The following is a 57,544-nucleotide window of genomic DNA, read 5'->3' as shown; positions in this document are numbered from 1 at the left end:
CATTGTCAAATGCATTTGCATTAAGCATTCACATTCTTGCATTTGCAATTATATTTGCATTCATATCAACATTTTCATTAGTATCATTTGATGAGAATAGAAATTTGTATTATGATTGCATTTATCAACTTTGATTGGGGGAAAGTCATTTTCAATTTAAAATTTTTAAAGTTTCATGGCCTCTGATTAAAGGAGTATTCAAAGATTTTTTAATATTTAAAACCTTCAGACACAATTTTCAAGACTTTCGGGCAAAAATATTTTAAAATTTTTAAAGTTTCATGGCCTTTGATTAGAGGAGCATTTAAAGATTTTATAATCTTTAAAATCTTTGGGCATAATTTTCAAGGACTCTGGGTAAAATATTTTAAAGTTTCACTGCCTCTGATTAGTAAAAGCATTCAAATATTTTGCAATCTTTAAGATCTTCAAGCATAATTTCTAAGGCCTCCAACTAAAATATTTTAAAGTTTCATTGCCTCTCATTGAGAGGAGCATTCGAAAATCTTAAAATTTATAAGATCTCTGGGCACGATCTATTAAAATCTCCAAGCATAATCTCTAAAATCTTCAGGCATAATTTTAACTTACTGTGTCATCCTGATCGATTCTTTACTTTTTGACTTGCGATGTTATCCCAATCATTTTCTTATTTTTTTGACTTGTTGTATTATCTCAGTTGATTTTTTAAGACCTCTAGGCATAATTCTCAAAAACCTCCGGGCATGATCTATTAAAACCTTCAGGAATAATTTCCAAAACCTTCGAGCATAATTTTGACTGGCGGTGTTGTCCCGATTGATTCTTTACTTTTCAACTTGCTATGCTGTCCTGATCATTTTTTTATTTTTTGACTTGCAGTATTGTCTCGGTTGATTCTTTAATATCTCTGGACATAATTTTCAATACCTCCAGACACAGACATAATCTCTAAGACCTCCGGATATAATCTCTAAGACCTTCGGGTATAATTTTGACTTTCAGTGTTATCCCAGTTAATTCTTTACTTTTCGACTTGTGGTGTTGTCCTGGTCTTTTTTTTTTTTATTATTTTTGACTTATTTTATTGTCCATGTCAATTCATTAAGACCTCTGGGCATAATTCTTTAAGACCTCCAGGCACAATCTTTAAGACCTTTGGGTATAATTTTTAAGATCTCTGAGCATAATTTCAACTTGTAGTGTTATCTCAGTCGATTCTTTACTTCTTGATTTACGATGTTATCCCAATCGTTTTCTTATTTTCGACTAGCAATGTTATCCTAATCGATTCTTTATTTCTCAACTTGCATTGTTGTCACAGTCATTTTCTTTATTATTCAACTTGTGGTGTTATTCCAATCATTTTTTTTTATTTCTCAACTTGCGATGTTGTTTTAGTCATTCTTTATTTTTTGACTCGCAATGTTGTCCCGGTCATTTTCTTTATCACTTAACTTGTGATTTAATCTAAAAAAACCAAAAAATAAACAAAAAATTAAAAAATCCTCGAATTAACTTCGAACAAAATTGGCATCTTTATCTTTGTCCTATTCTTGATTTTCAACGATGTGCAAAGAGGAGCGATTGTAGACACCAAATTTATCTAAGTCTCAGTTTAAATTTTTTGGCTTTATCAAACTCATGGGCTAAGGCTCAATTTCTTCTTTGGGCCCGAGCCTACTGTTGTTGTTTCATTTTTCTGTTATTCATTAGATATTAATATTAATTTATTATTAGACATTAAAAAGAAAAAAATAAAAAAATAAAAAGTAAAAGGGTTGGTGCCAGTGGATGCCGTACATGACACTACTGCTACCCCTATCTAGTCCCTTCACTAGAGCCCTACAACCACCCCTATAGCCCACCCTTACAGCCTACCCTGCCAAACCCATACCCCAATTATCCTGAAACCCAGACACCCATCTCCTTAAAAGCACCTAGCTCATTTCCCTTTTAGTCTTCGGATTGACCCAGGAAACCCTAGTTCTCACATTAAAAAAACCTCAGCTCTCACACCCAAAAATCAGCCGATTCCATACCCAAAAACCTAAACACTCCACCCACTAAAAAAAAAATAATAATACCAAAAAAACTCGAAACAAAAAAAACCAATGCAGTCATTCTCATAAGGAAAAATCTTAATGCCAAAGCCCCTTATAAACAAGTAAAACATCCATCATCAATTTTGTTTTAAACAAAAAAAAAGAAGAAAGAATACCAAAACTTTAAACCCTGATCTACGATGATCGAAGCTGTTTTAAGTGAAAAAAATTAGATATGGAAAGATCACATTGATGAGAACATTTGAGAGATTTTTGGTGTTTTTTGACCACCGGTGGTAACCACCGACGACGGGCAGCACGGCGACACATCACTAGACTCCGACAAAGCCAAAGAGAATTTCAAGAGCTAATTTTTTTTTTGAAGAAGGGATGAAATGAACCAAAAAAAATTGATTTTTATATAGAAGTTTAGAAGCAAAACGACGTCATATTAGGCAAATGAGAGGATCCACGCATACCTAATACCCGACTTGAGATCCGTGCAAACCAACTCGACAAACTCAGTGCCCCTCAGTTCTTGGCCTTTGATCGATCCAACTGAACTAGTTTGAATCGCCTTTGCCCTGAACCGTTGACTGGTCCTGTTCAGGTAAAAATTTTTATTTTTTTATAATTTTTTATATATTATTTATATCATTTTTAACTTTATTATTATTATTATTTATGTATGTTTTAAAACTTTTATAATTTATTAGAATAGATATTTCTTGTTTTATAATAATAATTAATAATAATTAAATGACAATAACAACAATAATAATAATGATTTTAAAACTTCTAATTCATTCTAATTTTTTTTAATAACCAAGTATTAAATAAAAAATAATAAATAATAAATAAATATATAAAATAATTATAAAATGAATTAGTAATAAGAAAATGTTCTCGGCCTAGATGTTGGGGGGAATACAATCGTATTTTATATAATGATAATTCTACCTAGATGTTGAAAAATTATTATGAAAAAAGTAATACTAAAAATTAATAATATTATTAATAGTAAATTTTCATAAAACGGATTTTTTAATAGTTTTTGAAAATCATAAAAATTGAACTTACTTTGAAAGTTTGTATAGATGTTGAAGATTTTTAAAGATGTTTGTATTTTTTTAAAAAAAAAATTGAAATCCTAAAACTAAAACCTTAAACCCTAAACTCTAAAATCAAAACCCCGAACCTAAAACCCTAAACGTTAAACCTTCAAATCGAAACCCTAAATCCTCCAAACGCTAAAATCCTCCAAATCTTAAAATCCTTCAAACCTTAAAACCTCAAGCTTCTAAACCCCAAACCCTAAAACTAAAACCCCAAACCTCAAAACCCTAAAATCCAAAATCTCACACCCTAAAATCCAAAACCTTAAAATCCAAAACTCTAAACACACTAAATTTAGCACAGAATCTTGAATCATCGCCCAAAAAGTCATCAAACCTTAAAACATCAACCTAAACCTATACTCAAAACTATTTCGAAACTTTAAAGATACATGTAAAAATCTTGAATGGAGTAATTTGTTATCGAATGTCGCCTAAATGATAAGGTATTTAGGAAACTTTATTCTATTAAGTTTTTCAGATGGGTCCTTAATTCACTTAAACAATGGAGTTAATAACTAATTAATAATAAAAGTATACTAATAAAATATGATCTTAAGTATAAATAGTCACACCTAAGCTCTACCTAAATGTTGGAGAGTCAAGGTGGTCTCATTATATTTAAGAATACATTTTTTTGAAAAATTTGCATTTCATCATCTTGTCTAATATCCATTGGCTTACATGTATCATTATATTATTGTTCATACTCATTTCGCATTTCTCTGTCTTTAATTTTTATTTGTTATATGATAATACCATTATTTCTTTCTCATATAAAATGTTTCATAAAACAATATATATATATATCTTTTAAAGTTGTGATATTATAAAATAAAATAAAAATAACATTCCGAAAAAAATAATTCTTGGTACTCTACGTAGATGTTGGAGAGTCATCAACAATTATTTTTTATAAAGAATGTTATTTTTTTATTTTTTATTTTGAGAAATATTGTGTTAAATCTTAAGTAGAAAAAGTTATTTTAAACTCTGCCTAGATGTTGGAGAATTTTAAGATAATTTTTTAACTTAAAGATTTTCTTAATATTTCTAAATAAGGAGTTTTAACAAAAATTTATTTTAAAATGAAAAGGGATTATTATTAAATTTCAAATTAAAACCATTTCATCCAACACTTAAAATAGTGCATGATTAAATGGTATCAATTTATAGGCGTTATGAGGGTGCCAATCCTTCTCCATACATAATCGACTCACAAACCCAACCTGATTTTCATATACCGAAATTTATCTTTTTGATAAACTTTAAATCCGCTTTTATAGTTGTATTAAAAAAATAAACTCTTGAGTGACCAACGACATCCTAAAAAAGATTGGTGACTACTCTTCCCATTTTTCTCAATTTTAAAATTTCTTTCGTCTAGCAGTCCCAAAACTGTTGCGATATGTATATCCAACAATAATTTATTTAGGGGTAAGAAAAAATTAAAAAAATCAAAAATCAATTTGAAATCATAGTGTTCAATTTAGTTTTGATCAATTTTTTTATTTGATTTTGTTCAAGTTTGCATATTAAATGTATATATTATGTTTAGATCAGACTTTGAATCGAAAGGTAAAGAAAAAATCGAACCGAACCGGTTCAAATTATATATTTTTCTTAATTTTTATATATTTTTTAAATTTTTATAAAACAAAAATAATAATTTTATGATAAAATCTATTTAAATATATTAAAATTTTGTATTAAAATAATATATAAAAAATTTAAAATTTAAAGACCAGTAAATCAAACCGAATTGAACCAAACTAGTAAATTCGATTTAGTTCAATTATGATCAAATTTAAATTCAATTCAGATTCTAATCGAATTTTAAAATTTTATAATATTATATAGTATTCAAAAAAATTGAATTAAATCTGATCTGATCCTAACCGTTATCACTCTTAAACTTATTGGCTTTTGCATTACATAAAATACTTGCTATTTAGCTTCTTTTTTACATAAAAAACTTGCTATAATTATTATTTGATGAACAATAGTGGCAAGGTGAAAATTTAATATTTTATCAATGTATAATAATCAATATAATAGAGGCAAGCTAATTGAGTAAATTAATCAAAAAAGGAATGAAATCAATCAATAAGATATGTATTAGAACTGATTAAGATATGAAATTCAACATGAGATTCTCCATTCTCTTCTGTATTCACTTAATTTTTCCACATCCTTAATCTACTCAAAAAACAAGCTGACGTTTAGGTAATGAGAGATCAAATTAATCAGATTTCTTGCCATGGGGGCTTGATTATTCACTAATTACACTGCTGTTTTTTAGAGTCCTCTCAGGTTATAAAATACCTATCCATCCCTTCTCTTAGTAGAGCAATTGATTGTGAAAGATGGCTAAGCTTTCATGCAGCGTTGTCATATCCCTCTTCTGCGTTTTCTTAGGTTTTTTTTTTATTCTTTTGGTTTAATTTTGGAGGTATATATTTCCCTTTTGTTCTTAAATTTGATTTAATGTGTTGCAGTTGCTTCGATGATATCTGAAGCAGTAGGGCAAGAGATGTGCCATGATGTACTTCCTGCCCCTGGCAACGGAAAATGTGACCCTCAAAGTTGCAAAGACCAGTGCACCGCAAAATATAATGGCTATGGATTGTGTGTTCAATCTTTTCAAAACTTGTATTCTTGTAATTGTTCTTGGCCTTGTGGCAAGCAGTGAAACTTGCAAAAGTGCATGGCCAAGCCTATCAACATTGAAATAAAGCAACAATAATTCCCTGTTCTGCCAACTTCTTTAAACTTTTAATTTCAATTATTACGATTTAACACCAGACAATTTCAAATGTTTATAAATACCCATTCAGTCCACTTATTATGAGAAGAAAAAAAAAAAAACCATGGATGGATTTATAGATTAATTAATTATTAAATTGCTGAACCTTAATAATTAAAAAGATTTTCACCTTGGAAACCCTATTTTTGTTAGACAATCTATTACAAAAATACAATAAAATTTGAATTCGAAATTTAATTTAATTGATTTATATAATTATTTTTAAAAAAATAATATCTAACAAATTTTTAATTTCAACCCCAAACTCTTCAAATTGAAAAAAATCAATAAAATTTGATTTATAGTGAAAGGTCCAAAAGAACATCGATATGAACTCACGACTATTTAAGGGAACGTTTGATATAGGATAATCACTTAAAAAATAGTAATGATATACATATCGTGATTAAATCATTATGTTTGGTAAGCACTCAATAATTTTATATAACTGTAATTTTAAATTACTAAGAGTAATTATATCACTGTTTTGGAGATTGATCTAATTTTCATATAAAAAAGTGAAAAGCTTTTATCACCAAGATGAAATAATATATAAAATTAATAATAATCAATTTTACTTATTTAATATTAAATTAAAAACTTATTATATCTTAAAATTATAATTATTTTATAGTATAAATTTTTATAATTTTAAATTATTACTCACCGTAACAAATTCAAAATAATTTGTGTATTTTTTTTACTTTTTTAATATTTTATATAATATAATTTTTTTATTTTTCTTTTATTATGAATTTAATAGATTGTTTTTATATTTTAATTCAAATATTTTTTACATAATTTATATTATAAAAATTAATTTACCTATCAATAAATATATTTATTAATTTAATAATTTAATTTTATATTATTACAAAATAAATAAATATTACTAATATTTTATAAATTATTATATTTAAATAATTTAAAAATAATTAATTTATGTAACTGTTATAATATACATGATTATTTTTGTATTTTCAAGCAAAATAAATGTTTTACTTTTAGTAATACCAAACACTATAATATTTAATTCTTAAGAATTAACCATTATTAATAAAAATAAAGAAGTGATTTCAAATCACCAACATTAAAATCAATTTGATAATAAAATTACTTTAATAATTGCATTATCATTATAAAAAAAAAAATACTAAACGCTATCTATAAAAGTAAATGACATTTTGAACAAAAAAAATTACCACAATGCTATGCCATGAGCTAAAAGCTTGAAACTCTCAATTTTCAAAATCAAGTCGGTGATAGCTGTAAGTTGAAAGTCGCAATGAAAACCAGTGATTCATAGACTCCTAATTAGAAAATTCTTGTGCATAAACTTTTAGAATGAATCTCGCAAGAAAATTCGTTCATGAATGAAAGGAATTATTGATTTCTTCTAGGTCACAACAATGTTCCTGTTGGAATGTCATTGTATAAATCTTTTTAAAAAAATGGTTTAAATTGTCTCACAACAATCTTCTTGTGCTTTTTTTTTGTGTTCTAATTTATATTTCCTTCATTTTTGCATTTGGGCATTGTGCTATTCTAACCATATGCAGACATTTGTGCCTCGATGATGCGTAGGGCAACTCAAATATCGTAAGTCTGTCATAAAACATGGAAGACATTGAAAACAGTCCTGAATCTCCTTAATCTTTAAATGGTCCAACTCTCTCAATTTCTAATCTCTAGCACAAACTCAAAACAACAAAGGCCTGAAGCAGAATGAAAATGAATCACATTGGGGGATCCTTACAGTAGTATGTGCAATAACAGATGTTGTCTTTGCAATCTCCCACACCAGCAGGTTCCTTGGAACATTCCTGGATGCATATCTGCAATTCGCATGTGTTTGTCTCAATAACCTTGTGACATGTATGCTCTGGGATCCTTGCCGCATACACCCTACGTTTAGCCATGACAGGGCTAAACTCAGCTGTTGAGATGACAAAGATTAGCTAGAAACAAGAACCTGATCTTAATGAACTTTACCAGGCATCCTCTTAGGCTTAGGAAAATTCAATTTGTAGGATGAAGAACAAAGAATCATTGAAAATGGGGTTTTCCTGATGATTTCTTGATATAAAAGCAAGATCTTGACATATGTATAATTCCTGTCAGTGTAAAATTTTATTGCCTGGTCCTAGATATAATTCTTGTTTGGTTAATCTTTCTAAGAAACTTTAGTAGCTTTCATTTTATAAAACAAATTGCGTTCAATCAATAAGATTTTAGCTCAAGTATTCCTTATTACAAGATATGAGCAGAAGTAGTGCTTTCAGAGGGAGAAAATAAAAGAGATGGGAAATAAGCAAAATAAAGATAATTAGTTTGTAATTAAGGTTATAATTAAGAGACAACCTGAGGCAAGAAGCAGGAGCAAAAGAGAGAAGAACATCCAGGATATCCTCATCTTTAATCTTCCTGGTGGCCCAGACTCCCAAGATTTGCTTTGTAAGATTTGGGAGTCCTCAAGGCATTAGCTTGTTATATATACGGGCAAAGATTCTTCCAATAAAGATGGTCAAAATTAACTTAAAAAATAGCATACCAATCATTATTGAAAGTGTTCATTCAAGAAGGAATAAATGGTGTCGATCTACTCCAAGTCACTTTCTGTAGTACTTGTGACAAGCTTCTTGCTTTGAGCACATATTCTTTACTTTGTAACTACTTCTTAAAACTGCCATTTGGCATAGAGCAACCTTCAAACTTTTCAGCTGCCAAAGTTCCAAAGTTTCAGCAAGGTTCAAGGGCTGTTCATTTACGCTTCTCCTTCATTTTGGAACTATGGTTACTCTGAGAGGATGCATTGTCAGCTACCCCATCCTATCAAGAATCAATTCTCAAGCCCAAATACATTACCTATATTATGATTTAGAAAGCAAAATGAATTTTATTTCTCTTTCTTAATGGGAAGGGACAGACAAAGACTGGCCAAAACCTAAAACTTTGCACAACTTAGCGGAAAATTAGAACAAAATTGTAAAAACTGGCATTGCATAAAATTTCGGAAAATTAGAGCAAAATTAGAAATGATATTGTGCTGATTCTGTCAATACTAGATTGTTTAGTTCTTATCTAATAGTTTCAAGTTTTTAGCCTTGCATTCCATCCTCAAAGAACATGTTGTAGGTTTTTGCATATGACAGAAACTACAAGGGGAGGGGGGGGGGGGGGTAATCACCCCAATCGTATGTGAGACTATGTTCAGGATTGTTGGTTTGTAGGAAATAAACATCACTTGAATGTCTGATCAATACTGAAATAACCAAACTAGTTTCCAATGCCAAAAGCAGCTGCAGAGTACTGCAGAAACCTTGGAAAATCTTAGTTCTTACACTCAGGCTTTTAGATTTAAATAATACTTCTTTTGCTGACTGGTGGATTGTTATTGAAGTTAATGCTTGGAAGTTAAGCTCAAGAAAATTTAGATGCATAATATTTTCTTCAATCAAATAAATAATAAGATAAAAAGTTTAACAGTAGATTAAGAACTTGACAAAAAATACTGTTTGTTTTCATTGGACAGAACACTCAGTAGCCATATAGAAATTAGAACCTAATAAAGAATCAGTCTTTATTCTTTGATAATTTGAAACTTTTTTTTGACCAAATATAATTTGAAACATAGACCTCAATCCTCCTAAGAAGAGATAACAACCAATAGACAAGCTATAGTTGTTAAATATATGCATCCTATCTATCTATATACATAGCAAGGTTTTACACTATAGAAATTTGGTAAATTTGATAAATTTAAATATATGCAAAAATAACACTTTGCATTCAAAGGCCATTGTCTGTAACATGATAAAATTAAAATCTCTGCAAAAGCAGTACCTCTTCAAAAGAAACTACTAATGAAAACAGCACATCCAAATAACTAATCCAGTTCACTTATGTTTGCCAAAAATAAACCAAAACAGCAAGAGCACAAAAAAAAAAAAAGTAGTAGATCTAGTAACCACCCTTCAGATCATTAACAACATCATATGGAATGGGAGTAACTGTTTCTAATGTAGCACCCTCCACCATGAAACCAGGTTTAGGGCCCTCTGGCTGCCTCTTTGTGCTAATGACCTCACCCTTTGCCTTAGCCTCTGCCTTGAGTTGATCATTCTTCACCTTCCTGAGCTTGAATTCCTCAGTGCACCTTGACGGCTGAACATGCTCCACTCGCACGTGAATCCTCTTCCTGATAATCCTGTTACCCACCTGAAATCCACAAGCATATTCAAACAAGTAGACCAATTTCCAATCAACGATATATGTAGCATGCGGTGATGACATGAGAGTAAGGCACAAGCTTAAAATAAGACAGGCAAGAATATCATAAAAGCTCTACAGCCAAAGTGACAAGAATGCAATAGTACTAACAGGATCATAACCTGAAATGCCCGCACATTACAGCCCATTCAATCAAAATGATGATATAAAATTTAAGTTCATCCCAAAGAGCTAATTTAGATTTTTTTTGTCAACAGCAGCCCTAACATTAAAATAAAACAAACGCAATATTACTGCTCTGCGACAGGTGAATGCATTCTATTAAATAGTAGTACCATGTAACCAAGTGAATCCAACCTTAAAACAGCAGAACACAATACATCGAAATCAAATTTCACAGTCAAACACAAAGCAGAATAGAATAGTAAAAGTTAAGCAACAAATGCAATAGGATATCAGACCCAGAACCTATATCTTCCTTTTAAGACAAGATATCCATTTTCTGACAAAAAACATTTGGAAACATTTGATGAAACAGAGATTCACAGCAAGACAGAAAATAAATAAAAACCCAAACACGAATCAAAATAATACATCAAGCAAAATGAAACAGAAAACCCACCAATAAAATAAATAAAAACCCACGAATAAAAAAGAAAAGAAAAAGCACCTAAAACAAAATAAATTAAATCAAATCCATTCTTATACCTGCTTGTTGACTTCAACGCCAATAGCTCGTTTTGTGACGTTCCAGACACGACCGGTGCGGCCATGGTAGAACTTGTGGGGCATACCCTTGTGAACGGCGCCGTTCACCTTGATGTCAACATAGTCACCGATCTTGTAGATCCTGAGGTAAGTCGACAAGGGAATGTAACCCTTCTTTCTGAAAGGTCTGGCAAACAGATCCCTTGTTCGAGAGCGAAGACCGTGACCAGCTGGCATTTTTCACTCTTTCAGGCTTTCTTCCTCTCGCCCGCTTGAAGAAGAGACAGTGGCTACCAGCTTTAATGTGACGAACAAAAACCCTAATCGCGTTCCTTTTCTAGCGGCTTCTTTACTGGGGTTTTTTTTTTTTTTTTTGAGATTTTTTGTTTTTTTGGGTTTGGGCTTAGTTCCTTTGGGTTGCTTATTATCTATTTGAGCCCAAATCATCCACATTGTGGGTGCCCTGTCCGGGCATGCAATCCTGTTTAGTATGTGGACCGGATTGGGTTTTTGAATGTTTCCTAAGACAAAATACTAGCAAATCCCATAAATCTTTAAAATTGGCTTAGAGAAAGATTCAAGTCCGAACAAGGCCTGGTTCAAGCAAATTTTTAAATATTTATCATTTATTATTTAGATATATTATAAAAAAATTAAAAATGGTACTTTATTTTTACTTTGTCCAAAAACTAAAAAAAAATAACTTTATTTTTTATAAAAAATACAGACACATACACAAATTCTCACGTTTAAATTTACCGCATTGTCCACCCAATCTAGATATATAAATAATATTACACGAACACTCACAATTAAATTTAATAGTTTTAAATATGATATAATAATACAATAAAATTTAATATAAATAAAAAAATAAAAATAATATTACTTAAAATTTTAATAAAAATTATAAAAAAATTTAATAAAAAATTTTATATTTTCATATTTATATAAATTAATACACATAATTTTTATATAAAATATAATTTAAAAATATAAATATTTTATATTTTATATGATATAAATATTCGAATTATCAAATATATTCACTATTATTATTTTGTAACGTGTTGAAAGGATTAGAACCCCATCTTTTCCTTTTAACAGTAATGATTTCACAAGTAACTGTTCTCTCGTGATTCACATTAGAGTTTTATATTGCTAATCATACCGGTGCAGCAAGAAAGCAACAAACCGCAATAATTAATAGTCTTTGAAGAGAAAGCAGCCTTGACCCAAGGTCTCATTCCAACACGGTAGATTTTTGGACAATTTTTAAACGTGGGGACCTTGCCAATTACCATGCTCTTCTGATTCTTTCCTTCTTGAACCGCATCGGAGTCGAAATGTCCCGTGAGACAAGCCAATTGGCCATCTTTAGACCTTGACAGCTGCCCATATTCTTTGGCATTTTCCTCTTTCCGCCGGATACCGTCTGTTCTTTATGGGCCATGTTTCCATGAACTAGTGCTACTGCTAGGTTTGCTTTAACTTGGGAAATGACATATAGAAACTTGTTTTTTTTTTATCTCTCCTTTTAATTATGAGATTTTCAAAAAAGTAAATAATTCTTACTTTTTAGTGTTTTTTATACAAGGAAATTATAATATGAAAATAAAAAAATACATTATAAATATTAAAATTAAACTTTATTGTATATTATCGTTTAAAGATAATTTTATAAGGTAATTGAGTTAAACTTTTAATTTTATTTTTATAGTGCTTTTATTTATTGAAATATTAAAATGAAATGAATTTTGGTTATCATTGCTCCTTTTTTAATGAGTAACCTTAAGATAGAAAATTGGAATTGTAATATGGTTTGCATTACAGGAGAAAGGAAATCTCTAAGAATCAAATTCTTTTGAGCTAAGCGCATATATATATATATATATATATATTGTCTTTGCGTAGCTCACACTGCTTGGACATTTGCTTTCCTCTCATGGTGGTAACGAATTATTCTTCCAGTCCTTATCGTGGAAAATTATTTCGAGAAAAAATATAATACTCTGATGTTGACTTGCTCCATTTTATTAGCAGCGCCAAGTACTCTGTCGACGTGTTATTTCGGCAACCCCAACTCCAAAAAAATTTATTTTATGTAAAATTGTTCTCATGAGGTGACGCTGGAAGGAATACCTTGGGAAAAAATATTGCATATTTTCCTTTTCCTTCGGTTTTTTTCTTATTTTTGGTTAATGTTCTTTCAATAATTAAGTCTGGAAAGGATGATTTAAACTTGAGCTAATCACCCTTTTGATAATAGTAAAGTTGGAAAATAGAAAAAGAAGATTAAAGCTCAAGATATACTATATCTCTATGCATACATATACAGTCATGTGCTTTTATGGTGTGAAGAAAAGATAAAAAAGGGATTGCAATATATAATTCAACTGTCATGTTCCATGGAAACATGCTGATTATATATATATATATATATATGGAATATGACAGTTCAACAGTAATATACAGCTCTACTTTCATATTTAGGAAAATACAAAACCCAATCTTTTTAGTTGATTTTTGCTGTTTCTAAATTGGCTTTGATTTCATTAATTGATCAATTTTTTTACGTTATGTTTGGATGAAAAAAATTAAAAAAAATTTAAAGAAAAAAAAGACATATGTAACTCTTATTTTAATAATTAAAATTTTAAAAAAATTAAAAAAATTTTAACAACCATTATTTAAATAAATAATGAAAAAAAAGAAAATAATTTATTATGATAATTTTTTTTAATTATAACATTTTATTAATTATGATTTTAAAGCATTCTTAGATTATGATATATTAGCTATTTTGTTTAATCTCACAATTATTATTATATCAATAATTTTTGATCAAATAAAATAGAAAAATATTTTATAAATATGCATTAATAAATTTTGAGTTAATTTATTATTTTATAAATTCAAAAAATATATCTATTTATATTTAATCATTCATTAAAATCAAATCACAAAAAAATTATTAAAAAATTTTATTTTAAAAAATACGTTAAACTTACTTGAAAAAAAAGATGTCTTTCAAAAAATTATAAAATAATTATAATTTGCTTAACTTTTTATTAAATGTTTAGTATTAATAAAAAGATAAACATAATAATTTTTTATAAAAAAAATATTTTTAACTTTCTTTTCTCCACCTTTTTTTCAAAATGAGGTATTAAAAAAATTGTTTTTAAAAAAATTATTTAATTTTTACTTTTTTTAATTAAAAATTTATCCAAAAAAAATAAAAATTTATTTTTTTTATATTCCTTTACTTTATTTTATTTTATTTTTTTTCTCAATCCAAGCACGCTGTTAATTAAAGGACCCACTTTTTGTTTCATTATAATATGTATCGGTAATTTGGTAGTCCCCATCTCATTTCTCCAAATATTTCCCTATTTCAAAATCCTCTATGGCTGTAACCCTCTCAAAACTACGACTCTCCTCCACCTTCCTTTTTCTCTGTACTCTGCTCTTTTTCTCAATTGCTCTTGTTGTCTCTGCAAAATCTGATGGCTTCTCAAACATCATATCACCAGCAAAACTAGGCCTCAAGCGAGAGAAACTCTCCCACCTTCACTTCTACTTCCATGACATAGTCAGCGGACGAAATCCCACAGCTGTTCGAGTAGCCGACGCAGCCATGACAAACAAATCCCAAACTGGTTTCGGTGCTGTAGTGATGGTCGATGATCCTTTGACGGTTGCACCCGAGCGCAACTCCAAGCTTGTGGGAAAAGCACAGGGAATATACGCTTTTGCAGCACAAGAAGAAGTTGGTTTGTTAATGGTAATGAACTTTGCTTTCATGGAAGGCAAGTATAACGGTAGCTCCCTTAGTCTTCTAGGTCGAAACACCGTCTTCTCAACCATGAGGGAGATGCCGATTGTTGGTGGTAGCGGTCTTTTCCGGTTTGCTCGTGGCTATGCTCAGGCAAAGACTCACATATTTGATATTAAATCAGGGGATACTGTTGTGGAGTACAACATCTATGTCTTCCATTATTGATATGGTGATCGATGCCTTTGGTTTTTGTGGCCTCTGTTCCTCTGTTAATTGTTCTCTTTTTGTTTTCTTCCTGTGTAACTTCATCCTTTGGCTTTAGGTTGTATGCCTCGGGCCACCTTATGTTGATCTGGTTCATGGGTTTGTAATAGTGTTTTTTTTTTTTATATGAAATAACATTACAAGTAAAAATTGTAACTATAATTAGTATTACATTCACATTAAAAATTAATCTAATAAATACAGCATAAAAAACCAACATATAATTAAATTTATGTTTTTTAGAGAAGTATAATTAAAATTGGATATATTTAATCGAACATATAAAATTAAATCAAACTTATGCTAAACTTAAATTTTAGCAGGAAATTTCTTGCGAGCGAGGTGACACTAAGGATTTTTGTGAGAATTTTATTTATTGAAAACTAATACAATGTCTAAATCAAATTATACTTGGTGAATGACGTTATGTTTATTTTTAAAAAAATTGAATTAAAGATGTTCATTTGTAAATTTGACCAATAGTGGCATGCTGCCATGCATGCGGTACCAAATCTGTCCAGTAAATGTTATTTTTATTTCTTTCTTTTTTCAGACCAAAATCACAGAAACTGAATTATTATTAATTAAATTTATACTATTAAGAGATTGTTATTCCTTTTCCAAGCTTTAGCCCTCACCACTTTAAAGTTTGCTTAACTTTACATGAAGCAACATGGAAGGAACAATTCATTCTTTTGAATCTTTTTCTTTCTTTCTTTACCGCAAGCCAAGAAGAATATTTTTGAGCCATTATCATAGAAATTAAAGCTACGAATCAGCAATTTACTGAAAGATGCAAAGAGATATGAGAGCAAGAATGAGCATTTGAATTTTGAAACCAAGTACTCTGCTGATTGGAGCCCATATTTTCCTTTGGTGTTACTCAACATTTGGGCTGCAGAATCAATGCTGATGGTGGGGTACTCCAAATTCATATCTCCATTAATGCTGTTATTTTTTCCTTTTGGGTTTGACGAGAGAGTGAACTAAAGTGAAAAAGATTAACCAAGTGGAAACGTTTCCTCACATTTTTTATTAATATTATAAATATTTTAAAATTATATAAAACTATTTAATATGATATTTAAATTTTAAAAATTTTTAATATTAATTAATATGATAATTATTTTTAATATAATTATTTTAAATAATTATATGTGATAAATAAATAATTTTTTAAATATTATATTAATTAATAAATTTATAATTTACATACTATATTACAAATTTTTAAATTTTAAATATCATATTAAATCTTTTACTATAATTTAAAAATTATTTATATCGTTGCCCTCATAAGAAATCAAGTGTAGGGGCAAAGACCGATGCTTGTGTGATGTGACGTATTGAGCAATGCCTTCAATCGTCAGGTTTTGTGCCTGCTTAGGGGCGCACCGATTGACCCACATACATTAAGAGGGTTCCTTTATTGCGGAAAGTAGGAATTAAACTCACCAACAAACGTTTGGACGGAAACATAAAATATTAATTTGTATTTGTAATTGGATAAATATTTGTGTTATCTCACTGCAATATTGATGGACGATTTTTTTTAACTTTATTAACGTATTTAAATAATAATATGTACCCACTAAAGTAAAACTACTGTCCAATTAGCTAATGAGTTCTTAATTTATTTAAGGTAAATTACATAAAATTATTTTGTGATTTGAGATAAATTTAAAGTAATTTTAAAATTTAAAATTTAATATTTAATTATCTTATGATTTATTTTATTATTCTTTTACCCAACTCATAACGTTTTTCATTTTCATTTCAAAACTTCTTCTGATTTCTATTTTTTCTCTCTAACATTCTTTTAAGTTCCTCTCTAACTTAGTGCAACCCAGCTAACATTAAAAATAAAATTTAGCTTCTAATAAACCCACTATAACCTCCACCAATTGCCATTGATTTTACCACCTGTGCGCTACTCTTCGAGTGCGCTACTCTTCGTTCACTGTGTTGCCATTCGATCTTCTCCTTCATTCTCTTTTCATTTCTATTTTAAAAACCCAAAAATTTTCAAAAAATTTAAATAAAAAACCACCGAAAAAAATCTTTATTAATGAGTTATCGTAACTGTTACATTAATTTATGGTTGTTTTGCGTGTTTACTAAGTATGGGTAATTCAATGTGGATTTTGGTTTTATAGGTTTGTTTGGTGGCTGCTAGGTTTATTTATAAGTTTTTTCTATATTATTTGCTCTGTACATGGTTGTCTCTAGAAATTGGGTGACTGTCGAATAAAATTTGATTGTTTATTTGATGCTTAATACAATTTCAACAATATATATTTCATTTTCAAAAAGACATAAAATTTAAAATTTGTATATAAATAGATAAGTAAAAAAATTCAAAATTTCAACCAAAAATAATCAGGCAAAGAGCACCATTAGTAGGAACATTTAAGAGCAAAATTAAATTTTGAATTTTGGCTTGAAATTGCTTTTTTAGGTTTGTGAAGGAATGTTTTTCCATGGTTTTAGGTTTGGTTATTTTCGAGGGTTTTTTTTTTTTTTTTTTTTTTTAGACTAAGAATAAAGAAGTGCTAATGGCGGAAAAAGGGATGGCAGCACAATGGGTTTTATGACTTTGGTGTTGGGGTTTTCTTTTTTGGTTCATGATGGTGGTCACTAGTTACGAAAGACTACGCGGCAACCAACGATGGTAGTGTAATGGACGATGATGGCGAGTTCTTACAGAATCTGAGATTTTGTTTTCTTTAATTCTAGAAATAAGGCAAAGAATGTAACATGGGGAGAAAGAGCTCTTGCAAAAAAAATTGAAGCATTAGAGAGAGGAGAGAATTAGAGGAAATAAATTTTTATTGAAGATGATTTGTATAGAGAGAGAATTCATATGATTTTAAAGAGAAATAATGAATTTAAGAGAAAAAATAAGGAAAAAAAAAAAAGGAAAAGTAATGGTGTTTGGTAAAAATACAATAAAATAAATTATAAAAAATTAAATATCATATTTTAAACTTTAAAAAATAAACTCAAATCGCACCTAATAATTAGAGTATATATATATATATATATAATTTACCCATTTATTTATGATTCACACATGTCATTAAAAATGTTCAATCTATATTTAATAAAAGTGTTTAAGGGTTGAATTTCGTTAATTATTGGATTAATTTTATAATTATGAAATATAAACGGTTCTATATTAATATCTAAATATTTTTTAAAATTTTAAATTTCTTTTTAGAAAAATTCTAGCATATAGGATAAATTTTCTTTGTTCAAATTCTAAATTTCCAAAATTTTACTTTACTTTTGTTTCTTATGGAACATTGCAATGTCCTTTTTTTTTGTTTTTGTGGTAAATAAATGTGAAGAGAAAATTTTAAGAATTTTTTGATTTAGTGATTACGGAAATTTTGCAATAAGATAAAATTCTTAGTTTTGAACAAAATTTTCTCTAATTTTTTTAGGAGTATGCTCATCTTATGTAAAAAAAAAAAAAAATCAACTAGTTAGCCACGTGGAAAATACTCCACTATCTTTTTCGGTCAAAAGTCAAAACTTGACTAGATCTTTCAAGATCGAACGTTCAAAATCATGATGCCAATCAATTGGCTGTCTTTTTCTTTATTTTACTCCCGAAATTTTGGGCAAATATGGGATTTTAAAAGCAAAACCAACGAGCAAGACTAGCCATAAAGGAACCAAAGAAAAGCAAACCACACATAAACCAAAGGGTTAAGTACTAATTTGGTTCTTGTATTATATAATTTTTATTAATTTGATACTTAAAAAAAATCACAATTAACTGGATTTGATTTTATAAGTTGCATATGAAAATTAAGATGTTGCTACTTGGTAAAAAGAAAAAGCAATTGCAGTACAAAGTCTTTCCTTTCAAGCGTGCCATGTTTAGGTTTCAGGTCATATATATTTTTCTGCTTAGAAAAACATTATAGTAACAATATCTTTCTTTTTCTCTAAATTTATTTTTTAACTCTACGCCAGATGAATAGTTGATGTGCTTCTTTTATTTGTATCCTTTTGTAATTGCCACAAACCATTTATACCAGTTCTTGATGTCCAATAGAAAGACGAATTGACCACCTTTTTTAGACCCTTCAAAGACGCAGCCAATATTATTTCGTTCCTCTTTTCCCTCGGGCCCTCTCCATGGCAACTTCTCTTTCTTAATCACACGTTCTTTTTTTTTTTTTTTTTTACTTATCAATTTATACAATGTTAGCCTTTTTTACTTCCTTTCTTGTTAGTAATTTCTTTTTTTTTTTTATCTCTTTCTAATAATAATTAAGGTGATACAATAAAGATTTGTTATTAAAGCTTTTTATTAGAATTTTTTTTGGCTTATTTTAATTTATCTATTTTTTAAAATATATATATTTGATGTGTTGTTAATAATGAATAATATCGACACCGCCTCATATGTTAATTTTTTTAGTCGAATTTTCTAATTGTGCAATTAAATATGATCCAATCGTGTCCGGCTATACTTGCAAAATGGGTTGGCATTGACCATCTTTGTATCTTTTATTCCGAGTGGCTTTCAATTCATACCCTTTTACTTGTGTTATATAAATTGATAGCAACAACTCGCTAAAACCATCAAAGCCTTTCATGCCAATTAATAAGGCAAATCCTTCAAATCAATTAACACTCAAACATCATGGCTAAAACCTTGCCAAATCTCACCTTCACCTCCCTCATTCTGACCATCGTCACAGTTCTCTTCTCCTCCTTAACCCTTTCCACAGCAAAACCTTATCGTTTCTCAAGAACCATATCCCCAGAATCACTAGGACTCAAGAAAGAGAATCTGAGCCACTTTCATTTTTACTTCCATGACATACTCAGCGGACCAAAGCCTACAGCAGTTCGGGTAGCCAGTGCACCTATGACCAGCACTTCGGCAACTTTCTTCGGCTCTGTGATGATGATAGATAACCCTTTGACGGTTGGGCCTGAGTTAAACTCCAAGCTTGTGGGAAGAGCGCAAGGGATTTATGCCTCTGCATCACAAACCGAAGTTGGGCTTTTGATGGTTTTGAACCTTGCTTTCTCTCATGGTAAGTACAATGGCAGTGCCCTTAGCATTTTGGGGCGTAACCCCGTATTTTCTACCGTGCGGGAGATGCCGATCGTTGGTGGCAGTGGGTTTTTCAGATTTGCACGTGGTTATGCCCGGGCCAAGACTCACTCTTTTGATCTCAGCACTGGGAATGCCGTTGTGGAGTACAATGTCTATGTCTTCCATTATTGATGGTCGACGGTCTTTGCTTTTTTTTTATTACACATACAGTCGTGTTTTTCATTTTTTAGCTTCTTAATTGTTTTCTTTTGCTTCCGGAGTTTAATGCTTCATTTATTACGTATTAATAAATAAATAAATATTAACGTTTGTTGATTCGAATAATAAAAAATTTGATTTTATTTAAGTAAAATTTTGATTTTGAATATTATAAATAAAAAAAATAAATTTGAGAGAATTTATTTTTTTATAAAATTTAATTTGATTTAATTTTAAATTAATTAAAATTTTAAAAAATTATCAAATATCAAAAAAATTTAAATAAAAAATAAATAAATAAATTGATTAAATTTTGCATCCTGAAACTCCATATAAAAAAAATTTAAATAAAAAATATATAAATAAATAAATAATTTGATTAAATTTTGCATCCTGAAACTCCCCGAGACATCTCGTGTTCGAATTTATAGGACAAAGAACGATTACCTCTCATTATTGAATCAAAATTATATGTTAAACAAAAAAAAAAAAAAGCGATTGAAAGCAGACGTCATTTATTGCATTTATTGCGTTGTTGCTGTTAAGTGTTAAATGAGCATTTATTTATTTCTCCATGCATGGTTGCTTTAAGAAATCAATGGCCACACATCTTTGTTAATTAATTGTTGAAATAAGCAATTTCATTTATTCGGATAATTATATTTAAAAGATAATATTTAATAAATTTAAATTGAAATATTAATATTTATAAATTTTTAATCTACTTCAAACTATGATTTTTTTTTCAAAGAAAAAAGTAATTTTAGCAAGGCGTGAACATTATTGTTCTTCCTTCCACACGTTTCTTACATTCTATTCAGAATAAGGACAGTTGAGCAACAAAATACTTCACTAAAATAAATGCAAATGTTGTTAATGTAAAATCTTATTAATTAAGGTGGAACTTTAGCAATTAATTGTATTTATTCAACATGTATTCACTAAGATAAATGCAATTTCAACATGATAATCGGGTTGTCACGATTATAGTCAACGTTCTTTTCTTTGAAGAACAATATATAACCAAAAAATCTTCAACGTGTCAAATAAAAAAAAAAAAATCATATCACTAATTACTAAGCTGATTTTCCATATCCAAACCAATAGCATGTGAAAAGGTTTATATGTTTTGATTTAGAAAATGTTAACATGTGTTATATGACACTTTAATTTATACTATATATATTTAACTATAAATAATATGAAGTTTTTTATTTTGAAATTTAGCTTCACACTTTTCCATGTGTTAATTAGGGCGGCTTTTTTTTTATTTACCTGAATTTTTTTCTTAAAAAATAAAACAAAAAAATCACAAAATCAAAAGAAAAGAACGTAAGTTGGATTTTTTTCTTAAAAAATTATCAATGAGACCTTGGTTTAATAGTATGAACAAATCTTTAGAATTATGAAATTTTAAATTTAAGTTTTATTGTACGTGAGCTTGTTCATTAATTTCTTTGTTTTATTATTTAATGATGTAATATTTGATTATAATTATAATTTTTATTATATTTATAATTAAAAAAATTAAAAAAATTTAAATATAATTTTTTAAGTTAATAAATTTTCAAAAAAAAAAAAATCTCTTCCACCAAAAAAGAAAAAAATAAATATAAAAAATCCCCCCCCCCCCCAAAAAAAAAAAAAACTAATGGCATCCAACAAACAAAAATTGCAAAATTTCATAAAAAAATAAAAAATAAAGACAACAAAGAAACGTCATTCTTATAAAAGGAAGCAACACAAAAAACCCTTTTGTCTTCTAATTTAATTTTTTAGTAGTCTTTTGGCATTTTACTATTTTTCGGTTAATTTATTATATAATACACAAGATTATTTAAATAACATAGGCATGTGATTTCACCACAAGAGATTTAGAGTTACATATATAAGTGTTTTATCTGCGCATTGCTGCGTGACTAAATTTTTATTGCATATTTTAGGCATATACTAATAAGAACATAATCACATTTTTATTAACAATGATAGTTCAAATAATTAATGAAATAAAATTAAAATTAAGAAATTAAAGATATCTAAAGTAATTATTCATAGATTGCATAATTTATATCATGAAAGTGTAATTGATATACTTTTCCATTTTCTTTAATATTTGTATTTTACTATGTAATTAACATTCATGGTCTCAAAGATATATATTAATGTTTAATTATGTTGTCGAATTCTTTCATTGATAGAACCTGCTGTGATCACTTCAGATGACTTTAATTGTACCTAAGTTATTGTAAGATTAGGTTGGTTTATAGTTTGTATGTATTCCTATCAAATAAATTATAAATACATTATAATGTGAAATGAGATTAGTGAGTTAGAAAATACAATTGGATATATATATACATATATCTATTAATTAATAAATTAATTGATAAAAGTATTTAAATCACTCATTTTTAATTTTTTTAGTACATTTGCTTTTAATATTTTTGAAATTTATATTTTTAATTTTATATATAAAGAAAGATAGATGATATATAAATATATATATATATATATATATATATCATTTCACTAACTGCTGCAATCAAAATCCCACAATCAGTTTCCTTGTGATAAGAAAGTCAATGCTTCCTATAATATTTTTATAAAAATAAAATAATTTTGTCATATTTTTTATGTAACCACATTAACTAGTTTTCATGAACAAAATAAGGTTTCCCTAGAAAAGAGAAAAGGTATAATTATTTTTTTAAAATTAAAATTAAAATTAAAATTAAATGTTATATTTATATAATTAATTATTATATCATAATTAATATATTATTCTTAAATAATTAATAGATTAAAACATAACTAAATAATCACGAGCACCACAACTATCATCACACAGCATTAAATTTCTTTTAAAATATATAAATAAATATTATCAATCAAAGGCAAAGCTTTATTTGGTGATATAAAAAGAGAGAAAAAAACAATTAAGGAACAAACAAATGATTCGATCAATAATGGAAAACATAGACATTATATTCCACAACAGCGTTCCCAGTCTTGAGATCAAATGTATGAGTCCTTGCTTCGGCATAGCCACGAGCGAACCTGAAAACCCCGCTTCCACCAACGATCGATAATTCTCTGACAGAATCAAACACCGAGTTACGCCCCAAAACGCTAAGGTTGCTGCCATTGTATTTCCCTTCCATGAAAGCAAAGTTATATACCATTAACATGCTAGCTTCACTTTGCGACGCTAAAGCATAAATCCCTTGCGCTTTTCCAACAAGTGTGGAGTTGATATCGGGGTTGATCGTCAAAGGGTCATCTATCATCACCACCGCACCAAAGGGTGAGGATAAAGTTGTTGTGGGTGCTTGAGCTACACGGACAGCGGTTGGATTTTTGGCGGTGACTATGTCATGAAAGTAAAAGTGGAGGTGGCTTAGTTTCTCTCGCTTCAGCCCTAGAGATGATGGAGATGGGTTTCTTGAGAAAAATTGGGATTCTATGGTGGCAAAGGTTGAGAAGAATGAGAGAATTGTGAGGAGGAAGGGGAGACTGGAGCAGTGTTTAAGGAGGATATTCGCCATGATTGAGGTATAGAGCTATAGAAGACAAATCTGAATAAGTTCAAAGTGCCTGAAGTCTGTAAATTATATACTACGCAAAAATGAAACGGAGATTTGTTTAGTTGGGTTGATGTCTGGGGAGTAGCCCTAATGGACTTTGAAAAATTGGTTTAGTTGTGCCTAACTATTTGTAAAATAATTTACTGATATTTGGTAGGACTTTTTTATATCAAATATATTAATTAAAATGAACCAAACATATTTAAAATTTTCTTTTTTTAATGAAGAAAGAAAACCAACGGAAAAAGTTAAGCTTGAAAACTTCCCCCACCGCTTTGCTCTTCTTTTTATAAAAATTAAAAAAAAAATCGAACTCAATTCTAATTCAATTTTTCTTCCTTTTTAAAGCAAAGGAAAAGTTTTTACTATGGCCTTGGGTTCTCCTACCCATGTGGCTTAATAGCCTATCAATTTAATAGAACGAAATTGGATCATTTTTTTGAAGGTGGCCAATTCAGTAATGAAGTAATTGGGCCAAGGAAATCCAAGTAAACGGTTCTCAATAAAAGGAGTTACAGCCGAATCAGGTATTTCAACACAACAGAGATTGGAAGACATGCTTCTGACTACTTCCGAGTTTGAGTTCGGAGCAGAAGCCAAGACAGAAAACAGATTCTAAGGAGAGGGTTTGGGTGTTCGGAAGAATGGGGGCAAGAGAGGCATACGAGGAAAAACTAAGGAATGGAAATCTCTACCATGATCCAACCATCAAACCTGGCTTAGGTTCCGCTCGTTGTCCTCGTTGCCTCTCTTTTGAGCCCTGATTCTGTAATCCCTTTGTGTCCCTCTTTCTTTTTTCTCTGTTTTGTAGCTCAAAGCTTTGACTTTTGGGTTCTGTTTTATTAATTTTTTTCACAGGACAAAGCAGAATGGACAATTACTTCAGTTTTACATGATGCTACTGCAGTGGTCAGTTCCTTCCCCATCTTTTCATCGTCTTTTTCTTTTATTAAACTCTTCTTTTTTTTTTTTTTTTTCTTTTTTAACGCTTTGCAAACGAAAAAGGAAAGGAAAATAAATTAAAACACATTGTTCTCATTTGTAGACTAGCAGAAGGTTCACGATTCTTTGTTTTTGTATTGGAAAGCTGTAAATTTTAAGCTGAGATTGATAGCTATTATATCCTCGCTTAGACCAGTTAGAAAGTGTTTCAGTGCTTTAACTTTTTTTTTTTTAATATCTAATAGGATCCTACTAACCATAAGTTTTTAAAGAAAGGTGATAAAAGGTAGTGTAAACACCTATTTTGTTCAAAAATTTTTCTGAAATTAAAACAAGTTTTAATCGTGAATTGAGTTCAATTGAAAAAATTTATTTTTAATTTAATTTTTGGTTTAATTTTATTTTTGTCAAAAAAAAGGGTAAAAAAAGGAAAAAAGTTTTAATGAAGTATGGTGAAAATGATGTTGAAAGATTTTTAGGATTTAATTCCAAAATCAATTCACATTAAAATGATGTTGAGAGATTTTTGAGATTTGATTTTTGAATCAATTTATACTAAGATTAAATCAAATAAAATTATTGCTTTAAAAATAATTGATTTAGCATGAATTTCTTTAGAAATCGGTGATCACATAGAGGGAAAGATCATTCACAAAAAAAAAAAAAAAAAATCCAAATCCAAGCCTTAGCAAAACCTTTTGCTTGTCTGTCTTTCAAATGAGCAAAGCAGGAAGAAGAAAAAATGGAGAAAAAAAAATTCTAGGGATCTTAGTTTTTTGTTTTTGGGAGGAATCATTCAAGCAAATTCTGAGATTTTTTTTTCTTTGGGTTCTGTGATTTTATTTCGCTCTAAATTTAATTTGATTTTTGGGTTTCCTGAATTTGGGTTTTAATTTCTGAGTTTGATTCATATTCTTTTGAATTTTTGAGATTTTTGCTGGTTTCTTTTTTTGTTGGCTTTTGATTTTGAGATTTCTATTGCGTTTTCAAGAATCTGAAAACTTTTTTGGGTTTAGGATGAAAGTTTGAACTTTTTGCATGAATCCAACAACCAGCATGAAGATCAGCGCTTCAAGCTTGACCTGATCGCATGTTTTTTTTTTTTTCATCCTATTTTCTGTTTTGATTTTATTTTATTTCACTTCTTCTATTTTATTTTTATTTATTTTTAGATTTTTTATTTTTACTTATTATTATTTTTTTCATCTTTAATTTTTATTTTACTCATTACTTTAAATTGAAAATTTTATTATTTATTTTTTAAAAATACCTTTATGAATTTTATTTATTTATTTAAAAATAATAACAAAAAAATGTTTCTAAAATAAATTTATTAGTTTTACCAAATTATTGGAGGATTTTTCATGAATTTAATTTTTTTATGAGTTTTATCAAACTATTGGAGAATCTCATAAATCAATTTTATAAAAAAATTATTAATAAAATATTTTGTTTTAATTATGCCAAACTATTGGAGGATTTACATCTTGAATTCAATCTTATCAAATTATTGAAAGATTTAATGAATTTTCTCAAAAATAAAATTTTATAAATATTTTTATAATAAAATCTTATTAAAGTATTGGGAGATCTGCATCAAAATAAATCCTACTAAACTATTGAAAGATTTTATTAAATTTTTTTCTTGAGTAAAGAAAATACATTAATAAATTTGATGACGGTGCCTCTTCAGGGTGGGACACTAGTTTTAATCAATACTCTTGAGGTGAGAGTATTATCTTAAATTACTATCAAACTATTGGGGTAATTTTAGGATTAATTTTTAATATTAAATATTTTTATAAATTATAAACATATTTAAAGTTTGGATAATTTGAAATCAAACTAATTTAATCTTTTGGATGAGAGCTATGTGGGTGTTATAACTTTGTTCACACGTAATCGTACTTTCGAACTTAAAATCTAGTTTCATAGATTAGAGTGTACTGTTTAAAAATACCTAAGTAAATATTGAGATTTCTCTTTATATAGGACAGATTCTATTAGGTGGTCAATCACACCTAAACAACAAAGATTGGTGACGACTCCTAAAAAATCATCTCTAGTGGTAGGTCCACAGATCTATATTTTATGACAGTTTGACGACTCTGTTGGAGAAATAAGAGTCAGGCCAGTAAATGATTTCTTACTATCTAAGCCTTGCTTAATAAATTTGGGATTTTTTTTCTTTCCTTTTTCTTTCATTTCTTTGCTTATATTTTGTTTAGTTATTCATTTATTCATTTTCATATATATATATATATATCATTCATTTGCATGAGCATAATATGAGCTTTACATCCTAGTTTTGTCCTTTAGGAAAAAGTGAAGTACTTATACCTTCGTGAGATTTTATGTTTCTGTATGGGCTAACGAAACACTCCTACTCAAATTGAACTCTTTTTGCTTGTAGCTTATGGTGGGCAAGGACGGGGTGCCTTATTAGTTTACAATGGATAATGATGTAAGGAATAATTTGAAAACGTTTAGATTATCAAATCTTAGAACCTAGCATGTAAATAAACCCTAAGAGTCCAACTTTAAGTTAGAGCCATACCTCCACTTGTGTTAGAAAATCCTCAATAGGATATATGATGTGACATTTTTTTTGCTTGAAATTTATATATTTTCTTTGCATACTAGCTCTTTACATTATTTTTTGTATATATTATATTGTTTTTTATATATTATGTTTACTAACCCATTTTTTTTGATGTATATGTATGCATTTACATCATTAAATCCTCATTGTTGCATTCATGCATCACTACATTTAATCTCATGCATAATCTGATGGTCATATAAATATCATTTTAAATTTGCACATTAATTGTGGGAAAATAAGGTTCAAGGATAGTTCAACATCAGTATTACACTTGGGCCCAAGCTAGAAGAATGGAACAAGATAATGTTAGCTATGTCAAGAAATTAGAAAAAGCCCAAGAAGAGATTAAAGAAGAGCTTAGCAAAATCCTCGAGGCATTGGGCAAGTTGAATAAAGGAAAGACAGTAGAAGAAGACATTTCACATGACGTTGCTGATCCTTTATATCCTCTGGGTTATGGTCTATATCAAGCCTAATCCACTTCAAGTCTTCCATCATAACAGTTTGTATTTTCAATAGGCTATACTTATTTAGAAATACTACCTGCACCCAACAAAAGGAATATGCAAAGCTACAACAACCTTAACTTTACTGAAAAAGCAGTTGAATCTGTCCAAGTTCCTAATTTAGACATCTCAAAGAGAAATTGAAAATGGTTGAGGCTTTAAAAGATTCAAAAGATGATTACAAGATGAACATGCTAGATAAAAGGTTATGAGCTGTTGAAGGAATAGATTTTTATGGCTCCATGGATGTTGCCAGACTTTGTTTAGTCCCAGATGTTGTGATTCCTCCGAAATTTAAAATTTTAGAGTTTGAAATTTACAATGATACTAAGTGTTTGATAATTCATGTCATCATGTACTATCGAAAGATGGTAGCCTACACCAGTAATAAGAAGTTACTTATGCATGTATTCTTAGACAATTTAACTAGTTCTGTCGCAAAGTGATATGTTTAGTTGGATAGGACCTGTATCCAAAAATGAAAAAATTTGACCAATTTTTTCATCAATCAATATTGTCATATTATAAATATGACTTTTGATCGCTTTTCTTTGCGAAGTGTGAAAAAAAAGTGATGGAATCATTCAAAGAATATGCTCAGAGGTGGCGGGATATAGTTGTTCAGGTCTAGCCACCCTTAACTGAAAAAAAATGACAGTTTTGTTTATAAGAACTTTGAAGTTGCCTTATTATGAAAATATGATAAGGAATGCAATAAAAAATTTTGCTGATATGGTGATCTCAAGGAAGATTATTGAAAATGCTATCAAGAGTGGTAAGCTTGAGTAGGAAAAGACAAACAGTGCTAAGAAATATATGATGCCTAAGAAAGAAGAGGATGAAGCCTAAGTGATGAGTTTTGAGGGGCAATAATCCAGAAATTATGCTTCATATCCAGTATATGTTCATCTTGCTTACTACCTAGCAGCCAATAATATTGCACAAGATTTTTACCAGTCTTATTTCTCAACCATGAACAACATCGCTCTAAGTCCTCATCAATAAGCTTTTCAAGCAACTACATATAGGCTTAATCCTGTTACTACACTAGTTTCAAGGCCAAACAATCGAGTGATTTGGGAAGATCCAAAGGCAATCATGAGAGAGCTCGTATTGATCTTATCCCCATAACCTATATTGAGCTATTTCTAGAATTGGTCAAGAATGACCTAGTATCCTCAGTCTTTTTAGAACCATTGAAGCCATCATATTCCAAATAGTACAATGTTAATGCAATATGTGACTGCCATAATGGGGAATGTGGGTCACTCTATAAAAACTCGCATTGCTTTCAAGCATAAAGTGCAAAGTTTGATTTTAGCAGGTTCGATGAGCTTCAATGAATCAGGAGAATTAAATATCAATAAAGACTCTTTGACTAATCATTTAGGGGCATAACTTTGGGAAGGCTGATTAAAAATGTTTATCATATTAGGATTTCTTGAGAATATAGATCTCTTTTATATATTTTGATTTCATCTTATTTTTTATTATTCTAATAAAAGTGATAGATTTGATGCATTTTCATGACATTCCTCTTTTATGTGAATCACTATTATTTACCTTTGCCTTCTCATACCTTTTTTCCATATCCATTCTTTGATTTCAAATAATGAATGTTCAGATAGTCATGATAATAATTTAGAATTTGATTTTGAAAACATTATTTATGTGATCTGATTGATAGATGAAGATTGTTGATTCATTGGGACTGCTGAATAAAAAAAAGATAAATTTGATAAAAAGTTTTGAAAGTGATGCAAAACATGATCTTTGTAATTATTCATTCACACGTTTACTCTTGATCAATAAATATTTTTCATTAAGAGTATTCATGTTTGAGATAAGAAATGATCATCTTTTTTCTATTCTTTAAAAAAAATAAAAATAAAATTATTTTTTGCTATCCCATTTGAACTTGTTAAAATTTTTTTCTGAGAAACCCTAATCCAGGATCACCCCTACACTGAGGGTAAAGATTGAGAAGATTGTTTATCCTTAGTAATTTCAGGGGCAAAGCCTTATGGTGTTCAAATTTTTCTTGAAAAATAATGAAAAAAAGAAAAAAAATGAAGGAGAAATTATGGGGTAAAATGTCAAGGTGCACTACATGAAAAGAAATGGTTCTTGGTTTGATTACCCTTCAAATACAATTTGAGCCTATTTCATGAATTTCTTTCATAACCCTTTATCCTAGTTTACGTTACATCCCTTAAAAGTCTATTTTGATCAAATGTGAATATTTGAATTGGAGAATCATGAATTGAACTAAGGTAAATTTGCAATTGAATTGTTTGAGATTTTGATCAAAGTATCACTGGTGGATAAATGGAAAAAAGAAATGAAAAGAAAACATGAGAAGGGGGTGCGCAAAAAAAGAAAAAAGAAAAAAAATAAAACAAACAAAAAAGAGAAAAAAAAAAGAAGGCTTAAACTAAAAATTTGAAAGGACGATTTAAGTAAAGATGGAAATAACTTTGTGTAAGGGTTCTAAGAATGAGGATGATTAGCACAAAGACTAAGGATATTGATGGAATATATTTTTGAAAGAAAATTCTAAGTTGGAGTTCAAAATTGTCTGAACAATCATCATTTTGGATGTTGATATCCTGTTTGAACAGTCACAATATTTTGTCTTTGTTTACCTTTGATTTGTTATTGACCTTTTTTTTTTCAATAATAAAGATCCATTTTTCTTATTTTTCACCAAATGTACATCCCTTAAATGAATAAAAAAAATGTATCATATTTGTCATGAATTAGAATGATGGTAAATAAATGAATGATAATGTACATAAAGATTTTCTATTCTTTTGAAAGAAATCTAAGATGAAAAAGTGAAAAAAGCTTGAAAAGGTGATTTGAAAATAGCAAATGATATGACTCAGTGATAAATACAATAGTGGGTTGGTCAACATAACTTGTGAGTTGGGACCCGATGAAAAAAATGACATGGATCAATTGATAGAATTTGTTTTGAGATTGTTAATGCTTGAGAAGCTAAGAAAGAATATATGAGATGGTGGAGTCTTGAGAACTTTGTTACCACAATTGTAATTTCATTGCATTGATTTAGTAATATTTGCATTAAATGCATTATGTTAAATCCATGATAATTGCATTTGCATCATGATTGGGGTATGCATATGGAGCACATTTGAATCATTGTATGACATTTGCATTTGTATCATTTAGTGAGAATTTGGATTGTTGCATTTAGAAGGCCTTTGCATTATTAGCATGACTTTTGTTTTTGTTAGACGAAAATATTTGACTTTTGATTCCTCAAATGAGGAAGATCTTTCATTTTTGGACAAGAAAAAATTTTCAAACTTCTAAAGTTCTATAGCTTACGTTTAAAGGAGCTTTTTTGGATGTGAGATCTTGAAATTTTTCGAATAAAAATCTTTGAACCTTGAAATCTTTGATGTGAATCTTTGAAGTTTTCAAACATAAAGCTTTAGATTTTAGATCTTTTGAATGTGAATCTTTGAAGTTCTTGCAAACCTTTGAAGTTCTTACGAATCTTTGAATTTCTTGCGAACTTGAATTTCTTGTGAAACTGAAACTTTTATGAATCTTTGAATTGCTTGCGAACCTGAAACCTTTGCAAATTTAGAACTTTTGCTAAACTTAAAATCTTGTGAATCTGAAAAATCTTTATGAATTTTTTTGCGAAATTTAGAGTATTGGGATCTTTCAACTTCTATTATGGAACCTTATAAATCTTTGAATTTTCAAATTGTGAATATTTGGATTTAAAGCTGAAATTTTGAACTTGTGGTTCAATTTCGATCGTTCAATCTTGGCTTGATCTAGATCATTTTTTCTGACTTACGATTCAATTTTGGTTGTTTGATATCAGCTCAGTCCAAATCATTTTTTGGACTTGCAGTTTTACCTCGGTCGTTTGATCTCGACTCAATTTAGATCATTTTTTTGACCAGTGGTTCAATCCCTGTTGTTCGATCTCGACTCAGTTCAGGTCATTTGTCTGACTCACGATTCGATCCTAATCATTCATTTTGATTTCGACTTTGTTCAAATCATCTTTTTGACCTTGATTCTACCTTGGTCATTCATTTTCAACCTTGACTTGGTCTAGGTCACTTTTTTTTTTTTGGATTTGCGGTTCAACCTTGATTGTTTGATTTCGGCTCGATCCAAATAATTTTTCGAACTTGTAGTTCAATCTTTGTCACTTATTTTGAATTTGGCTTAGTCTAGATCATTTTATTTTTTTGACTTGCAATTCAATCTCGGTTAGCTGTTTTGATCTTAGCTCAGTCTAGATCATTTTATTTTTTGTTTTGCAGTTCAGTCTCGATCATTTTTCTATTTTAGTATACTTCGATCACTTTTTAAATCTCAGCTTTTAAACCCGAACAAAATGGATGTCTTTTATCTTTACGTAATTCCTGTATCACAGAAAATGCACAAAGAAAGGTAACTGTAGATATCTCATTTTTTCTAAAATTTTTTAAAAAATTGAAAACAGGCTTCAATTGTAAATTGAGCCCAATTAAAAAAAATCTATTTTTAACTTAATTTTTGGTTTAATTTTACTTTTGTTTAAAAAAAAAAGGAAGAAATTTTAATAAAATATGGTGAAAATGATGTTAAGAGATTTTTAGGATTTAATTAGAATCAATTCACATTAAAATGATGTTAAGAGATTTTTGAGATTTAATTCCAGAATCAAAGATTAAATCAAATAAAATCATAAGTTTAAGGAGAATTGATTTAGCATGAATTTCTTTATAAATCGGTGATCACACAGAGGGAAAGATCATTCCCAAAAATCCCAAGCCAAGCCAAACCAAAACCCTCTACCTGTCATTCTCTCAATAGATCAAAGCAAGAAAAAGAAAAAAATTGGAAAAAAAAAGAAAAATTCTAGGGATTTTAGTTTTCTATGTTTGGGAGGAATCATTCAAGCAAATTTTGAGATTTTTTTTTTTGTTTAGGTTATGTGATTTTATTTTGATTTTATTTCGTTTTGAATTTGATATGATTTTTGGGTTTCCTGAATTTGGGTTTTAATTTCTAAGTTTAATTCCATATTTTGTTGAGTTTCTGAGATATTTGTTGGGAATTGTTTTTATGGCTTTGATTTTGGGATTTTTATTAGGTTTTCAAGAATTTGAAAAATTTTTTGGGTTTAAGATAAACTTTTCGGTTGAAGTTTCAACTTTTTACATGAACTCGCGACTTACGAGAAAATCCGTGCTTCAAACTTGATTCGATCACAAGTTTTTCTTTTTTTTTTTTCTTTCATCCTATTTTCTGTTTTGATTTTATTATATTTCACTTTTTCTATTTTATTTTCATTTTTTTTAGATTTTTTATTTTTAGTTATTATTATTATTATTATTTTCATCTTTAATTATTATTTTACTCATTATTTTAAATTAAAAATTTTATTATTTATTTTTTTAAATACCTTTATGAATTTTATTTATTTATTTAAAAATATTAACAAAAAATATTTTTAAAATAAATTCATGAGTCTTATCAAACTATTAGAGGATTTTTCATGAATTTAAATTTTTTATAAATTCTATCAAACTATTGAAAAATATTATAAATCAATTTTATAAAAAAAAATATTACTAATAAAATATTTTGTTTTGATCTTATCAAACTATTGAAAGATTTGCATCTTGAATTTAATTTTATCAAACTATTGAAAGATTTAATAAATTTTCTCAAAAATAAAATTTTATAAATATTTTTATAATAAAATCTTATCAAATTATTGGGAGATCTATATCAAAGTAAATCTTACCTAATTATTGGAGGACTTTACAAATTTTTTTTCTTGAGTAAAAAAAAAAATACATTAATAAATCTGACAACGGGACCTCTTCAGGGTGGGATAGTACTTTCTATGAATACTCATGAGGTGAGAGAATTATCTTAAATTACTATCAAACTATTAGAGTAATTTTAAAATTAATTTTCAATATTAAATATTTTGATAAATTATTAACATATTTAATGTTTGGATAATTTGAAATCAAACTGATATCATCCTTTGAATAGGGGTTGTGGGGGTATTATAACCTTTCTCACATGTAACCGTACTCCCGAACTTAAAATTTGATTTTGTGGATAAGAGTTTACTATTTAAAGATACCTAAGTAAATCTTGTGACTTCTCTTTAAATAGAATAGATTCTGTCAGGTGGCCAATTATCCCTAAACAAAAATGATTGGTAGCGACTCATAAAAAAAAACATGTCTAGCTGTAGATTTATGGATTTATACGTTATGACACTTAGAACTTAGAATTTTGCTATCTGGAGGTTTTGTGTTTGAATGTTGAGGAGATGGAGTTTGGGGTTTGTGGGATGTGAGACGCTAGCTCTCAATGTGTACCTCAAAGTCCAATGGGTTGCTATATGTACCCAAAAAAGTAGGATAAGTAGTTGATATCTGTTCAAGTGACATGCCTTTTTGATATTTGAAAATAACAGTTTTGCTTTTGTAATTGAATCATTCTTTCTAGTGCTATGTTCTGGATAGCATTATCAATAAATGTGGTCTTGTTATGATGGAACCCTTTAATTCTATTTTTAATAGCAAAGTATGTATATTAATTGAAAATTGTAGTGATGTCCATTATTCAAAGATATATCTATTTTTCAGTCTAGTCTATTATGTTGCTTCTTCATCTAGATTTTCAGAGTGTGGATCATAATCACAAAATAACAATCATTTTATGGTGGACTGTAGGTGAATTGAGTTAACATGTGGAAAGATTATAGATTGTTGTGACATGTTGCCAATGTCTTTTTATTAACCTTTTTCTTTAAATACTTTAATTTTATATTTTGCTCAATTTTGTTTACTGCTTAGCTAAGTTTTCTTATTTGCATTTGTTTGCAAATAGGCTGGCTCTGGTATTGGGGGAATGCTTAGTGCAGTACATGGTTTCAGCACGGGTATTATTGGCCTCCTTTACCTTCATAAGATTTCTGCTTTTGCATGCACATCTCTTATGATTTTCTATTTACAGGGATCCCATTCATTCAGAATCACATTAAGGGACCAAAGTGGCTCCCTTTTGTAACTAGGGTACGCCTCTTCTATGTTATAAATTGCAGTTCCAATCCTTTCAATCTGAGAAAGTTCTCTAACACATTTTTCCCTTTTACTTGGTTGGTAGAATGCTTTTATTTGTTTCTTTGAAAGCTCACTTAATTGAATTCTATTATCTTCTTTTTTCAAGAGATTCCTCTGCTTCTAATGTTTTCAGGCGCCAGTGCAGCACTTGGAGGTAAAACCGTGCCTTTTCACTCTAGATGTAAAGTGGTTAGAAGATATTTCTCAGCTTGTATAACAAACCCTGATCTTATTTGTACAAACTACTTACTTTTTTTACTTGAACCTATCTGCTGCAGCTTTTAATCAAAAGTAATAGACAAGGTTTTTTATTAAAGAAGCTCATGATCTTTATTGAGTCCTCTAATTTAATGAACGTGGGTTCATATTGTTGAATTTTTTGTACATCTAAGATTATATAGTTTGTTCACATTGCACTATCTGCCGTGTATAATGTGAGAGTTTTAAGGTGTAGTGCTGTCAAATTGTTCCTATCTGTTGCATATGCATGTTTTTACCTCCTACTCCGTGTAGGAAAGACAACATCAGATAATTTAGAAAATTTTACTTGAATTATCAAAGATTTGCCACTGATAATCCATTAATGATAATTTAGAAAAATTTACAATAAATTTCATCCTCACTATCAACAGAAGATAATTCTAATTCCTTTGTCATATAATTTATATGAATGGTAATCATTCAAGTATGGTACTCTGATCGTTTGAAAATTGAATTTTCTCTTTTATGAATTGCTCTGTTCTTTGCACCGCCTTTTAACCAGTACACTTCCTTGCACGTCATGCCTCTAAGTAGAACATGCTATGTTTGGTAAGTAATCCAATGTTTGTCTATGAATTCACCATGCCATTGGATTATTATTTACTTAAAAAGCTAAATAAGTACTGGGCTGCTGTTTTCTGTCAAAGCATTTAGCTAGTGATTTCTTGCAGTTAGTACTGGAGTCTTAAGTCAGTCTCCTCAAACCTTTCTGGCCTTGTCCTATTTTGACCTTTAAGATTTTTAGAAGATGCATTTATTCTTGCTTGAAAGATTCACTCTACTTATCAATTTGACAAGGCTTCTTGGCCTGAGCTTCATGTCTTGTAGTTATGTTCTTTTGTAGAGACTCAATTTGATGATCTAGGTAGTTTATGCATAAGATGGGGTTTACAAGTGCATATCACTTCATTGACTACTCTTTTTCAGCGCCAATCTTGAGATCTAGAATGTATTTTTAATGATTTTCCACTTTGTGTGTGTTTGTGTAATCTATATAGACTGTAAATTTGCCATTGATTTGTGAATTTGTAGGTTATGCCCTTCCAAAGTTTGCTCAACTCTCTGTGACTTCATATTATGCTGCCTTGAGTGCCTCACTTTATGGAATTTCATTCCTCACACGACACATTGAAGAGACCTACGCTACTCGGAGCCAACAAGAAAGGCTAAGATGACTTCTTGCTGGTGAACTTACTAAAAATTCTATTTTCATCAGTTTTGTAAGCAATTTAATATCTATGTGCATAGAACTTTTGGATGAAATTTTCCCTTCAAAGTGACATGTTTGTAAACTTCTAATATAATATTAGTAGCATCTTCTTAATAAGATTTCTTTTCTTTGGTTGCATTGTTGGGCTTTTTTTTTTTGTGAGGGCAGTGATGAAGATTGACATCCTAATTACATCATATTGACATCTTATCTTGAGGAATTTGCTTGTGTATCTATATCATTGACTAAAACAAAAGCTAGAAGTCTCTCTTGATGTCTTGTTAAAGAACTCCCTAGATTCCATCACTTTCATTGTTTGGTGGTATGTTTTACCTATAGGGATGCCATTATGTTTTAAGATAGATTTAAGAAACTCTGTTCCGAACAACAAAGCTTATCAAATGTGGGTGAATCTATTACTGTTTTGAGCTGTATCTTTGGAAGTTCATAAAAATGGCTAATATAGCATATTGCCAAACTCACGTTTGTCTAGATTGGTCATTAAACACTTAATTTTGTTGTTGTCTTGGCGAGAAATTTCAGAGATGCTAATGCAATGTCAGGATCAATTGTCACTGGCTATATCACTAGAATTTGCGAACCATATTTAAAACTTTCATCGTTTTCAGAGAGGATTCTTTTAAGAGTTTATTTCCTGAATTTTCCTGCTAAAATATATAGATATGATACTAAAGCTGTTAACATATTTGAATGTCAAGTTTTCTTCATCCAATATCTTCTAAATTGTTGTTGAAATTGTAAGCATATAGTTGATTTTTCACTATGACCTGGACGCCTCGGAATATAGTACCATTCTTAATTAAATTTGAGAACTATGGGAATTACTGTGAAGCAGTCACTGTTGATCCCAGTTGCCTTGTGCGTTGGTACAAACCGCATCTGCAACAGTTAAATGCAGAATTGATGCATGTGTAAGCTTGCAAGTTTATTATCAGGGCCGTGTAGAAGAAGCTTGTGTAAGGTTACAAGTTTATCAGGGACGCACAGAAAATGCTTGGATATAAGCTTACAGCAGATTAGTCAGTATTGTCTAGTAAATGAATGTGTAGGCCATAGCTGTTATTTGAATCGCATACTAAGTCATCTTATAAATGCATCTGCTCCTTCCAGACAATATACAGTTACTCTTATCAGGTACACAACAAAAATTGATGTAGAAGCTGCAGTAAATTTCACTTGCGCCCTGCTGCCTGGCAACATGTTTTGGCAGTGGATCAGACTAGATTTAATGAGTTTGTCTGGACGTAGTTTTCTTATGGTGTTCATGCATTTAAATCTTTTTGAGTGAAGTGATGGCAATTTACTAGTTCTTGTTCTTGTGTTAGATTTAATATTTTGTTGTTGTTTTTTAAATAAAATGTTGGGAATCTGTAGGCCCTACCTTGTTTGGCATATATTGAATACATTGCTCTCACCAAGGCAAGTAGCTTACATTATTTTCCCAATTTTAGTACTCTTGAGGAGGCTGGGCGTAAAACACTTCCTAAATAAAATAAAAGAAGAAATTGTCAAAGAAGAGGCATCTTTGAACTGTTTTGCACAGCTCTTTCCTGCATATTTCTCATTGTTACAGTAATATGTATGGGGCTTTCTCTGTTGTATAAGCAAGTGCAAAATTTAGTTGGTTCAGATATTATTACAATCAGCAATAATTATAGCTGGTTTGATGGCTTTATTATATGATTAATTATTATTAGGTATATGGCTTGGAATAAGTTCATTAATGACAGTTGGAGGCCCTTGTAATGTCAGATAGGTCTGCATTTTTCTGTTAATACATTATGATGTTGATTAATTGGTTATATATATTGCCCTTTATATGCTGCATTCCAGGCTAATTTCTGAAATTTTGTGCAATTTGTGAATTGGATGCTTTCATTATTGGGTCAAACTCAACAGTTTAAAGTTGCAGAAAAACATGGATCCTAATCAATTTATGGTCAAAAAAAAAAAAGAAAAAGAAAAGAAGAAAGTAAGAAGTAATGAGAAATCAAAAGTTTTTAAAGGATTACTAATGATTTATTGGGCATATTCTTGTATCTGTTTACTGGGTTTTGATTTTGCAGTAATATCATATGCTTAGTTCACATATCCCTTTTGGCTGAGAATCTCATTCCTTATTAAAAGGATGAGTATCTTAAGAAATAAGATACAAGAGTGTCTGAAATAAAATATGTATGCTGAAAGGATTAAGATACCAGAAAACATGTTTGGTGTATCTTATCATCAGACACTCTTAAATGTCTGAAGATGTGACTTGGATATTGAAAACTGCTACATCTATCTATCTTCAATTCCCTAAATCAAATGCTCCCCTACAGGTACAGAGCTAGGTAACCAAACAAAGCCCTTGGATCCTCCCACATGGCCTATAAGTTTGGTGGCATTTATTGCAAAATGCTAACCTTACATATAAATGTATCTATGCCTAACTGATCTCCACCCAATGGATAGAGACTCCAGACTATGAAAGGGGTGGGGTCGGGTGGGGGACTCTTTCCTGTTATCGTGTGAGGTTTGCAAATTGCACCTACTAGCGCAGGTTAGCATAAAGTGGGCTACTGTATAAACTGTCAACCTCGTTTCCAAACCATATAGGGGTGTGGGCCGAGGATTCTTAAATTCCACTGGCCTCACTCTCTTCTGGTATAAAAATGGAGAGTAAGAAGGAAAAAGAAAAAAAGTGGTCCTAATGAAAATGTGTGTGCCCGTCAATCCTCTTTATTGTTTTTGCCTCCTTTCATCATCCCTCCTCCTCAAATGCCTTCTCTTCTGCATTTACGTGTGGGTCCATATATAGTTGGGGTTGATGTTAACATTGTTGACTCTGTTTTTAAGGGCTGCTCTTTGATTCCTCATTCAAAGGAAAATAGAAAAAATAAAAATCCAAAGGCACCACCCCTATTTTTGAAATTCAATTCAGTTGTCCAATTCGCCCTTTTGTTTCATGTTAGTTGAGTGGATTATCCAACTTAAAACTAGGGTAAAAAAGTCTTTTCCCTCCACCATGTTGGTAGGTGAGATGTCCTGGCCAAGTTACTGAGCTAGATGTGAAAAAATACATATAGTACTAGTCGTATTTACTGTTTTCAATTACTGGATATCAGTGATTTGCATGCAATGTCTTTATTATATGCATTTCGTCGATGTTTTGTCCTAATGCCACCATAAATGCCTTATTCTTATTATTGCCTTTTGATGCTTGCTACCACACGGTGAACCTGGAGTGTCCCATCAGGGTTACTATTTCCCTCTCAACATAGGGGCTGAAAGTGCATCTAGAATTCATTGGAATTCCTAGTTTTTCCCAAACAGTACTTAATATTGTTATATTTTCTTCACCAAATACTTGGATATGTGTTTACTCTTTTTTTGTTTTTTTAAATTTGGATAAAGGGATTCGAACTTGCTCTTAGAGTAAGAAAATTATGCACTAATCATTGAACTAAATGTTGGGTGCTTGGCTCCGTTTACTTACCTACATATTATTACTAGTTTAACTAGGTGCTTGAGTTAATTAGGTCAGCTGATCAAGCAGTAATTAGGTTTAGATCTCCTTTAAATACTGGTATTGTTATTTTTTTTTCCCTTTCAAGATGGGATTTTGGAGAAATGCATTTTTTTGGCAATATGGATGGTAATCTAATATTGGTGCATATATGTATAGATAGATGGATAGTACAGAGGTTAGTTAGATTGGAACGAAAAAGAAAAGCATAGGTGCAAAAACAGTAATGGTGACCATCTCATAATTATTGTCTTATAAGACAATAATAGATAAAGAGTCATGGACAAAGAATTTCTCTTATCTGTTTATGAGGGCAACTGGTCTTCCACCTAATTGATACTGAATTTGTGAAGTAAACTTGAAATTAATCATGTCCCATTTGTCATTGCTCTTTCTGAAGATCAGTAGTCTACTGATGGACTTTTTTTTTTTTTTTTCAATCTTTAAAGATCTGTTAAATCACATTATCATGACTAAATTTTTAGGGTTTCCATAAATGGTGGTAAGCTCTTTCCAGAGATTCTGCATCTGTTTTGCCCCCACAACAAACTTTTGTTGTTCATTTCTTTGCTTAAAATTTTGTTAGGTGTTAATATACAATCGTTGGCCAATCTAAGACAGCTCTTGTATATAGGAATTGTTTATTAATAACGTTGATGACTTCTCTTACAAATTTCTTAATTGTTCGAGTTGTTCCATTATCCTATGGCATAAAATGCACTTAATTGCTGTTAATTCGATGCTGGTATGGGAAGATTAGCATTGTAACCTTCCAAAAATAAGAAAAAAAACAAGTAAAAAGAGAACATATATAGAGATGCTGGTTTAGGACATGTAATTCCTTTTGAGAGCTTTTCAAGATATCTTTGAAAGGGATGCACCTCCTTGTTAAGTTCTGCTTGTAAAATAGCTAGCTTCTAGGAGCTACCCACAAGCATATATTGATAGGGCAACTTACATATATATACATATATATATAATTATTTAGGTAAATTTGTGGGATTTTTAGACTTAAAACTGAAAGTCTGAACATATGAATTAGTGCTACATATCTAAACAAGCCATGTTTACAATATAAGAAAAACAAAGGGCAATAGACCTTTTTCGGAGGAATTACTTCGGTAAGATTATATATATGAATAAGCATGTCATCTTGTTGAATTATGAGCAATGTTTTGAGGACGTAATGAACGAGAAAAGACAATGGCCATATAACTTGTGTTATCACCATGCATCAGGACTCGAAATAGGGTGCTAGAAAACTAGATTTTGTGGATAATTTACACTTGCTTGAAAGGGCTTCATAGCACACCGTTAGGAATTGCTTCAACAATGGAGTTACTTCAAGTTGTAAAATTGACATGCAATCTTCAAATCGTAACTCAAAGCAAAGAAAGCCTCATCGTAGCTATTTTTAAGTGAGTTGCACTAACCGATTCTGTCATTTTGCTGAATCTGTTAGGCATTATATATCTTTTGTTTGGCAGATAAAGCTATTGTCGTTTTCTCAAAATAAACAGGTTTTTTATTTTTTTTATTTTGGCTTCAACTTGCTGAAACAAGATAATAGTACATCGTATAGATTGCTAAAACCTGGAGGTTTCTATGAGGAAATTAAAAGTTCATGTTTTTTTTTTTTTTTAATGCATATGCAGCTGCTGTGATCACTCTACTAGTTCAGCTTCAACATCTTATGCATATTTGAATTAGCTTTACACTATAAAGTGAAATTAATATGCATTTAATGTTATTGGTATTGCAATCTTGCCTTCTAGAAATTAATATTCCAAATGCATAAGAAAAGAATTTCAAATTTTCATCATTTTTAGGTTCTTGGATATGGGATTTTCCATTGATATTGATCTTTGTTTTTCCTATCAAACCCTAGCCTGGGGTTATTGAACAGCATGCAACTGTAGCCAGTCAACATGTTTCTCCTGTCCAAAAGAGCTAGCTGGATGCATGAAAATTAAGAAAACAAAGAGTAAGAGTACTAGTAGTATAGTACTAGTATAGTATCTTTCTGCATATGATTTCCGGACACACTTTTTCTCTTGCAAAACGGGTGTGAGACAAAACACAAATCCCAACATGAAACAGAAGAAGATGCAAAGCTTATACTACTGCTTACTGAATGTAATAAAATTAAGGGATGCATTTTCTTTTTCTGAGCTGTAGTTTGTAACAAATTCATTGAATGATGTACATTAGCAACCCCTGCTTGCTGCCACAATTGCACATACATTAGATAAGAAAAAAAGGAAGAAGACACAAATTAAGCAGCAGTATAGCAATCTCACTTAATTATAATTATTATTGTTTTGGTAAGAAAGAAAATGCCTATTTTTTTCTCTGTATTCCCCTTGGTAAGAATCTTCAAATTCTACAGCATTCCTCTCTGGATTCATCACCCATAAAAGAACTAACCCAGTAACTTCTCTTTCTGTTTTGCAGGCATAAAAGCAAAGGTACAAAGAAAAGGTGAGAAAATAAAGATGGCTGCAGACTTAACTGCCATGTTCGTATGGTCCCTTCCCTTCCCTTCGTCAAAGTATATCTTAGTGCAAAACAAAGGACACAAACCTTTTGCGAGGGGAAGCTTTGGTTTTACCATCTTTAAAAGCTTTGGATGGATCATGGGATATATAGTACTGTTGTCCCTCTGAGAAATAAAAAAAAATGAATGTGCTTGCAGATTTTAAGGCAACGAAAAAAAAAAAAAGAACTGACCCATCCCCTTCCAAGTCCCTACACTTTTTCAATCAACGAACAAATCAATTCATCAGTTTGCATTATATAAGAATGTTATGTCCCCTTCTAGCTATACTCTCGTCTTCTCTCCCATCAATGATTTTTTTTTTCTTTTTACATTTCAAAAATGGTCCCATCACATGACTTAAGCCCTGAAAATTCATATGATTTCAAATCAGACGAAGGTCATTTTTTTTTCATATTCATCATTTATTAGTTGCTGCTTTCAAACATATAAATGTATAACATAATTGGATTTTTTTTTTTCTTTCATAAATCAGGCTGTGGCCTTAAAACTGCCACCTTTGTTTCCTCAGCTTCTGGTCTCATGGCAGGAGGTTCCACCGCAAATCTTTATGCAGATCATCAGACATCATTTAACGTTTAATTGATTGGCAAACATACTAATTAAACATAAAAAAGAAATAAAAAATCTTCTCTCTGTCTCTCATATATATCACATTCTGGTTCAATACTATATATCAGCAAGATGAAAAAAAGAAAAAAAAAAAGATGAATTGTAGTAAATTTTGGCTACCGATGTCCTATCCTATACTTAATGCCATGAAAAAAATATGATTTTCTTTTCAGCATTTTGATGCAGAGAAAAGAGTCATATATATATATATATATATATATATATATATAACCTTATTATTGATTTTCATCTCTGATTAGATTTTCCCCTTTTTCTCTCTGTTGCAGTTCTGAATGAAAAACCACACCCTAAATCTCTCTCTCTCTCACCCCCTACTCCTGTTTCAGACAGACAACATATAGATTTATGTACACGTGTGTAGCTACAGAGATGTTCATGTGCTCCTCACTGAAAGCCACTTCGAAAACAATATTCCTCACACGTGTGAAGGTTTTCTGAAATAGGGAAGACATAGATTGCAACTATAACATGATCTTTTAGCTTAAGAGATATTACAGAAAAATTATTAAATCTTGAAAAATAAAATAAAATCAAACAACAATGGCCAAAAAGAAAAAGATTAAAAAAAATGATGACCTTGTATTTTGTTTCTGTTAGCATTTGGGAATTGGGATTTAGTTTTCTTGCTTTTCAAAGCCAAATCAGTACAGATTTTTTTTTTGTTTTGATTTCAAAAGCAAGAGAAAACGTTTCCAGAATTCTAACCAATTGAGCAAACTAGCTATAAAAGAAGAGATTACAATAGGGTTTTCTTTTTTTACGTACGTTCACATCTCAGCTCATGTTTTTGAAGTTACACCGTAGAGATTAATGAAGAGATCGTAAATCATTTCATTTACATATGAAATCACACTAAAAATAATAAAATCCAAGATGTTAAAAAAAAAAAAAAAGAACAAGTGAAGATTCGGTGTGCTCGGAATATAAAATCGCCTCATTTTGCACAGCAAAGATTTTGTTTTTCCTCGTTTAAAACAAAAGTTATTAGGAAATTATTACAGATGTAGATCCAAACTCACATGGTCTTGCAGGCTTGGCTTTGATTCATAAACGTACCGACTCTGGGAACTTGAACCACCACCCTGCGACGGCTTCAACTCATCACCAGCAAACAAAGGCAACGGATGCGATGATGAATGGTCACGGTTGAAATTAGATGAGTTACTTTGAACCGTAGCAGGGATTCTCCATAACCCCAGTGGGCTGCCATTGATGGGTGGTTGAGAAAACGAGCTATGGCTCCCATAAAACCTACTGCTACTACTGCTAATGCTATTGTTCCATGAAGGGTAAGTCATAGCTGGTGTAGGAACTGAGCCTAGCCTGTAGTTGACAAGCCCATACAAATGAGCGTCAGAAAAAGAGTTGTGCAACGTTGCTGACTGAAGATGAGCTCGTTTCGCATGTTGGCGTTCCCTTTTGTGAGCGTTTTGGTGACCACCTAAAGCTTGGGAAGTCGGGAAGTTTCTGCAACAATAGTGACACTCAAATCTTCTGCTGTTATCTCCATTCTCGTTCTCCTTCGTTCTGTCTTCGTTGTTCTCAGCTGACTCTGACTCGTTGCTCGCCGTAACAGAGTCACCACCGAATTCCTTGCCAAATAAACGAATACCCTTTTCTCTAATAGGGGCCGGGCGGATAAAGGGAAGCTGAGAGAAGGATTCCACGTTCATGAAGTCGTGAGTTTCCTTTTCATTCTTCTCCATGAAGAAGAGATAAAAAAAAAAAAAAAAGGGCGGTGGGTGTTTTTTGTTCGGAGAGAGTTGAAGTAATTGGCAAAGAAAATGCAAAGAGAGGAGAGAGAGAAAGAGAAAGGGAAGGTAGCTAAGAGGGAGGGAAGGAAGGAGGGGGGAGGTGGGGCCTATAAAGAGAGGATGGCGGAGTGAACCATGGACAAATGGGGGTGACCCACGGCCATGATCTGAGAGTGAGGGCTGACAAGGCCACAAGTTCTGGTCAGATGGGAGTGGCTTTGGCAGTTTGGGTTGTCAATGTACTAACTTTGCTTCCTTTCACTTTAAATTTTTGGTTTGTTTTGGAAAGTTCTGCCACACCTCCTATGATCTTGAAATTTTATGTTACCGCCCCCCACCCTGCTTTTTTTTTTTTTTTTTTTCCTTTCTATATTTTTTACTTTTTATTTTTTGTATGAGAGGATTGGGGCAAATTTTTAATAATTATATATAAATTCCTTTATACTGATCCCCTTCATTAATTTCTTGAGTAAAAATTATATTAAATTATTGTACTAAAGTATATATCTATATATATATATATATATATTTATATATACTCAAATTGTTTGTCCACATATTCTGATTTTTACCACAATTTTTTTTTATTGCTACTTTTCAAGATATGATCACATGAATTAGAATTAGAATTTGAATTTTATATTTGTTTTTCAAAGTATATTTTAATTTTGTCATTTGACTATATAACTGACTAAAAACTTATGTGAATTGTCTTAAATTAATTTATTGTATAATTATTCTTGATGTACTCAAGAAAATGAGCCAGTTTGGATGTTTTAAACTTCAATCTGATATCAATAAAAAAAAAAAAAAAAGACCTATGAAGAGAGACAGAATTTTTCTTAATGGTTAACAAAGATCATCTAAGTTTAAACTGATGCCTCCATAGAGAAAAATGTGATTACCAATTATCAAGTTATATCTCAGCTTCAAAATCTAATTAAGTCAATTTACATGTTACTATAATTTTATTTTTTATTTTTTAATTTACCATTGATCCTTACCCCAATTTAATTTATCTTAGCTTATAACTGAAGAGAACATTATTCGTCTTGATCCTCAACCTTCAACCTCCAATGCCACTAAGCCAAAGCTAGATTAGCACTACATTTTCTTGTTAATTGAGTGAATTTTTTGAGGTAATTCGAAACTCAATTAACTACTAATTATTAAGAAGGCGTCAAGTAAATAATTAGGCTATTTTTAGTTGACCAATTCTATTGAGATCATTATCACTGGAAAGCAAAATAAAAAATCGTTTAATTAATATTATTGCATATAAATTTTAAAATAATTTACTTAATATTATTATATATAAAATTTGTTTCATATTTTTTTTGAGTAAGACCAATTAACGTTAGGATAATAATTAGAATTATAAAATTGTATTTATTAAAAACATAAAAATTTATTTTTCAAAATTATTTAGTTTCAACAAAAATAATGTATTATTCAAATTTCACATATTATTTACATATAAACATTATGAATATCATGTGTTATCAAGGATAACTTAATAAAAAACTTTATTAAGTAATTTAGCATTCCTGGTAATCAAATAAAAAAATTTTACATTTCCTAAATCAATAAAACTTATGAGTCACACATTCTCTATCAATATCACTTTCCCTCTAAATTACTTTCCTTTTTAAAATTTAAAAATAGGCAAACCAAAAGGAATAGTTCCAAAATAATCCCTTGAGCAATAAATAAATAATAATGCCAAAGAGCGAGGCCATGAAAAAGTTTATATCATATACCAATCCAATTGAAAGGAAAACTTACCGACTTACCAAAGGAAATTAATTCATCAGTACATTGCTCTCAATACTGCTTTCAAATTATAAATGCGGGTATTTTTCTTGCTTTATCATCAATCTCATATAAACATATGTTCCCTTCAGTATTTATTGTGATGTTAACAAGAGAGCTGGTTATCGATTCAAATTGACAGCTTATTGGAGACCAGGCTGCTTCAGACTGGATATGTATGGTATTGTGTGGAAAAGCACACATCAACCCCTATTGCTCATGTGGTTTGTTTAGGTTTTGAAATGTTGTTTTTTTTTTTAGATTGGTTGCATGGCCCCTCTTGATTGGACTATCTCTTCATAGGTACCTCCACAAATAAATTTTATATAATCTATCTTGTTATTTTCATAAATTAAGAATGATTAATGATTTACATTCCTTTTTATGTTATAATTAATTTACTTCATCTTTCTTAATTTTTTTTCTTATTTTTAATCATTAAACATAAACAAGATCTCTATAATTAGTTATATGTGGGCAAACTTAGACATGACTACATTAATAATAAAAAAAAAGGATAAAGACTCAATGTTGAATAAGAAATATTATTTAATTGTTTACTCATTATTGAAAATTTTAGTTGTTTTGTAATCTGTAACAGAAATTCATTAATCAACATTCAACTGTTGATTTTTAATTCAGTAATCAACATTCAATTGTTGATAGTTTCGAATATAAAAAAAATTAACTTAATAAAATTTTATCTTGATAATAAAAATGAAATTATGAAACATTTATGGGTGAGATCAAATATGAACTGATTTAGTAATTTACTTTATTTTTAAGACAAAATGTCTAAACCAAGTAAGAAATTAATAGATTTGGTGGATCAAGGAGCGCATCCTAAGAGGAATAGAAAGGAAAAAAAAAAAAAGAAGAGAGAGAGAAAGAATACAGAGGGATGAAATTGATTATAATCACCATCACCACCATGGTCATAATTGCCGTATATTTTTGTTATTGTTATTATCTGTGAATATATCCAAAAGATGACCCTCTTTAAAAGTATTATTATTTGCAGAGATAGCGAAGGAGCACCACACTTTTTTTTTTCTTTTTATTTATTTATCTTTTGGTCTCTGTAAAAAAAAATGAAAATCTTTCTCTTTCGTCTCAAACTCTAAATGCCTTTGCCTCAAAATGTTACATGCATCCATCAGTCAGCGCCACGTTAATAACTTTGTAAATGAGAAATGACCCAACTTTCAATTCTCTCTCTCTTTCATTTATTATTTTTTTCTGTTTAATTTGCTTCTCTCTTTCTCATCAAGCGAAGGTAGCAGGAGACAAAGAGAGAGATAGGCAAACGCAATGGCATTGAGGCTGCAGGCAGGCAAAGCACTGTCTCAATGATCTCTCTCCAGGACCAGGACGCGTACTATTAGACGTCGGTGTTGGTTCTTTATAGCTGTTGGCCGTTTTATATCTGCTGCAAGTGGTCCTCAAAAAACATTGTAAACCAGAATTTACACGAATGGAGAACACAACTGTAATCATCTCCTCTGCCTCTGCCAAGCCTACTCGTACCATTTTATGTTCTAGTACTTCATGCATTCTCTTTCTCTTTTATCCCTTATATTGATCATATTTAGGCATTTTAGCAGTGTAAAAAGAAAAGAAAGGGGAAAAACAATTTAGGGTCATAATCCTTTTTTTTCTTTTTTATCTCTCTCTCTCGACGCAATATTTCATGTAATGATTTTTTTCTTGGTTTTTTAATATGTTTGTGCCAAATTTTTGACTGAACAACTCTCATTATCAACATTATAACCTAATAACAGTTTTAAGTAATTTGTAATCATACTTTGCCCAAAAATAAAATACTACTAATATTTGTCTTCACATATATCATTATGTGTAGGTAGTGATTGTACCATAAATTACAACATTAAAACAATATAACCATACATACATTGTTTCTTGAAATTCCCGTCCAATATAGCCATTCATTCCAACTCATTAAAACAATATAAGATGAAAACTAAATAATAAAAAGCAACAAAAAGCAAACTCATTTATCATATATAGCTTTCTTTAATTTTTTTTTCTTTAAATATATAAGCATCAATATTCATAGCCAGCTCCAAAAAGTTAAGGTTCACAAAACCCTTTTAAGCTCTTTCATAATCATGCTTTTGCAATGATAATGATACTAATTATCTCTTCTTTAACTATAATAACCCCAAAAAATCAGAATTAACATTCAATTTGTCACTAGTGAAAATTTTAAGTTAAAAAAATGATGTTAGACTTAATATATTAATTTTTTTATATTTGAAACTGTCTGATGAATCCAAATGGAGAAATGAAGTGTACATGGATAACTCCAAAATTTAAAAAGCAAGAAAATTATAAATAAAATTTTCCGGCACCACCAAAATTTTTCTTTGAACATCTTTTTTTTTCAATAAAATTGATAAATTCGTCAATAGCTTTTTATATATACACACTATAAGTGAACATTTTCAAAAAATATATATCCGTTATTTTATTAGAATTTGATTAATTTTAATTACTGAAATTAAGAATTTAGCATTTGATCAAAAGATTACATATATTAATTTTCCTAGATATAATTTAATAGGATAGATATACATAGATTTTTGAACCTTATTTGTTAAATTTAATAACTTCACCAGAAATGCATGTATAGATAAAGATAATATTAAGCTTTGCACCAAAAGAAAGAAAAAGGAAATCTATTAGTTATAGAAACGGGTACATAAAATTTTTGTCATGTATACTAAAAAGAAGGGGATGTATCTGTCAAACCTATTAATTCTTTTTCCTTCCTTCTTTCCCTTCTTTCAAGAACTATACCTACTTTTTTACCGTTTGCAAGCTTTAAAAGCTCTTTCCCTTCCCTTCCCTCTCTCATATACTTCAGAGAGAGAGAGAGAGAGAAGAGTTTTAATTTGATGCGGTGATCAATTTTGGTTGTTGTAAATGAGTTGAAAGATGGGGATTTCTTAATGCCTGTAGATTTTGCATGATGTATTATTTGAAATAGTAATTTAATGATTTTATTTGTGTTTTGTGGAGTCACTGTGCAAAAAACAGACTACTTTATTCGTGGATGCTAGCTTGACTCGTTTTGCAATTATTCTCAAAGCCGCAACTGCCTTCACTTGTTCATATTTCTACCTTTTGTTGCCATCCCAAGACATGTCACTATCCTCTTCCTTTTTAGTTTCTTTCTCTCCCTCTCTCCCATAATTTCTAGGGCTTTATCATTAAGTTAAGACCCTTTTTTTTTCTTGGTTTCACAAATTTTTAAACTTTGGATTTATTGGAAGTAGCAGTATCCCTTTTTGATGGATTATTGAACCATGTCAATTTCTTTATATGTGGAGTATTGTGGACCCCTTTTTTCCACCCAACATGCTCTTAATTAAAAACCCACACATTTTTTGCTTTGATTTTCTAACAACAACAACAACAACAACAACAATCCTTCATTCATGCAAACACCTTCTTTACCATTAAAGTCATAGTCGCAGAGGTTGTGGCTTGGAAGGGGGACCATTTCAAATTAGTTGTTTTTTTTATTTTTATTTTTTTTAATGTTTGGGGGTTCAATATATACTTCAATGCAACTGCACCATTCATCTCGTAAAGTAGAAAATTATCTGATGTGATACCCATCCATCCTCTTCTTTATGCCTGCTGTTTCCCTTGGCTTCTTGATGTGGCAACATCTTATGCGACGTTTCGATCCCACTACCTTTTCACTCTGTAATGTTGTGTTTGGTTATACATTCCCAAAACGATATAGTTTTTTAATTAATTTGGATCCATAATTGGTATTATTAAGGTTTACATCTATTTAATATATGTATTTTGATAATAAGATTAGAGATATTATATCCAAATTTTGTCTGAGTTTAATCTCCTGTCTAAATAATATTCTCTAAAATGTTTCACAAGAAAATCGATCAAACTCTGATTGATATATGTTAAATTAATTTTTTTATTGGGGTTGTATTCAAATATATTTAGGGAATACCTTCATATACAGTTAAAATTTAAAATTTCAAGAAAATTTCAATCTTGGTAAAGAGGGTTGAAATTTATATGATGGAAAGGGATTCCAATATTGTGTAGTTCAAGTCCCATGAATTTTCACATAAAAAGAAAAAGAAATATGCTACTTGGAAATATAATAATTAGAGAAGGACAGATTTTGACCCATACTTATATTAGTGCAATTAAAAATCCAAGTAAATACTATAGTTATTAATTCATTTTGTTGAGGGACAAGAAAATGACTAAATTTTCAATTTTCAAACATATAAGAGAAATTTGAATGTAGAAGCTAGCTATCTAGATTAATCTATATTAATTGGTCTTTGAATGTTGATGCTTTTCTCACATTACTTGGGCTGGTCCAAATTCCAAAAGGTTGCAATTGCCATTATAATTTGTACTTCTTGTTGGATGAAAGTACTTGAAAATTTTCACAAGGTTATGAAAATGTGTAAATTAAAGGTCCCGCAATTAAATTTTTTTCTTCAACATTCCTTTATAATTATTATGATTTCAACAATATTAGCCATCTTTGAAAATGATGATAAAATAATACATTCTAACTCCAAATATGCCAAAATTGAAACTTGAGAAATTTTGATTGAAATGTGATCATGTCTAAATATATTATCCAAAATTTTGAGGTGGGGGAGCCAAACGACATATGAGGACATATGCAATGCAAGAGTGTTGATAAGTTAAAAAAAAAAAAAACAGAAGAGTCACCATCCCAAGAAACCCTAATTCTCCACTATAAGTAGTAATTAATAAGATTTTTTTTATTGGTTTTTGGTTTTGGGTTTGGGTTTGGTTAGCTCTTTGAGTCTTGGCTCAGCTTTTTTCTCTGTCTTGTAGGTTAGCCGGGCGTTGATTTGTTTGTGGGCAAATGAGCTAGGGAAGGGTCGTAATCTCGTAGTTCCTCATGTTTCTTTCCCATTAGGTGGCTTGAAAGCAACTCTGCCTCTCCAAACTCCTGTCTTGAGCCTCCAACTTTGCTCTCATCAAACACACACCACCATCCTTTCTTCTTTCCTTCAACATCTCTATATGTATTTAACATGTTACCGTATGTGGACCAAAAGCTTGATGTAGAGACCACATGCTTTTCAAAATCCTAATATTAAATCAAGGCCCTGTTTGGATATGCAACAATATTCATACTTAGCATTCCTAGGAAAATTAGAGAAATTGTAGTCTCTTTTAAGAAAATTCTTATTGCTACTAATTAACCATCCCTTCGTCAGGTTTTTCGACTTTTACAAACAATTGATGAAAACATACTAACTCGTCACAAACTTTGAGCTGATGCCATATTTTGTCAAGATCCAAATGTAAGATCATCAATTTCATAACATCAATGTATGTAGCTATTGATACAATCAAATAATTAATATTAATTAGCTAATGATAATGAAAATTTTTTTAAGCCCTTTAATTAATGTCCATGGTTATTTGTTATGCACTATTTATAAAAAAAAAAAAAAAACCAAAGTGTTAATCAATTATTATTGTTATTGTCAATTAGTCACTGTTTAGTAAATTAATTGATGCCTTCAGCTTTAACAGATTAATTCATATAAATGATACGTTTAACATGTTTGTTAGAGTTGTAGAATCCTGGATAAGTGATTGATATCTAGCTTGAAAAGGACTGGAACCTTACTTGTGGACTAAGCAATTTTTCAGAAAAAGTGGGCCAGCTAAATATTTGCATTTATTAGACCTTATTATTCACAGGCCAAAATCATCAGAGCCACATAAAAAAAGTTATTATCCGAAAAACATTCCTTCTTATTTTTCTAAGATGATTTTTTTTTTTTTTGCAATCTTATTTAAAATTTTGCTTGGAAATACATATTATAATTATATACTATATATTTGTAATTTTATTAGTGCAACAATTGAAGATTCTTGAAGATGATTAAGTTTTATTATTGCAAATAATTGTGATCAATAATCTTCTGCATGCACTGAATTCTATTTTCATTTGGCATGTCAAACGTTTCCAACGAATCCTTGATATATCATCTGCCGAGTGTCTAATTATCATGGAAAAGGCAAAGAACTTCATTATCATCAGTTGTCACATATATATTGATATGCCAAACCCTTGAGAACTGCTTCCAACCCCTAAAGAAAATATGTTGAAACATTCCATTTTTCCTAGAGAAATATACCATTTATTTCAACGACCAGCCCCCCTCTTCTCCCCACTTAGAAAATGTTTTTTTTAGGAAACACAAATGTCATTGGAGACAGCTTCATTGATTTAAGCTGTGAATGCCAGAAATTGTTGAAGAGAGAAGGGGCATATATAAGCATGCTTTGGGTGGATGTCGTTGAGTTTATTTGGTCAAGAGAATGAGGCACTCGAATTTGTCTCCACTTTAAAATTGATCAAAAGTTTTGTGTTTGATTTTGATTAAATTTCATTCTTCATTCTATGAACTTGATTTAAGAAATACTCAACATACTCAAGCTCAACTTGATTTTTTTTTTTTTTTTTTTGTATAAGGAAGGTCTCAGCCTGAGCATATAAACAATGATTGTAGGTACTAAAATTCAAATATCAAATCTATTGAATATTATTTTTTAAAGATAATTATATAAACTAATTAAGTTAAATTTAGGGTTCAATTTAATTGACTTTGATATCATATAGTGAGTTAGCATCAAGCCTCAACTCATGAAGGTTCGAAATATAATTAGATTATTTATTTATATATGAAGTTGTATAAAATTTGATTTGAACAATATATGGTTAATTATGCTCAGTTCACAATGTATTAACGAGTAATCCAAGCAACTAGCTTTACATTTTGTCTTCTAAACTTGGGTTGTTCTCCTAGTAGTTTCTTTCAAGATCACAAATTAATTGTACTTTATTTTATAAAAGATGTTATAATTTAAGAATATACAAAAAAATTAGAAGTATTAAGATGTAAATTTTAATCCACCTCATAATTAATCTTGGATTCCAAATTAATTGTACTTTCACTCTTGTAATTAATGATATTAATGAATTTACTATTAAAAAGCATCCAAAAAAAATGAACATATCAGTAAATTAAGTCCAACTACGATGATTTAATGACAATATCTAATCCAAGTTAATGCATGAAAATGGAATGCATAGAGTGTATGTAGAGATGGCAGCTCAATCCGAACTCAACGGATTCTGATTCGCCCAAACCTCATAGGTTTGATTTTTTTTTTTAAATTTGATTTCGGATCAGGTAATAGTTAAAATAATCAAGCTCAGGGCGAGATGAGTTTTCTACAAACCCGCCCTTACCCGATTATATATTATTTTTAAACTATCTATTTAATATTATATTTGTATTAAAAATAATATTTTATATTAAAAATATATTTTATATTAAAATAATATTTATTAATTTTTAGTCGAGTCGGGTACGACTTTATTTATTGTCGGATCGGTTTCGAATATTTAAAAAATAAAAATTCAAGTTAGGAATTAAAAGTCTAAATTTGGGTTGACTTTAGGGTGAACAAAAACCTACCCCAACCTGTTGGCATCTCTAAATATATGGCAGTAATTTTTTTGGAGATATAAAGAGAATGTTAAAGGAAAGGGCACCTGAATTCAACCATGAAATTAAAATAAATAATAGTAATTTTTTTTTAGGGATATATTTAGACAAATTAGGGTTTGAGCAGTTGAACTAATTCCAAGTCTAAAGCATTTGAAAGGGTTTGAATTATTGAGATGTGGAATGAAGGGGTGAATGTGAAGATCGTCAAGAAGAAAAAAGAAATTTTTTTTTTTTTTTTTTGCAGACATCCCCCTGGCCCTTTCCATACACATGACTTCACCACATTCTGATCATCAACTTAGAAAGCCAAAATTTAATGTTTTTAGAGAATTGAAAAGAGATATCTTTGTAGGCACATGAGAATAGTAACAGAATGTGGATGCCAAAATACCAATGCAAGTGGGAGAGATAAGAACATCAGAGATATAACAACAGTATAATGCATGGGGCTGACTGATATATGATGATGTTGATGGGTGTTTTTTTTTCTTCTACATGTAAAGGACCCTTAACTGTCAATACAAGGATAGCTCTTTGAACTCCTTAAAGGCTTGGTGGGTATGATCATTGTTGTCTGAAACTGAGGATTTTGGACCACATATGTGGGCACCTTTTCAGATGTTGAAATTTACATTGTGGGAGCTGGGGCTTCCTTTATATTATGTGATTTCTTTTTTACCCAAAAATTTTTCCTTTGTTTTTTGCTATTAATTATGTCATATGTATGTAAAACTAAATATTTTTCTTCTTTTCTTAAAATTCACTTGAGTATTAAAATAAATTATGTATCTGTTAAATTTGAAATAGCTTTGGATAATGCGTGTTTGATCTATTGCTATATAAATATATATATAAATATATATATGTGGTTTTAGATTTCATATATGTCTTAAAATTTAACAATCCTTTAATTAGATTCAATTTTCGTAATCAAAACATTTGATCATTACCACGATCTATTTATTATTTCTTCAAAATAGCATGAAATTTTAACTAATGACAAAGAGAGAGAGGAATTTTTCTTACCCAAAAAGGAGTTATTATGAACATGAAATATCCATCATTAATAATTTGAATTTAAGAATTGATATAGCAACCAAAGCTTTCACTATCAGGAGTTTAATTTTTGAAGAGTTGGGGAATTATGAAATTGGCTTCAAATGATATGAAAAGAAATGGGAAAGAGTTTCACGTGTCTGTTAAACAACAATTGCCCAAAAAAATTCCAATTGAATTTTCTTGAGAAAAAAAAAAGGAAAGCCCCCATGTTATCACTTTCCCTGGATTTTACATGGATTTTGCAATCATGATTATGAATTGGTGTCCTTTCTGTCCTCAACGAACGAAAGAAATAGAGATAAATATAAATAAATATGTGGTTTTAAAATTTTAAGTATATATCATGATTGATCTCTGCTGCATGATTAAAATGTAGAAGAAGACATTTTCAATAAGAACTCAACAGCTTGCAACGTGATATCTTATTCAATTTGACTTTTTTTTATTTATTTATATTATTATATTGTTATTGACTTGGCGTCCATGTAAAGATGGAGAAAGTGTTCATACCTGGAGTTAGTTAAAGTTCATGATGTAAAATCAAGCAGTGATTGATGGGATTGTGATATAACATGAAAAAGTAAATTCCCTACAAAAAATGGTGTCATGTATTTTTAAAATTTTCAGTTAATTATTATATATATATTTTTTATTTTTTTCCTTTACTGCAGTGGAAAAGTAAAGTAAAAATAATTTGCATGAAAAAGAATTCTATGGTTCAAATTCAAAATTTTACCTAAAACTCTACTTTCAAAGTGGTAGAAGATTGAATTAATGGTTAAAAATAAAAAGCATTTGGCTCGATTGTTAGTTTACATATTTTTATTCAAAAAAGCAAGATTCAAATATTTTTTTCTCAAATAAATAAAAACAAAAAGTAATAGCCTGACAAGCTAGATTAAAATTTTTATTGAAAAATAAATTGAAAGAGTCAACAAATTTTGATACTAAGGGATTTTTATTAGACAAATGCGTATTGTTGTCGTCATGACACATGAGCGAAAGAGAAACGGAAAGGCTGATATATTTGGTACTCAATTACTCACTTAGTAAATAAAATTAACTTCTACACTTATTAAATTAATAAATACTCAATTGTCACGTCATCACTATATTTAAATTTTTTTGTCATAATATAAATTCGCCTTTATTTTTCACCTAGAGATAGATTCGTTCAATTATTATCACTAATGTATAGTCAGAATATCACAGATCAATTGATTTTTAATTTATTTGATATCATTAAATGCAATCCATACTAACATAAGATCATTAAATATAATCTATACTCATCTATGTGATTCTTCATCAAATTTCACATAAAATTTTCATCAATTGTTAATAATTCTAATCATATCATTTCCTATTATATCATATATAAAATAAAAAAGAAATTCATATACAATAATTCTAAACCATTCGCCTTTAAATTTCTTATGTGCTTTTTATAACTATCTTTTTTCTCCAAAAATCTTAAATATTTGATTAACTTAAGTATCAGATCATGTTTTTGAAGAACAAACTCCAACGTCCTTTGACTGTGTGTTCTAATTGCAAGTAGAAATCATCTCCACATAATCCCTAAATCACTGTCCAGCTCATTCATACCCAAAAACACTGGCAACAATTATGCTTATTTGAGTGGGACATTAAAGCACTAGGGCACCGCAAACCGTAATATCTGAATTTGGTAGTTGTAAGTTAACGGGGATCACAAGAATAGTGTTCCCTCCCATTTACTTAATTTGCTGAATATTTGGTCCACATCTTAATTTGATTCATCATGTTTACATCAGATACCCCCTTTGTTTTCAGTCATATTCTCCTTTTCTTTTTACCTGTAGCTTAACATTCTGGATTTTCTTATTATTAATGTAGCATATGTAAATTTAATTATTGTAACATTAAATTAGTTTTCTAATGTAATTCGATTTTTTTTTAAAGGGAGAGTTTTGTTTTTTTATAACGTATAAGAGAAAACTAAAATGCCCTCGACAAGTTTCTTTCTTTTTCTTGGATTACTAAATATTATATTGTTGAGTGGGCATCTTTCTTTGTTAAGTACACCACAAATAAATAGTTTTCCTAATATTAGTTTTTTTTTTTTTTTAAACAAAAGTGGATGCAATTTTGAAAACTTCGAAATAGTAGTTTGATTTGTTTATAAGAGTAT

At 29.8% G+C, this 57,544-nt stretch overlaps 2 protein-coding genes and 4 pseudogenes across 4 annotated transcripts; 3 read left to right on the top strand and 3 right to left on the bottom strand.

Moving 5' to 3' along the window:
- Window positions 1-9,711: 9,711 nt before the first annotated feature.
- LOC111293923 (large ribosomal subunit protein eL21z/eL21y-like) lies at window positions 9,712-11,192 on the bottom strand. The gene is made up of 2 exons (XM_022886984.2): window positions 10,884-11,192; window positions 9,712-10,163 (listed from the first exon to the last, which is right to left on the bottom strand). The coding sequence occupies exons 1-2, from the start codon at window positions 11,118-11,120 to the stop codon at window positions 9,906-9,908; spliced, it is 495 nt and encodes a 164-aa protein (XP_022742719.2). The 5' UTR covers window positions 11,121-11,192; the 3' UTR covers window positions 9,712-9,905.
- A 3,063-nt stretch (window positions 11,193-14,255) lies between these two features.
- LOC111294468 (dirigent protein 22 pseudogene) lies at window positions 14,256-15,078 on the top strand (annotated as a pseudogene). Its single transcript, XR_016327723.1, has one exon. The product of XR_016327723.1 is annotated as a dirigent protein 22 pseudogene (transcript).
- Window positions 15,079-19,146: 4,068 nt separating this feature from the next.
- On the top strand, window positions 19,147-20,306 carry LOC111295054 (dirigent protein 22 pseudogene; annotated as a pseudogene).
- Window positions 20,307-23,044: 2,738 nt separating this feature from the next.
- Window positions 23,045-23,979, bottom strand: LOC111295126 (dirigent protein 22 pseudogene; annotated as a pseudogene).
- Window positions 23,980-24,064: 85 nt separating this feature from the next.
- LOC149515138 (uncharacterized) lies at window positions 24,065-36,583 on the top strand (annotated as a pseudogene). Its single transcript, XR_016327251.1, has 6 exons — window positions 24,065-24,561; window positions 24,652-24,702; window positions 34,741-34,792; window positions 34,867-34,925; window positions 35,082-35,127; window positions 36,267-36,583. The product of XR_016327251.1 is annotated as an uncharacterized LOC149515138 (transcript).
- A 7,058-nt stretch (window positions 36,584-43,641) lies between these two features.
- On the bottom strand, window positions 43,642-45,275 carry LOC111295364 (zinc finger protein GIS-like). Its single transcript, XM_022888825.2, has one exon. It carries the CDS (start codon window positions 44,867-44,869, stop codon window positions 44,159-44,161), a length of 711 nt encoding a protein of 236 aa, XP_022744560.1. The 5' UTR covers window positions 44,870-45,275; the 3' UTR covers window positions 43,642-44,158.
- Window positions 45,276-57,544: the final 12,269 nt, after the last annotated feature.

This window comes from Durio zibethinus, chromosome 14 (genome assembly GCF_047325235.1).
Source record: "Durio zibethinus cultivar Kanyao isolate XHJ-2024 chromosome 14, ASM4732523v1, whole genome shotgun sequence".
In the NCBI taxonomy this organism is placed as follows: domain Eukaryota; kingdom Viridiplantae; phylum Streptophyta; class Magnoliopsida; order Malvales; family Malvaceae; genus Durio; species Durio zibethinus.
Note: the sequence above shows the minus strand (reverse complement) of the source record. Positions and strands in the feature narration are given on the sequence as shown.

Bases quoted from the DNA above. Each gene is read 5' to 3' on its own strand.
- LOC111293923 (XM_022886984.2), bottom strand. From the start codon at position 11,120: ATGCCAGCTGGTCACGGTCTTCGCTCTCGAACAAGGGATCTGTTTGCC. The intron at 10,164-10,883 runs GTATAAGAATGG...TGTGGATTTCAG, and splicing joins GCGTTGAAGTCAACAAGCAG to GTGGGTAACAGGATTATCAG.
- LOC111295364 (XM_022888825.2), bottom strand. From the start codon at position 44,869: ATGGAGAAGAATGAAAAGGAAACTCACGACTTCATGAACGTGGAATCC.